At 39.1% G+C, this 72089-nt stretch overlaps 3 protein-coding genes and 3 long non-coding RNA genes across 8 annotated transcripts; 3 read left to right on the forward strand and 3 right to left on the reverse strand.

The window, feature by feature from the left end:
* Window positions 1–24786: 24786 nt before the first annotated feature.
* On the reverse strand, window positions 24787–28704 carry LOC121802517. Of its 3 annotated transcripts, XM_042202202.1 has the most exons (6): window positions 28428–28703; window positions 27117–28043; window positions 26690–26863; window positions 25831–25973; window positions 25195–25305; window positions 24787–25079 (listed from the first exon to the last, which is right to left on the reverse strand). In XM_042202202.1, the coding sequence occupies exons 1-6, from the start codon at window positions 28563–28565 to the stop codon at window positions 25028–25030; spliced, it is 1545 nt and encodes a 514-aa protein (XP_042058136.1). In that variant the 5' UTR covers window positions 28566–28703; the 3' UTR covers window positions 24787–25027. The 3 variants fall into 3 exon arrangements, 2 of the variants coding, with proteins under 2 accessions (XP_042058136.1, XP_042058137.1); XR_006050792.1 differs by lacking the exons at window positions 24787–25079; window positions 25195–25305 and adding an exon at window positions 26115–26308 and having other exon boundaries at window positions 25837–25973; window positions 28428–28704; XM_042202203.1 differs by lacking the exons at window positions 24787–25079; window positions 25195–25305 and having other exon boundaries at window positions 25837–26308; window positions 28428–28704.
* Window positions 28705–35312: 6608 nt separating this feature from the next.
* LOC121802070 lies at window positions 35313–35876 on the reverse strand. Its single transcript, XR_006050726.1, has 2 exons — window positions 35738–35876; window positions 35313–35630 (listed from the first exon to the last, which is right to left on the reverse strand). It is a non-coding gene; the product is annotated as an uncharacterized LOC121802070 (long non-coding RNA).
* A 1579-nt stretch (window positions 35877–37455) lies between these two features.
* On the forward strand, window positions 37456–38866 carry LOC121802071. Its single transcript, XR_006050727.1, has 2 exons — window positions 37456–37521; window positions 38674–38866. It is a non-coding gene; the product is annotated as an uncharacterized LOC121802071 (long non-coding RNA).
* A 4954-nt stretch (window positions 38867–43820) lies between these two features.
* LOC121802628 lies at window positions 43821–61749 on the forward strand. The gene is made up of 2 exons (XM_042202306.1): window positions 43821–44428; window positions 61378–61749. The coding sequence occupies exons 1-2, from the start codon at window positions 43871–43873 to the stop codon at window positions 61504–61506; spliced, it is 687 nt and encodes a 228-aa protein (XP_042058240.1). The 5' UTR covers window positions 43821–43870; the 3' UTR covers window positions 61507–61749.
* LOC121802629 lies at window positions 53462–54845 on the reverse strand. The gene is made up of 2 exons (XR_006050823.1): window positions 54468–54845; window positions 53462–54379 (listed from the first exon to the last, which is right to left on the reverse strand). It is a non-coding gene; the product is annotated as an uncharacterized LOC121802629 (long non-coding RNA).
* A 3426-nt stretch (window positions 61750–65175) lies between the features above and the next one.
* On the forward strand, window positions 65176–65571 carry LOC121803891. The gene has a single exon (XM_042203469.1). It carries the CDS (start codon window positions 65176–65178, stop codon window positions 65569–65571), a length of 396 nt encoding a protein of 131 aa, XP_042059403.1.
* Window positions 65572–72089: the final 6518 nt, after the last annotated feature.

The raw sequence follows: 72089 nt of genomic DNA on the forward strand, positions 1-72089 counted from the left end.
CTATGCACTAGTGAACTACTCTGATTTCGATGTGATTGTACCCTTCTCACATTAAGACTATGTTTTCCTTGAATTGAGTATTTATTCATGATGAGCTTGAGACCATTAAGTAAGTTTAGTCGCGAAATAGCTACACATTCTATTACTAGGGAGCTTGAGTATATATTTGGATCTTAGTCACTTTTGGGCTAAGATCATGTTTTTATAACATTACATTTTGATCATATTTATGGGTTGGAGGTCTGCCTAAACCTCCAATCCACAAAGGGCGTCTTTGAGTTAAAAAAAATTAAAGTTTGAAACCGATAAAATATAACTCGATTAGCTCACAGTTGATTAGCACACAATTCAAAAAGGGCTAACCCAATAACCAACGAGTTGGTCTGCTAGACATCCCTAATTTAAATACTTGTATAATTAAGTGTGTAATACATGCCAACAAATAATTAATTGATTTGTTCAAACTCAACACTAAACGGAAACGCTTATTAACAATTTTGACAAATACTGATAAATATGTGCTTATAATTAATATGGTCTGATGAAGAATTGAGAATTCCATAATTGTTTTGAATTTCCATCTTCATTTTGGAATTGCCGTAAATAGCAAATATGCATTCTTTTCCTCCATATATACTTGTTGGGTTTTTCAAATCAAAATTTTTATTCACATTTAATTCCAGCTCATAAATTATGTTGTTTTCGAGCATAACAATTTAAAATTGTCCACATTTAATTCGAACTCAAAATTCAAATATAAGTTAATCAATTTTATCTCCCAATCAATATTGAATGTAATTTTCTTTTATGCCATGTAGATATTGTTGATTTTTAAAAGTTTATGACTAGCTTAAAATTAAATTAATGGTCCTTCCATTGCACAAGTGCACACTAGTATAAAGTGAAGTATGAGTTTAGTCTAAAAAGACATAAAATATTGGAGTATATTTTCTGAAAACATATAATACAGTATTTTCTATGTTTAAATAAGAGTATAAATATGAGACGTTTAAGTATAAAATTTATGCATTTTGATCTTCATCTTTAGCACTTAGTCTGCAGATTATGTTGGCTATTTCGAAATTCCAAATTATTATGATTATATATAGTTGAAATTAAAGTTTGAAACCGATAAAATATAACTCGATTAGCTCACAGCTGATTAGCACACAATTCAAAAAGGGCTAACCCAATAACCAACGAGTTGGTCTGCAAGACATCCCTAATTAAAATACTTGTATAATTAAGTGTGTAATTAGAAATGAATAATACATGCCAACAAATAATTAATTAATTTGTTCAAATCCAACACAAAACGGAAACGCTTATTAACAATTTTGACAAATACTGATAAATATGTGCTTATAATTAATATGGTCTGATGAAGAATTGAGAATTCCATTGTTTTCAATTTCCATCTTCATTTTGGAATTGCCGTAAATAGCAAATATGCACTCTTTTCCTCCATATACTTGTAGGGTTTTCCAAATCAAAATTTTTATACAAATTTAATTCTAGCTCATAAATTATGATGTTTCCGGGCATAACAATTTTAAATTGTCCTCATTTAATTCGAACTCAAAATTCAAATATAAGTTAATCAATTTTATCTCCCAATCAATAGTGTTGTCCGGATTGTCATATCAAATTTGCTGTGCAAATTTCATAACAACTTTATTTAATCAATAATCAAGAATCAAGAATTTGATAGTAATAGTATAAAGTTGTTATCCGGAGTATCGTACCAAGTTTGTTGTTTATATTTAATTCCACCCAAGAAATGAAATTTGATTTAATAATAATAGAACAATCAAAATTAAGTACTTATTAAATTTTGTGGTCTGGAGTATCGTATCAAATTTGTTGTTATAATTGTTGTGTATTCTTATATTTCATCACTCACATAAATGCAACGAAGACACTTGAAAGCCATGCAAGTGTTCGAAAAGTTTTGTTTTCCACTCCTATAAATAAAGTTCGTCACGAAGAAAATAAAACAACACAAACCTTTAATTAAGAGATTAAATATATAAAGATTAAGCCTTATTTCAAAATGTCACGTTTTATCAATGTCTTCTTGGCTGCAGCAATGTTGGTAGTGCTGTTTGTGGACATTGGCTTGGGAGCTAGGCTTGTACAGAGCACTACTACGGTTGTCAGTGGTCCGGAAGGAGGCTCTGTGGATGGTATGGTTTCGGGGAATGGCTCGGAATATGACTTGGGACGCGGTGGTGAGAGAATGGGGATTGACGGCGATCTGAGGTATGTGAGTGGCCCTACATTTGTGGTAGTTGTGGATACGTCGGCAACAGCAACAGCAACGGCAACAGCAACAGCAACAGCAACGTCTGATGCCAAAGCCAAAGCCAAACCTGATTCAGAAGCAGGTCCGGATAAGAAGGAGAATCCGGACCTGACGACCGCGGCGGAGGAGCAAGGTGGACATTGAAATTTGAAGATGGAGCTAAAACTGTGAGATTGAGTATCCAGTTTTTATTATGTATTATTATGAATAAAACTCCATGGTTTTGATTACCTTGATGCTTGATGTATTGAGAAATTCTGCATTAATTTATGTATACATATATTTCCTCCTACTATTATTTATGGAGTATTCGTAAAACAATATTGATTTTTGTGTTTACTAGTTGACGAAATGCTTTATTTTTGTTATTTATAACTATTAGTATAACATTCATGCAATGCTTATATTAGATTAAATTTTTAAAAATTAAGCATATCTACATTTGCTTAAAATAATAAAAATAAATATATAGTAGGAGTACGACATAACAATTTAGTATTGTACTCCCTCCGTCCCCAAATTTCGTCACAGTTTGACCGAGCACGGGTTTTAAGAAATGTAATAGAAAATGGTTGAAAAAATTGGTAGCGTGTGGGTCCTACTTTTGAAGTATTAGTTTTATAATAAAATGTGAGTGAGAATAAGTTAGTGCAATGTGTGATCCACTACTAAAAATGGTAAAAAAATGAAATGTGACAAATTTTGTAATATGGACGAAAATGGAAAAATGTGACAAAATTTTAGAGACGGAAGGAGTATACTACACAATTATAGGTGTAACAAATTTAATTTAATTGACACACTGTTTGTCATAATAAAATACTATGAATTAAATTAAAGTATCAATAATAGATATTTTAGTATTTCAATGAAAATAAATTACTATTAATTAGCATTGGCAATGGCATTATAAGAAAGTTTTATCAATATAATAATTAACCCTCGGTGGAGGTGGAAATATAAATTAAAGTTTAATGTATTCGATATTGCAATACTGTTCACGTATTGTTATTGTTATAGAATCAAGAGATATCAGCAAGAACAAACTAAGATTGCAAGAATGAACGAGGAACTTGAATTGTGAAATGTATGGAGTAACACTCAAACTTGAGAAAACAATGAAAAACTCTTATTCAAATTTTGGAACTTGATACACTCGAATCTGTTACTAACTTCATGAAGAAGTAGTATATATGTAGCTGAGTGAATATACCACAACTGCTCTCAACAAACTATTGAGCTACACTAGAAGTTACAACAAACTAAACTAGAAAAAGTAAAGAGCTTCCAACGGCTATGATCAGCAACGACTCTTTCTTGATACATGCAGTTGTGCTCATATATTCTCTCTTGCAATTCTGTTGAGCTCGTGGATTCCATCTTACAATTCTCCACCTGAAGCCACAGCTCCTTCACTGCTCAAACTAATAAGATCCTTGCAATATTCAAACTTGTCTTTGCCAATACATTTAGTTAACATATCTGCCGGATTGTCCAAAGTGCTTATGTTCACAACCTTCACTCTTCCCTTTTCAACCTCATCCCTAATGAAATGTAAACTGATGTCTATATGCTTGCTCCGCTCATGGAAGAACTGATGTCGAGCCAAACATATAGCAGAACTACTATCACAGAATATAACCATAGTTCTCTGACTGATCCCAAAATCAGAGATCACACCTTGGATCCAAAAGCTTTCTTGCACGGCTGATGTGAGAGCAATATATTCAGCTTCTGTTGTTGATAACGCAACAACGCTTTGTAGGTTGGACTTCCAACTTATGACAGCACCATACAGGGTAAACAAGTATCCGGACTGAGACTTTCTATTGTCCAGATTGGTTGCTTAGTCAGAATCACAATACCCTTGAACAACCTCCTCACCCTCCTTATGACTTCCTTTAAACAAGATCCCACACCTTCTGGAGCTCTTCAAATACCTCAGAGTCCACTTGAGCGCATTCCAGTGCTCCTTTCCCGGTTCAGCCATGTATCTACTAGTGACTGAGATAGCATGTGCAAGGTCTGGCTTTGTACAAATCATGGTGTACATTATGCTCCCAACAATATTCGAATAAGGGATTGACTTCATCTCCAAAGCTTCTTGCTCAGTTCTTGGAGACTGCTCCTTTGACAGTTTGAAACTTTGTGACAGAGGAGTAGAGGCTACCTTAGCATTTTCCATATTAAACTTTTTCAAGACTTTCTCAATATAATCTGACTGAGATAGCCACAATAGCTTCTTGCTCCTATCTCTCAAGATATTCATCCCCAGAATCCTTCTAGCTTCACCCAAGTCTTTCATTTCAAAACTTTTCTGCAAATCAGCTTTGATCCTTTGTATTTCATCCAAGGATGGACCAGCTAGTAGCATATCATCTACGTAGAGCAAGAGGTATGCTACTGGAGTATTTCCACTCTTCTTAATGTATCTGCAATCATCATACTCAGATCTGAGAAAACCATGAATGACCATCTGCTCATTGAACTTCTTGTTCAACTGCCTATCCTTAAATTTGATCCTGCCTTTATCTATTGTTTCGACCTTTTTCTTGAAGATCCACTTACAGCTTATGAGCTTCCTATCCTTAGATTCTTGCTTCAAGTTGTTTTTATCCACAAGAACGCAAGTATTATTCTTGAGTAAGGAGTCCATCTCCTCATTCATAGCCTCTATCCATCTTTCTCTGTCCTTGCTCACCATTGCTTCTTTGTGTTGGTTTCTGGGGATTACAAGAGATACAACCGGGCGTAATACAATCCAAAAGAAAGAATACAAAAGGAGAAATTGAACTTAAAATTACAACGGAAAATCGAAACAACTAAACCGTGAATTAACCGAGTCAAGGAGGCCTCTTCCCGCAAGATGAGATACGCCCCGGTAGTGCTCTCGGTTTGGCGTGTCGTCCCCAAAGGTAAAACGGCTACGTCTCTGGTGAAGCAGCACCGCAATCAACAGAGCTCTGGCGAACTGGATGGAGGAGAGGGCAGAGCTTTCGACATAAAAACAATGCAGAGAGAGCTTATGAATGCAGAGAATGCTTGTTTGTGTGTAGTAATGCAGTGGTATGGCTAGCCTATTTATAGGCCAAGCCACCATGCATGGTCAACCAAGCCATTGAAGGCTCATCATGGCAGATTCGTAACCGTCGTCGGTTACAGGCGTGTGGCAGGAGTGTGCCTTTCGCGTGTGGAGCCTGTGGACAAGCGCGCTGAAAAGGGAAATAACTAGTGTGAAGCAAGGGTACGATGAACCTTTGAGCGATTATTGGGCGAGGTATATGGGCATTTTAGATGCATGTCCCAATCATCGCATGGCGGACATTGAGATACATCATACCTTCTATGAGGGGATGAACATAACAACCAAGGACTTGGCCAATTCATCGTCGGGAGGAAGCTTCACGCAGCTACGGGTCAGCGAAACGAAGAGGGTCCTAAGGAAACTACTGAATGCCAAGAAGGAGTATGACCATTCAAGGGATGGATACAACCGAGAAAGGGTTGCAAGTGCCTCGTCTACTGACCAGGAGCAGAAGCTTGAACATAAGATGGATTTGAAGATGGATGAGTTGAAGAAGTCACTCCTGAGCGCAATCGAGAAGAATACACCGCAGACTTCCCTAGTTGGGAACTACAAGGGTGCAGAGCAGGGAAACCAAGAACCGAGCTATGATCAGCCAAACGACTCGGTCAGCATGGAGCAGGCTAATGCTGCCGGGTATTTTAACTTAAATGGGAATTGAATCCAGGGGAGACAATGGGACGCATCATGGAGGGATCACCCAAATTTTCGATGGGGAGATGGGAACCAAAATCAAAACCAAGGGCAAGGTCAGAACCAATATCACCCCCACTCGAACCCAAACCCCAACCGTGGGCCAGCAAACCCGGACCACCAGTTCAACTGGTCAGGAAGGAACCAACAATCCCAAAACCAAAACCCACAACACCAAAGCCCAAACCCTGTCTACATACCACCCCACCAGAGAAACCTCCAAAATTATCAAAATCAGCCAAATCAAGCACCCCAACACCATCAGAACCAAAATCATTTCCAAAACCAGAACCAGAACCAATATCACCAAGACCAGTATAACCAATACCCACCTAACCAGAACCATCAAAACTTCCAAAATTTCCAGCCCAACCAAAGTTCCTAGTATAACTAGCACCAGGGCCCAAATCAGTCACAATATTCCAACAGGACCAGACGATCCATGGAGGACATGATGGGAGAATTGCTCGCGTCGCAACAAGGTATCAAAGGCGAGTTGCAATCCCACACGAAGTAGTGCAGGGGATGCAAAATGCCCAGAAGGAACATAAAGCGAACATGGATATGATGAATAGGCAGTTGGCCCAGCTGGCCAGTTCGGTGGGTGATTTGAAAGAAAATGCAGGGAAACTCTCGTCTACAGTCCAAATACCCGAAAAGGCAAATGTGAGTAAGGTTACATTAAGGTCAGGAACTACTTATAATGGACCTCGACTGAAACAACCAAGTGGAGAGCTGAGTTGAACGAAGATAGGGGGCGACACCATATCAGTGGAAGAGCTTAATAGATCCATGCCTCGGATGCAGGACCCATTTTTCTTGGGGAAGACGCCATGTGGAGGAGGTGAACCCGAGAACGTACTGGTCAGGAAGGAACCCATCAAGAGGTAGAATCCAGAACGGAGGCTCAGTTCTAGAATTTGCCCAAGGAAGATTCCAAGGAGGATGCTGAGGGACCGGTAGAGGAGAGAAAGGGGGAGAAACCATTCCCTTTCTGCTTGGTTACAAAAAGAAAGAAGGAGAACCCGGTGGATTACTTGTCGATTTTTGGGAAATTGGATGTCACCATACCATTCCTCCAAGCTGTGAAGCTACCCCCTCTTGGGAAATTCATTAAGGAGTTCATAGCCGGGAAAGCCCAGGAGGATGGGAAGATCATGGTGGAAGGGATAGCGTCGGCGATTGTGCAGGAAAAACTACCACCCAAGAGAGCCGACCCAGGTATGTTCACTCTACCCATAACTGTAGGAGATGTAAAAATCGAGCATGCAATGTGTGACCTGGGGGCATCTATAAATGTTATGCCATTGTCAATCTATAACCGATTGAAGGGAGTTAGATTGTCGAGTACTAAGGTGTTGATCCAACTGGCTGATAGGTCATGCATAAGTCCTGAGGGTGTTTTAGAAAATATGTTAGTTAGAGTGCATGATTTTACCTACCCTGCTGACTTTTATGTGATTAAAATGAGTGAGTCCGAGGCTAGGGAATCTAGTGGCATATTGTTAGGGAGACCATTTTTTAGAACGGCCAAGACAATAGTAGACATGGCTGAGGGGACAATTTGCATTGATTTCCATGGGGAGAAATTTACTTTTGATATCAATGAGGCCATGAAGAAGCCTATTGATTCTGAAAACTTATGTTATGCTGATGTGATTGACCCCTTAGTCCAAGATTTTCTTGAGACCGAACTATTGCAGGAGAAACTTCAAGCTTTAGATGTGTATGAGCAGGCTGACGTAGAAACTGCTGCATGGTGCGATCTGATCAGTAGCCAAGGGTTGACTGATGAAGAAATAGAAGGAGCGATCAAGGAATTTTGCCAGAAATCAGAGTTCATTGGAGCCGCAGGGGCTCAGCTACCAGCTAGTATAGAGGAACCCCCAGGGGGAGAATTAGAAAAAGAAGGAGAAGCTGAAAGAAACCCTCTACCCGAAGACACACTTCCACCCCAAGTCGAGCTGAAAAAACTGCCGTCGAATCTGAAGTATGCTTTCCTCGGAGAGGAGAACTCATATCCAGTGATCATCAGCAGCAGCCTTACAAAGGAACAAGAGGCGAGGCTACTAACTGTGCTCAGCAAGAACAAGAAAGCGATTGGATGGAGTCTTACAGATTTGGTGGGGATAAGCCCCGACGTCTGCATGCACCATATTAGGCTGGAGGAAGGAGCAAAAGCGCATCGAGATGCTCAAAGGAAGGTAAACCCTAACATGCGAGAAGAAATATTGAAGGAAATCTTAAAATTATTGTCGCTAGGGATTATCTATTCAGTGCCAGACAATGAGTGGGTCAGCCCGATCCACATGGTTCCAAAGAAGTCGGGAATCCAAGTCGTTCAAAATTAGAGGAATGAGCTGATCCCAACGAGGCTAGTCACGGGTTGGCGAATGTGCATCGATTACCGAAGGCTGAACAATGCAACGAGGAAGGACCATTTCCCTTTGCCTTTCATCGACCAAATGTTGGAGAGACTAGCTGGTAAGAAGTACTTTTGCTTTTTGGATGGATACAACGGATATTTCCAAATTTACGTGGATCCTGAGGACCAGGATAAGACTACATTCACTTGCCCATTCGGAACCTATGCATACAGACGCATGCCTTTCGGCCTATGCTACACTCCAGGTATGTTTCAAAGATGTATGATGAGCATATTCTCCGATCTAATTGAGGACTGTATAGAGATATTCATGGATGACTTTACGGTCTATGGAGATTCTTTCGACTCATGCCTTCATCACTTAGACATAGTTCTCGAAAGGTGTCAAGCAAAGAGTTTGGTTTTGAACTTTGAGAAGTGTCATTTTATGGTCACCGAGGGGATTGTTCTAGGACACGTGGTCTCAGAGAGAGGAATCCAGGTGGATCGAGCCAAGGTGGACGTTATATCCAAATTGCCGTTTCCTACTGATCAGAAGGGGATAAGGGGCTTTCTGGGGCACGCCGAATTTTATCGAAGATTTATCAAGAATTTCTCCAAGATCGCCCAACCCCTTACCCGACTTCTTCATAAAGAAGTGGAGTTCGTTTTTGATGAGCAATGCAAGGCTGCTTTCAACCTTCTCAAGGAAAAGCTGATATCCGCACCTATCATACGGGCTCCTGACTGGGACTATCCTTTCGAAGTAATGTGTGACGCCAGCGACTATGCAGTGGGAGCCGTACTGGGTCAGAAGATCGATGGGAAGGGGTACGTAATTTTTTAAGCATCTAAGACTCTGAATCAAGCCCAGCGGAATTACGATACCACTGAAAAGGAGATGCTGGCAGTGGTGTATTCTTTCGAGAAGTTCCGGCCATACTTGTTGGGATCCAAGGTCATCGTATATACTGACCATGCAACGATTAAATATCTGATTGCCAAGAAAGAATCCAAACCCCGCTTGATCCGATGGGTACTCTTGTTACAAGAATTTGATTGGGAAGTGGAAGATAAGAAAGGAGTCGAGAACAAAGTGGCAGACCATTTGAGTAAAATAGTGCAAGATGGAAACAACGAAGAGGTGCATGACAAGTTTCCAGAGGAGCATTCATGTGAGGTGATTTTTGAGGTCAGGAAAATTGACTGGAAAGAAGTGATGAAGCTTACTGGCCAGTACGATACAGCAAGAGGGAAAGAAAAGGTAGGGCAAGAACCATGGTATGCAGACCTAGCCAACTACCTAGTGACTGTAGAGCTTCCAGAAGTGTCGAGTATTACCAATGCCCAAAGAATGAAGATTAAGAGTGAAGCAAAATACTACTTTTGGGACGACCCCTATCTGTGGAGAGTGAGATCCGATCAAGTGATAAGGAGGTGCATTCCTGACTGGGAGCAGCGGGATGTCTTGATCCATTGCCATTCGTTAACGTGTGGAGGACATTTTGGGCCCAAGAAGACGGCAAGGAAGATTCTGGATAGCGGTTTTTATTGGCCAACCCTCAACAAGGATGCATACGATTCTGCAGAAGCTGTGAACGTTGTCAACTGACCGGAGGAATATCTGCCCAGGATGAAATGCTGCAGGTACCCATCATCGTTTGTGAGCTGTTCGACATATGGGGAATGGATGTCATGGGGCCTTTTCCTTCATCCTATGGCAATCTGTATATCCTAGTCGCGGTGGATTACGTTTCCAAATGGGTAGAAGCAAAGGCCACGAGCACGTGTGAAGCAAAGGAGGTGGCCAAGTTCTTAAAGAGTCAGGTCTTCAGCCGGTTTGGAGTTCCGAGGGCGATCATATCTGATCAAGGTACACACTTTTGTAACCGTACAATTGAAGCTGTAATGAAAAAGTACGGTGTGCACCATAGACTTTCGAACCCCTATCATCCGCAAGCTAATGGTCAAGCGGAGATTTCTAACCGAGAGATAAAGAAGATTCTGGAGAAGACTGTAAATCCTTCTAGGAAGGATTGGAGTGTGAGGTCAGAGGATGCTCTATGGGCCTATCGTACAGCCTACAAGACCCCCATAGGAATGTCCCCGTACCGGATCATTTTTGGGAAGATGTGCCATTTACCGATTAGAATTGAACACCGGGCATACCGGGCAGTACAGAAAGTGAATATGGATGCTACAGCCTGTGAAGAGGAAAGGAAGCTGCAGCTGCAGGAGTTGGAGGAACTCAGATTGGAGTCGTTTGATTCAGCCATGTGGTACAAAAAGCGAATCAAATTGTGGCACGACAGGAATCTGAGGACCAAGGATCTCCATGTTGGGCAGAAAGTACTACTCTTCCAGTCGAGACTGAAGCTCATGCCTGGGAAACTCAAGTCGAAATGGACAGGGCTTTATGTCATCACCTCACTCCGTTCCAATGGAGCAGTAGAAATTTAAGGGAATCTTTCTAACGCTGAACCTTTTATTGTGAATGAGCATAGGCTAAAAGTATTTAGGGAGAATAGTGAGGTGGGTGTAGTGGATGAAATTCCACTACAACCACATACTTTAGCCGCATACTGACCAGTAGGATAGGAATTTGGAATTCCACTGGGCCAATTCTTTTGAAAGTCTACATATACTGGCCAAGTAGAGTTCCAAATTGCCTAAGAGAAATGTAAATATTGTAAATACATAGTTAATTTTCGTTTGCAAAATAAAGTTTAGAAAATCCAAAAATATTTTCAGACCTCAAACATTAATTGGGAGTACGTACTGACCATCAGAAAGCCATTTTGATGAAACTCCTATTTTATTTAAGTGTCCTTTTTTACTTTATTTCTAATCTAGGAAAATATAGGGGGAAATCATTAAGGGACGAATTTGAATTTGTGGACTTTTTGCAGCTTTTGCAGGGTGGCAGCGGCTGGAAGGGACGCCTGAGCAGAGAGAGTGGACACGCCGACCAATCAGGGGTCAGTATTCTCAACCGCCTCTCCCTCAAAACGACGCGGTTTGGAACCGCCTATAACCGGTTGCAAACCCACAACTGCCCTATTCCAACCCATAACCAGCCGTCTCCCCCATTTTTACTTCACAATTTCACCCTTCAATTTTTCTCTCTGCAAAATTTCCACCATCACCCCACAAACACCAACCCCCACTTCATACCCAGAATTTCACAGATCTAAGCCATGGGAAGGAAAGCATTCGCAACAAAAATCAAACCCCCTTCAAACCGCAGGGAAGAAAAACCAGAATCACCACCGCCGCGGGAAGAACGGCCGCCGAGCCCACAACCGCAACCGCAACCATCGGAGCCGGCTCCTCAAGCGCCAACAATGGTCTCCTTGGAAGCAATGGCGGCGTTTCTTCGACAGCAGGACCCCAATAGGGATTGGTCGGCGGCGCTGGTCGGTTTGGGTCAAATCGGGGGACAAGAGAGAGTAATCGGAGAAAATCCTTCGGAACCGATTGTGCCATCTACAGCAACACTCCCCACCCCCATTGCGACTTCCTCCGGAATTCCACCAGAAAGAGAAGCTCCATCGACTACCCCACCACCTAAGTCCTCGGAATCCTCAGAAACTCCACAACACAGTGATTCAATGGAGATTGACCCCATTTCAGCTCATTACGATTCTGACTCGGAAGAACGTGAAGCAAGGAAAGGTCAGGAACAGGGGAGCCTACAGGGAGCAGTTGAGTCAGAGAAAACGCTGACGGCGGGAGTCGTTCCCCGAAAAGTGGCGAGGGAGGAGATAGATCTGAACGAATCAGCCAAGAAGCAGGGCCTAATGACTGATGAGGAATTTCAGGCTATTTTAGATGATGTCAATCGAATGGAAGATGACACTGCCGTGGTGGCTGAGGGGCTAGACCTCGCATCACCGGCAGTAGGAGAGAATGAAGAAGCCGAAGAAAGAAACCGCTCGGAGGGCCAAGCCGAAGGGCCAGTAGACGAGGTGGTGGAAAGCCAAGCTAGGGAAGGAGAGAAAGAGCCAGAGTCAGTGAACCTCCAGACAGAGGCGGGGAAGAGTGATGTGCATGTGGAAGCAGAAGAAACAGAGGCAAGAGCGGAGGTACCAAAACCAGTAGCACCTCCGGTGACTAAACTAAAGGCAGTCAAGAGGAAGTTGGTGTTGAAGGGCGACCCTAGGGCAGAACAGCCAAAGCCGCAAAGGGTATCTCAACGATGCTTAGGAAGGTGGGCAGCTAGTAAAGCGAAGCCGAACACAGAGGCAGATCCCGTGGAGATCTTGAGTGAAGAGGAGAGGACCACTCCCACAAAACCTGGGGAGGAGTCTTTACCTGTTACTGACCTAGAGGATACCGCAATGGAAACCGAAGCGGTCTCTCCAACACTGAGTGGCCAAGGTGAAGAGGCTGACGGGATGGCTGAGGGTCTGGACCTCGCATCCAGGTCAGTAGGCCACAAGGGGACCAGTCCTACTGCCCAGGACAAATTTTCAACACAAGCTGAGAAGGAACCCGAAGAAGAGAAAGAAGAGGAAGATGGAGAAGGAGCTAGATACCGTGAAGAGAGAAAACGGAAGGGGAAGGCCACTATGAAGAAGAAGCCCAGCAACAAAAAGCCACGTACAGTGAACACTGGCATAGTCATTACTGAGTCAGTTCAGCGAGCCTAGGAATACCGGAGGGAACAGAGTGATAGCGAATACGATGTCAGTGAAGAGTCAGAATCGGACAACGATAATTCCCTAGAGAACGAGGAGTACAGTGAGCAACAGCTTCCGCACGATCACCGGGAGCTAGTACATCCCCCGGTAGAGAGACTGAGGTACCGGCGCTGGACAGTGGACCTTACTGATGATCTGGTGGAGGAGATGAAGCTTTTCGACTCGAATGAGCTACAAAAAGTTTTCGATAGCAAGGATGAAGGGAGTAAGCAAGTGAAGAGCGGAAAGATACTTCATATTCCTTCTTTAGATGAGTTGGGTGCCCGCGAGCAGTTTCTCTCTTATTTGCACGCGTTAGAATTCGAATGGTTGTTGAAGAATGGAGATCCGAGTGTCCCGGTTAGATTAGCGAAGGAGTTTTTCACGACCTTTAGGTTTAAGGTCACCACTGATCTAGATGAGGAATGTATCAGTTTTAGGCTGTTTGGCGGAGAGATACGGATGAATCTGATTGAGTGGACCGTGCGTCTGGGAATGTGCAGTTTGGAGGAGACCATAGGGCCTGAGTGGAGAAGTAGGGAGCGGGGAATTCCCCACAGACATGTGGAAATTGAGCCCAGGCGGCATGGGAGGAGTTAACTCACCCAGCCTCTGGAGAATTTGCATCCACTCTCTCTCGCTCAATCCATTTCAATAACTCAATCCTACGCCTAGTCCAGCTTCACTTGGACTTCAATTTGTTGGGACAGTCGAATTCCACTGTTAGGACATCGATGACGGAGTTATACCTTCTCTGGTGCGCCAAGCACGGAAGGAAGTTACATCTGGGTTTTTAGACCGCCTACCAATGCCATCTAATTGCCACCCACTCAGCGAGAAACCTCACTCTCTGCCATATCTTCGGAGTGTTCGTCAGAAACAACATCATCATCACAGAGGCCGAAGACTTATCCGACCAGATCATGGTGGATCCTCCTGGTCTCTTTGATACACCTTTGTTCGTCCGAACGAACATCGTTTACATGAGGCAGGGCGTACCACGTTTCTACGCAATGGGAGAAGAAGCTATACCGACTGGGAGATCTGCAGCACATCCAGGAACACAAGATCAGGAACTGAGACAGGAAAGGCTAGAGAAGGCAGTGGAAGAGCTGGCGGAAGATAATCGAAAGAAGAGCAGAAAGAAGAGGCGGGACAAGAGGAAGGAGACGCCGAATAGTCGGCAGAATCTGGGAACAAGCAGTCCGAGAATGAGGAAGAGCAACCGGAAAAACCACCTGTACCACAACCTACCCCGCGAAGGAGCAGGAGGAACAAGTGACCACCACCCCACCTGACCAGTTAGTTTTCTTTTTTTTTCAGTTTTTAGTTTTTCGTATTTTAATTGTGTTTTGTTTTTTTTAGGTAGTATAATCTGTGTAGTACGTGCGCAAACCCCTTTCATGACACTTAGCCTACGCAATAGTCTAAGTGTGAGAAGTAAAGGGTTTGCTATTTTTGGCGCATGTGTTTGTGTTTTCTGTTTTCTTTTTCGTATGCATGTCAACTCACACTTAGCCTATTATATAGTCTAAGTGTGAGGAGTTTGTTGTATATACATGTTTCGTTTTGTTGGTTTCTGTTTAGATTTTTAAACTCTCCCACTTAGCCTATTATATAGTATAAGTATATTTTGTTGAGTTTTGGTATTTCTGTGCGTCAACCATACTGGCCATTACCTTTTTCCACTTCACAGCCCCATCTGAGGACAGACATTGTGAAGTGGGAGGGGGGAATGCATTGGCCAGTATGACATTTGTACATATGTGTTATATGTGTTTAAGTATTTGCGTAGTGTCTAGGTCTAGTTTTTATTTGATTGAGCTTAAAACTCAACTGTCTTGAGCTGACGGTGAGGGGAATTGAGGGAGTTAAGACATGCTGGAAAATGGAAACCACCCCCCTTAGTATCTCCTAGTCAGTATGGATGATGCGAGTATGAGAGAAAAGCCCACACTTAGAGCCAAAACACAAAAGCCCTCTTTAAATGCGAGCTAAAAGCCTAAAGTGGAACCACTTTCCACTAATTCAGAAAAGAAAAGAGTGGCTGCCACAAGGTGCCTAGGGTGAAGTGACTGCGTGTAGCAACACTGAAGGCAGTAGGAAACCCCCCCCCCCCCTTCCAAAAAAAATATTCCAACTCTTAGAACCCCACTTTCTAGCCAAACATATACCCATATATAACCCTTAGCCCCTGGAACTGTGTGCGTGCAAGGCATAAGACGAGTAAAGCTCACTGGCCAGAAAGGTGTACAAGAAAGCAGAATCAAACTGGGCAAGAGTGATTGAAGGCTCAAGGAAGAAAATCGACCAGGGAGTCATCCCAGGTCCAAAAAAAAGAAGGAATAAGGGTGGCAAACCCACAAGGGAAAAAGAAAAAGAAGAATATGCAGAAAAATGGTCAGAAAAACTTGACCACAAAAAAAGAAAAAGAAGGAAAAAGGGTGGTGAAGCCACAAGAAGCTACTGACCAGTTGGAGATCAAAGTCAGAAGCGCCAGCCAAGAGAAGCAACAACCAAGAGCCCAAATGCACACAGTTCCCCCACATCAAATAAAATAGAAGTTTTTGAACCTTAGAGCCTTAGGAACAACCAACCCAAACACTATAAACCAATAGCCCCGTTGCAAGCCTTTAAGCCCTTCAGTAGCTGCACGTGAAATCTAAGTCCGAAGCAATTGTGGTTGAGCACTATGAGAGAACAGTCCTAATATTCCCGGAGAGGTATGAGTGACTGAGTGAACCTAGTGTTTGGCCAAAAGTTTGGGCAATATTGACGAGCGGATATACTGACTGGGAGAAAAAAGGGGGGCGGCGGAAGTTCAAGGTGGTCTAAGGCCGGATTGCACCTGATCCCGAGGGGAGGGATGGTTGAAAATATAGCCCAATTATTGTGTTAATGTGTCTAAGTGTTTTAGTTTTCTTTTATGTGTTTGTCTTTGTTATGTGTTTTTTATGCGTCATAGTTAGAGTCTAGGGTAGGATAGAGTCGGTCAGGTGAGTAACCAGGCTAGAATTCGACTTACTTCTTTTTGTTTGTTCTTCACGCTTGAGGACAAGCATGTGGTAAGTGTGAGCAGTTTGATAAGCCGTATTCTAGGCCTTGGTTACTGGTCAGTATGATGTGCATAATTGGATTATATCTGCAAAAAACAGTTGCTTAAGTGTGCATGTTGAGTGTTCTAGCCAGTAGGCAAAGCTTTGGATACTTCAGGTGGAAAGGGCGTCAGGATGATGTTATCCTGACCAGTATGCATGCCATAAAGGCTCGAGATGGAGGTGAAGGATAGCTGGGAAGATCAGCCGCAAGCAAGGGGGAAAAAGAGTCATTTCATATTCGAAGTCTACCCTAAAAATCAAGGGGGGCCTCCCTATAAAAGGAAGCCACTTGGAGAGAAAAAAAATCATCAATTAGTTAGTTAACTCCTACGCTTAGTTAGCAATCTCTCTTCGGTAAATCCTTCCTTCAGCATTATCCTTCGTAATTCTCGTTCCTCGCCACAGCCATGGTCACTTAAAGATCATCAGTTTGCCGGAGTTCCAGACGTTCTCTTTCCAGTCAGCACGATCGTAGTTAGCAGTTCCATCGCCCGGAGTGGCAAAAACAATCTTTATTTGCTTTCTAGTTAATCTTGTTTGTTTTCTCTACGTTGGATCTTTCGCATTTCTAGTATTTTGCTTACTTTGAAGTCTTAGTTGTGATCCAAACGTTTTATTGAATATGAAGTTGTTTTCCAGCATCGGTTCATATTTGCTTTCGCTTCTTTCTGCCTAGATAGCTTAGATCTAGCTGTTACTGTAATTTCCAGGGTGGATTCGCATGTTTTAACTTCTGTAGTTTATATCTCTGAGTTTGCAAGTCTAGATAGTTGTTAGATTTTAGATCTGAATTAGTTAAGTGTGAAAACCCAGTTTACGTGATTTCTGCCACCCTACGTGTTGACCAGTAAGCTTAGTTGCAGTTTCAGTGTTCGATCTTTTGATTTGAAGTTTTAATCGTAGATCTGTGTTCTTGAAGTTGTTAATCTATGTTTTTATGGTGATGAATCTGGTTTTGCCGATCTGATTTGATTTATGTTGAAGAAGACAACATCTCCATCCAAGTTTGGGACCACTTTTACTTTTTAACAACTTTTTACTTTTGTCCTTACTTTTCAGATCTGCGGGTCTAGTCGCCTAACTACCTTTTTTCCTCTGATATTCCGTTTAGCCTTTTATAGTAAACTCGTACCTTCTACATTTATTAGCCAAACATCATGTTTCCCACTCACACGTACACAGCCGCCTGTCCAACACCTTTCCCACCTCCTAGTCAGTAGAGTACCACCTTAAATTCCAGCCTAGATAAGTCTCAACCCAAAGCGTGGTAGCTAACCAAACCTTTCCAGAATATCACCACAATTCCCAAAATGCATTCATCTCTGTGGGATTCGACCCCTACCTTCACTATACTACCCAGTAGAAGAGGGTTGATGAATTATTGATACCAGGTTCAGGTTTAGCAGGGACTTCCATACTGATCAGTAGGATACACCCTTTGCTTGAAACGACACCTGCACAAACCTGCTATTTCAATTTGGTTGTTCCCTAAGAGCACAGTTCCAGTAGCAGGACTCAACTCTTGGAACCAATGTTCATGTGGGCACATATGAAAGCTACACCCCGAATCCATTATCCAAGATCCACTTACTCCACCATCCATTACATTCATGATTTCTGGAAGCTCTACTCCTTCAACACAATCTGCATTGTTCTGTTTTTCCCCTCAAATGCCTGCTTCTTTTTCCAAGCAAAGCAATCCTTTTTTAGGTGTCTTGGTTTCTTACACCAGTGACATGATCTTGTCTCCTTTACTTCAGAGCTCGAGACCTTAGCAATCTCAAATTTCTTCTTGGGATTAGTCTTCTTGAACTTCTTGATGTGAAAGCTTTCGGCTGCACTTTCTTGAGATCTTGAAGCACCTTTCTGCAATTCCTTTGCTCTCAATGCGGCCTTTACTTCAGATAAGGTGATGGTTTTCTCCCTCTCATACACCATAGCATCACGAAGATGATCAAAACTCTTTGGTAAAGCGTTGAGCAGCAAGATGGCTTGGTCTTCATCTCCTATAGTAACATCTATGGTTTCAAGATCATCAATCATCTTTCAAAACTCCTCCATCTGTTCACAAATGCCTTTTTCTTCCTAGAATCTATAGGCGTATAACCTCTGCTTCATGCACAACCTATTAGCCAGAGATCGAGTCAAATAAAGACTCTCCAATTTGGCTATAACGCCTGCTGCAGTGGTCTCTTTAGCCACTTCTCGAAGGACTTTATCGCCTAAACACAGGATCACAACACTGTGAGCCTTTGCTTGAATTTCTGCCAACTTAGCTGCAGCCTTCTCATCCAATTCGGCCTCCCCTTCTTCACCTTCCTTTTTCTTTTCAAGAGCAGCAGACAACCCATGCTGGATCAGCATTGCACGAATCTTCATTCGCCAAAGTTCAAAGTCGTTGGAACCAGTGAATTTTTCAGCCTCTAGTCTTGATGTAGCCATTCTTCAAGCAGATGATGTGCAGCAGCAGAAATAACCTCAGAACAACCAGAAAACAATTGCAATCGCCCAAGCTTTGTTCTTCTTTTCCCACAGACGGCGTCACTTGTTATAGAATCAAGAGATATCAGCAAGAACAAACTAAGATTGCAAGAATGAACGAGGAACTTGAATTGTGAAATGTATGGAGTAACACTCAAACTTGAGAAAACAATGAAAAACTCTTATTCAAATTTTGGAACTTGATACACTCGAATCTGTTACTAACTTCATGAAGAAGTAGTATATATGTAGCTGAGTGAATATACCACAACTGCTCTCAACAAACTATTGAGCTACACTAGAAGTTACAACAAACTAAACTAGAAAAAGTAAAGAGCTTCCAACGGCTATGATCAGCAACGGCTCTTTCTTGATACATGCAGTTGTGCTCATATATTCTCTCTTGCAATTCTGTTGAGCTCGTGGATTCCATCTTACAGTTATAATATCGGTAATTTCCTATATTTTACATTGCGAATTGCAATTATATACCATTATGACACCATACATATATAGAAGAAAACGCTTAAAACGGAGACATGATTTTACTGTATATTGCGTGAAGAATGTAATGAAAAACTACGTGTTGTGTGAGTGGATTTTCTTTGTTGGTTTCTCTCCCTTAAAGTGACACGTTTCTTTAAATGGAAACAACAATATCTCTATTTTATTTTATATTAAATTTTATTCTCTAACCACTTAACTCTCACACAATACATAAAATCTCATGTCAAAAAACAATTCACATTTCTATAATCATCTTATGAAACCATCTTATGAGACCCCTGAGAACGAGAATCTTCAAAATATCCTAAGAAGTAACACCTAATTATTAAATGTATCTCTCATGCATAAATTGATAAGAGTATATGAAAACTAATACTGATTCAGAAGTAACACCTAATTATTAAATGTATCTCTCATGCATAAATTGATAAGAGTATATGAAAACTAATACTGATTCCGCCCCATAAAAGTAGTCATTTTTTTTCCCTTTTTGCCCATTCTACAAAATTAATCTAACTTTCATTTTTGATGACTTTTTCACCACACATTATATATCGCTAGAATCCTAGTAAAATCATCTTTAATTTAGTGGTATATTTTTTATGAAAAATAATTTTAATTGAAAAAGTTATGTGAAATTTAAAATTTTAAATAACTTTTAGGCGAGATATGATTAGGTAGATTGTTATATACATGGTACAAGGATTATATTTTTCCATATTTCCACAAAATTATCCCTCAATAACACAAATTGTATAAAAATTGATAAAAATCTGGAGTGAATCTGAACCATCCATTTACGAATTTAATGTACTCCAACATTGAGTTATATAGGAGTAAGTTAATAAGTATTAAGAAGGGTTGTTAGACTAGTGTGCGTAGTTCTATGTATATATAAACTAAATTTATCTTTTCTCATGTGGGAATATATAAATGTCTCAAATTTTAAAACACCAAAAAAAAAATGCACAGCTAGCAAAAATTATTTAAAATATAACGACCAAAACTAATAGGCTATTACTAGTAGAGTAATAAATTTCCTAACACGTCCAAAATTTCAGTTCAGTTAAAACTACCCGAACAAAGTGAAACTGAAATTCATGAATCATGAGCATGTAGTACTTACTATATATCTATTTCATAAGTCAGCAGCATTTATGCTATAAATTTACTTTTTTTACTTGACATTGTTTTCTAAATTGCTAAGGAGTAGTAATGCTACACATCAATTTTATGTGGGGTACTACCCATCCTGTTTGCTAGTTACGGTGAACAGACAGTAAATTTTGCCTGTGCCCCTGCTCCTCAGATACAGTGATGGCAGATGCCAATTATAGCTTTAATTGATGTTTCCTTTTGTCGGATCGGATCCACTTAGGGTGTATTCGGTCTGTAAGATTGTATCCCGAGATTAAATATGTAGTGTGTTTGGTTAATGAGATTCAATCCAACAACTCAATCCTAGAAGGGTAATCATGGGATAATTAGTCATAGCTAACCTCTATTCCTAAAATAATTTCACAACTCAATCCTAGATTATATCTTGGTATTATTTTATCTTAGAAACCGAACACCACCTTACTCTACTTGTACTAATATTTCAAACCACTGTAAATTTTTTTTGTTATGTCTCCACCCATCAAACTCTCTCCTACGTTTACACGCCTTTTTTTGTATTAGGCCATCTTCATGTTACACTTCAACCTAAAATGGGATAGATAATTAGCTCCAATAGTATTAAAAAATCAATTCCATTTTTTGGTTTTTCAGTAAAAAAATATATATTACCTATTTTTAGGTTTACAATAAACTAAAACAAAAAACTTTTAAAAATTTTGTTAGTAAAAAGAAATAATATAGAGAATATTCTTTTAAATTTGAATTTAGTGTAAATGATTGGAGTAGCTCTAAACTATAGGAAGTCTCGACTCCAATTGCAAGAGCCAGAACCATGACTAACAATATCCGGTTGGTAATAGACAAGATCTCTTGTGAGATTGAGGTGAATTTCATATCATTATTGCTGGCACCATCTTTTCATTTTCCAACAAGCATTCTTGTGTGGGATTTTTGTTGCAAATTGAAAGAGAATGGAGCCTTCAATCTAAGTTTTGTCCCCATAGGAAAACGACTTTGAAGCTGCATTAAGTCGTTAACCATACCTTATCTGGAATATAATTCCCAACTCACTAATCTATTTGTCACTTTTCAAAGTATGACCAATCAATTAAACATTAAATCTAGCAATATATATGTCCAAATAGCATTAAAGCCATGTCATATAATTCAGGAACTAGAATGGGACCTGGTCTCACACAATTTTTATTTTAGTGGTGTAATATGTTTGTGTATAAAAACAAATTAAAAGGGCTTGTTGTCTACTATATAGGTAGGCTTGTTGAAGGTGTAAGATTGCATTGTTCTTCCACATTCCAAATCTTAATTCATTTAAGACAGTTCTAAATCCGATCACCGTCCTATATAACTTTTGTTTTGTCCTAAACAAGCAATGAAGTCTGCCATATCTCTGCTTCTTCTTTCACTTCTCATCATTCATCAGGCTCAAGGTATGCTATCTCATTAATCTAGTTGCAGCAAGATCTGCCCCTCCGTTGCCAACTGCGCTACGCCCCTGCGGGCGCTATCTCATTAATTTAGGCATCTTATAACTCAAGTCTCGTTTCATGCTCGTAAATTTTTATAGTAATATTTTTATGTTGTTATACACTGTGAAGGTATGGGTGTGATCAGAAAACTACTAATCACATCTCCGGTTGCAACCATCGCTAACGACGCTAAGGTTAGTTAAAATGGAAATAGTTGTTACTTTTACGGAAATAGTATTAACTATAAATTTCTTTCACCCCCTACCATAATTTATTTAAGCGTCCGCCACTGTCTAAGAACACATGAAATATATGTGCTTTTCCTTATCTTATATTTTCCTTCCATGATTTTTGGTGGTTCATGTAATGTACAGAGTGAAAACACAATGAACAAAAAAAAGTCAGCCACAGAGGTCAAATCATCATCCACAGCTGAGCAAAGGGCGGCGGCCGGGCACGAGACATATCCGGGAATACTAGACATAGCCGGAATGGATTATTCTCAGGCAAGAAGAAAACCTCCAATTCACAACTAAGCCTCATGAATTTTATGGGAGTAGATCTATCTATGATTGTCTTGCAATTGACATAGGTAAATTAGCTAGACAGCAATATATACGAGTGAGTGTTGTGTGTGTGGAATTATAAATTAATTATGATGCCATTTTTGTTTTTTTGTGTAGAAACTGAGATTTTGTAAGCGAAAATGTGTTGTATGCATTATTTATATGCAAATTCCATTAATTATTGTAGGCGCCACAAACTTTTCATACTGACATATTAAAGTCAGATAGTGTAATAAATATAAGCAAATTAAATACTAGATCTCGTATTCTTAAATTTTACTAGTATAAAAATTTACAAATATAAATTGATCATAAATTTTAGCAAAAAGCATCATAAATTTAACAATGATATATATATATATAAGACGATAAAGATTAATAGGGGTTCGTCCTCGTCCAGAGTAGAATAACCTAATAATATTATGTTTACTTACAAATTTTAAAGGCAACTCAGTGTTTATATTAAAACTACGAAAAAATGGAGTATATGATTTATATTAAACACAATTGATTTCATAATTTTCAGTTTCTTATTCTAACATACAAAGTGAAAGTACCAAAATTCTTGGTCATTCATTATATGTCGTGCTGACTCGTACTCATTATCTATATTTATGTACATTAGATTTTCTGCGCTCACACAAAATGCATCCATTTTTTTTGTATATGATAGACGATTGTTGCATTAAATTGGGATCATCTTTCCGCAGCATAATGTAATACTACTATATACTATGCAATAAATAATGGGGCTATCTTCTGCACATAATTAAATAATAAATACAGATAAATTAAATGATATGTATGCATCAACATTGGACATGTGTTATCCTCGTATTGGATGATAAGAAGCATTAAATGCATATGAATTGGTTGTCTACACAATAGAACGTTCATCATTTCTCTCGATTTAAGAACTCAACTATACACCTCTAAATGCGGTCGGTGAACCACAAAATTCCATATATTATTGTAAATCAATAAGTATAATGTAATATTGCTATTGTCAAATTAAATTTATTTACGAAATTAAATCGGAAGATTGTCATTTCGAAGAAAGACATGGTGTAATTTTTATGGCCACTTCCACGGAAATGAATGCTTCTCAGTTCTCATATTAAATGTAAAAAACGTATACTACTAAAAAAAAGTTACATTGCCGATATGAGACTTTTTATTTTACAGTAGTCAACTAAATTTATTGATGTTACGGCCTACTAATAGATATTTAAGTGTTATTGGACCAATCGATTTAATACAAACTCCCTGTTCTAGAAAATGGTGCCTATTTTGCTAGGTTTAAATGCCTTATAAAATAATGTACATTTTTTTAAAGAATAATGCTATGCGGCCACATTATGGCCAGTCATAAATTAATTAAATAACAAACAAAATTGATTTTCTTTCAAATTTTTGGTTTAATACTACTTGATTTTACTTTTATATCATCTTCATTATATGTTGCTCAACATGTTAGTGTTGCTCTTTTGTAGTTTTTGTTCAACTTATTACTACTGTCATTTCTTGATTGTTGCTCAACGTATACAGTAATTCGTGATATTAATGTGTTTTACGTAATGGAATTCAAAGATAAGTATCAACTCACAAGTCCATTCACACACATATAAGTTTATATCGGTAATTCTAATTTTTTTTATACATGTAAATGGACTAAATTAACTCTTTATGGCCGGCCACATTATGGCCATTTATCATCACTCTTTTTTAAATTGCATTCCCTCCACCCCATTTTACTTTTACCATTTCTCTTTTGTAATATCCCACGCAGCTTGAAGCATATTCTTTATTAAAATAAAAATACCAATATTTTTACTTTATTTTTTAACCTTAAATTCATGTGTTAGAACATAAAATGTACTATCAAGCAGAGCAAGACGGAGGGAGTGTCTTACCTTTATTTCTTTATGCAGTTTTGCCGGAAAACGTCAAATGTTTCGAAATGTTGATCCGCATGGATTTTACACATTTTTATGGATTTGATTTAACATGATTTGATTGCTTATTGCTTGATTTTAGCCTTGCTATTTCAAATGACGAATGGTCCGAAATAAATCTCAAGGATGACAATTGTCTGAGAGTGAAATGAATAAAAGGAGCTGCTTCTGTTTTAGGTTTTGTACCATCGGAGAATAAGAGGAGAGCCCACCATCACTTGCTTGTGGTGGTGGGTGAGAGGAAGAGTAGGGTCGGGGTAAGGTGAAGAGGGCGTCGCTGAGGGTATCTGGTTTCATTCTTCGGCTACTGTGAAATGGCCTTAAACCATACAGATTCCCAGTGTAAGACAAAAGAATGAGCAGAAGTATTAGCAGAGGATGGATGCTCTTCTCATATTTTGATTGATTGCCGTCTCCTAATCTAAGCATGTTAAGAACACGACTTGAGCAAATACTATGCTTCAATTACCATGATACAAGTTTTGGCAATGCTGTCAGTCTTTCCTTGCTCTGATTTACACTACTCATTAACTAACTTCACTATCAACCAAGATTTTGCTATTGGAATCAGCAATGATCCCAGAGTATAAATGGAAAAGTGTTTCATCAAAGTAGACGGTCTTCTAGAGTCAAGACCCATCTTATCAAACAAATATGTACAAAACTAACCACCTCAAATGAATCTTAGCCCTCTGTGGAACCCAGGCTAACATCTCCCCTGCAGAGTGGGCACACACTGGTGCACCAGAGAGGAATCAGGCATTACAGTTCAAATACGCCGAGACACGTACATAACAGGAAACGACAGCGAAAAAACAGACGCCTATGTCCACACTCTAATTATTACATACCCGTGTATTTCTTTAAGCCATTTGTCCACACAGGACACATGATACTCATGATGGCATGGAAGAACTCGTATTTTGTCTCCTTCCTCATACTCAGCCAAGCATATATAACACCTGCATTGCAATTTCATCATATGCAGGAACAATCAGAAGCAAAGCTCCTGTCAATTAAAATATTCATTTGCCGTGCTGGCCTAGAACAAACTATCTGAACACTCTACAAATAAGGCTATGCTCTAATTCTTCACATGATTTTTGACCGGATTAGTTATGGTCCCTGCATTCTGAAATCTATCACACTTTAAGACAGCAGAAGTATCTATTAAACTTTAAAAGGTGCAGGCTCAACTATAGATATATAATCAATGCCCTTTAGTTGTACACTACTATATTGGAGACTAGTATAGAGAATTATGTAGTTGCAGTTAAGAGTGCTAAGACATATTTCTACAAAATATCTTTCCATCATGAGTTAAAATAGAACATGAAAGGCTACGTATTTCATTCTTTTAGCTTTTGCATCACATATTATTAATTTTCCTTTGATAAAAAAAAGAAGAAACAAACACAACACCCAGTACAGGAAATTTTCCCCTTTCTACATTACAAGAACATTGCAAAAGGTTGGAGAAAACATACTGTGATATATCATCTGCGGATTCCAATTTTTCTGACTTCCCATGTGTCTTCACCAGAAAAGAATCAACAACTGATTCTGGAGCAGGAAGTGAGGCCACTGGCAAGGAAAGTGACAGTGGCTGTTGATGAATTTGATCAAGTACCTGTTAGACAATGTAACCATTATGTCAATAAATATGATAAATCAGAATGATGTGAACTAAATTTTTGTAACATCTCAAACTTAATTTTTTACTCCGCATGTTTGTAAAAATAATAGTATAGAAAAATTGGTAAATATACACCATATGCTTAATCAACTGGATCAGTTAATTCTCAGATCCATAAAGCCTGATTTCAATTAGAGGCCAAGGTTCAGAGAATGTGGTAGTTCAATTGATTTGCGATATGAAGTGGTCTATTTCATGGCTTCCTACTGCATCACTGTCACTGTCACAATCAACAACTCCCTTGTTCCGATGGTTCATTATCCATTACCCTGGATCTCATAAGGAGGTGAAAGTTAATAAATGAATTCTCCTAAAAGCACACATCAAATATTGGCCCATAAAATTTATTTCCCCACATTTGCAATTTATCAAGGCAAGGTTACAGTTGATATAAAAATTAAAAATTAATCCAGAATGTTCTTGATTTGGAAAACCAAAGTTAAAAAATTAACATGTCCCAGGTGTAGTTTGTTCTTGTCTACAAAATTCTTACATAAATAACAAGAATCATCAAATAGTTATCCCTTAATGCCAGTAACTAAATTTCTAATGTATGCTCAACTCTGCTGATACATGTACTAATATTTATGCACCATAAGAGCATGCATTACAAGTTTGAAGATTACAAGAACTAGAACGAAGAAGATTACCTCGAACAATGCTTCTGCCAGCATAACTATCCGAGAAATGCCAGTACGTGGACCAGATTCTTCAGCTAATGAACTAGTTTGGCACAAGCATGACCCATTAGCATGTACTCCCCGAGGACAAGCTGGGGGTTGATAATATGTTGAATCAAGAGTACCACCATGTCTATCCCAGAGCTGTACAGAACAATCAAATTATAACTAGCATTACTAGCCCACTCAAATACAGAACCAAATGTCATTTTGATATTATCAGAGGCACCGCACGAGCTAAATCGGCACATTGATCCCTAAAGAATGCTAATAATTGGAAACAAAAATAATGTAATCAACAAGATAACTAGATAAAAGAAGAAAAAACCACCTACCGCTTCATACATTTTCAAATATCCCCAGAAAATCGAAATGCAAATTTCAGAAAGAGTTGTACCTCTAGTCTGGGGTTCAAATAATGATCATTAGCGCCTGGAGATCTACTTCCACGAGAAGCTAAATCTCCTACAAACTCATCATCAATAAAGCCACCACTAAAATCGAGGAGCTGTCTGTCTGGAGATCTCATATGATCAGAACCAGAAGATGAAAACAAAAATGTTCTGGAATATGCATGCCTCCTAGAACTGCGTCTTGAAAATGCATCCCAAAATAATCTTCTACTCCTTCTGGTCTCACGGCTGCTTATTTCAGCAGAATTAACAGGCGAGGTATCTGATGTACTCACTATGTCGACATGAAGTAGATTCTCATCTTGTCTAATCTGTTCCTTTTCCAAATCTTGAGGTGTTGCCTCCTGATGAATATTGTCTCTCAATAAATGGAAATCCAAAGATGAATCAGAAACCAAAGAAGATCCAAAGTCCGAACTAGAGTAATTGATTTCCGAAGAGACATTATTTTCAACTGAAACTTCATCCAAAAAAGATTCTTGAAGAGCATCACAATATACACCGCTTGAGTTATTGAATCCTTGACCAATTCGAGATGTGTCACCTTTCATGTTGCAATTTATGCCATTCATATTATCAATACTAGACATTTCATTTCCAGATACAAAAATGGGAGATGGTTGACCTCCATAGGAACAACTAGCAGTTCCATCACATGTTTTGCTGTCAATGGATTGACAAGAAGGAACCAAATCCTTACTTTTAGACACCCATTTCGATCTATCAGTAGGATCATCATGGCTTGCACTCAAAAATCTTCCAGGTGAGACCACTCTTCCACTTTTGATACTGATCAGGTCATCATCTCCACTTCCCTCTGACAAATCAGAATTTCTTATTGGGAATTTCAACTTTTTTCTACGACCATGTTCAGCAGAATTTACCAGTAATTCAGCTGGATAATCTTCCATCTACAGAAAAAAAAATGGCAAGCCATGGAATTAACACCTAATTTACCTACTCCTGTCAACACACTTATAAAAAAACATTTAAGTGAAGAGATGAGCTATATGCATTCCCGGGTCGCATATGAAAGAATAAACCCTGAGATTACCATTTCACGAATCTAAAATTCACAGCCCTTTTTCTGACTCAGGTACAAAATAAAAGGAAAACTAAATGATCCATGTCAACATTGCCGAATCAGAACCCTCAATAAAGGGGGGTTTTCCCAAATAAAAGCTTAACATAACCTAATACTTTTCGGAAATGGGGGAAATTGATGAAAACATGCCTTGGAAAAAATGCAACTCCAAATTTAATAAGCGTCCTATAGAACAATAGACAGTTGATACCTGGGTGGAGGAGGAGGAGGAAGAGGCGCCGCAGATAAGGACGGAGGAGATAGAGCGCCTCATGGTGGGGCGAAGGGCTTGGAGGGGGCCGGGCCGAGAATGGGAGGTCGAGCTCGTTCGGCTGATGCTCGATCCCATCTGATGATGATTCTTCTCCGTTTCTCTTCCTCTCCAGCCAAAGAGAAAAGGTAAGAAGGGGGGATTGTAAGAAATGGCGAGGAAAGAGGGCTCAACAAAAATGGTGATGATGATAATCACAATAATGGAGGCTTCTGTCCCTTTGACACGTCCATTGACTTAATTTTTACACATTCCATCACACTTTAGGAGTATTAGTTGACACGAATTTTAAAAAATATAAATCAAAGTTGGTGAGAAAAGATAGTGGAATTAGGTCAATTTTTTATATTAGTTATATAATAAAATGTTGGTAGAAAAAATGTTAGTGGAATGTGGGCCTAATAACATTTATGAAATATATCAATCGGAATTTTTAAAGTGTGACACCCAAAAATAGTAAATCAGGACTCCTAAAATGGGACGGGGGAGTAGTTTTTTCATTTCATTTTTGAACTTTTCATGTTACATATTAAACTGTGATTATTAATAGGGGTGGGTCGGTAAGGTATACCATACCGACCGTGTCATACCGCATACCGTACCGGAAATTACGGTATGTCAAAATTCTATACCGATACCGTACCGAATTTCCGGTATAATTTTTGATATCGTTACCATACCGTAATAACGGTATGCGGTATGGTAACGATATACCGAAAAAAACCTATTGTATATATATAAATGTAATATATATTACATTTAAATTTTTTAAAATTTTATTTAATATAATATATATATATAAATGTAATATACATTTTTTAAAATTTAATATAATATATATCCAAAATATTAAATTTAAATTTTTTTAAATTTTAGAGAATTCTATTTTTAAAATTTTTTTAATATAATATATATATAAATGTAATATATATATATATATAATAATCTATCGGTATACATATACCGAAGATTCGGTATACCGCGGTATAGAAAAATTGATACCGTTACCGTACCGAAACACTGCGGTACGGTATCATACCGTACCGGAAACTGCGGTATACCGAAAAATCGGTATTTTCGGTATTTTTCCGGTAAGATAAGTCCAGTATTTCGGTATTTCGGTATAATTTCCCACCTAATTATTATTATTAACTATTACTATTCATTTAAATTGTGAAACTTAACCAGATTTTGGTATATTTTCAAAACAAGAAATTTCGGTTCGAGACGCTATCAACATTATTTCAATTTCAACTCAATTAAACGTATTTTCTCCACTTTCATCGTCTCGAAAATACAAAGAATAAATTTGTCTTGGATATGCTATCTTTGGGAATATGCTATACGGATTATATTAAAATGAAAAACATATTTAAAATGACAAAATACTAGGGGTGGAAAATCGTGCGTGTTGGGTCGTTATTGGGTCAATCTGTTAACGATACGATCCAATAAGGACAAACACGAACACAACCCGTTAAGAAAACCTCAAACCTGAACACGAACACGAACACGAACCGCTACCCTCAAACCCGAACACGACACGAACCCGACACGAACCCATTAATGACACGAACCACCCTGGGTCAACATGACACAAGAACAACACGTACATGACACGACACTATAAGAACACGACCTGATAACACGATAAGAACCTGATAACAACTGCTATTGATTAACAAAAGTTACAAAACCGTGAATCAGATCTTTAAGAGTCTAGTTAAAAACTGAAAATCTGATTTGCACAATGTGATCTTATGAAAATAACATCAATAGATTCATAGCAAAGAAATCCAACAAAAAAATCACTTTTAAAATACTAAAAATTAATACTCTCCGTCCCACTTTAGAAGTCTCATTTGAGTTTGGTACGAGTTTTAAGAAATGTAAAGGAAAGTTGGTGAAAAAAGATAGTGGAATGTGGGTCCTACTTTTTTATATTAGTTTTATAGTAAAATGTGATTGGAAAAATGTTAGTGGAATGTATGGCCTAATACCATTTATGGAATATTCCAACCGAGACTTCTAAAGTGGGACACCCAAAAATGGTAAACCGGGACTCTTAACGGGTAACCTGAACACGAAACGAATTTTTCGTGTCCTTAACGTGTCGACCTGATAAGGACACGAACACAATAAGCTTTGACTCAAACCCATTAATTTCGTGCGGATTCGTGTCGGGTTATCGTGTCGTGCCAAAAATTGTTAGCCCTACAAAATACCACTAATGAGGACCCTTAGATTTAGGAGCCGATTCAATCTTAGCCTATCACGTGGCAGGCTTGCTTGCTTATGTATCTCTGATTGTTTGATTATCTCTAATTTCGTATCCCAGATTATATAGCTTGCTTATGTATCACTGATTGTTTGATTATCTCTAATTTCGTATCGCAGATTATCTGGAACCATATGCCGAGTTGCCTTGTCTATGTATAGCAGATTGTTTGCCAAGATTGTCATTTTAATTATGGTGTCACCATAATGCTCTGATTTCGTATCACAAATTGCTTGGAATCATATGCCGAGTTGTTTGCCTATGTATCACAGATTGCATGCTACGTTATTGTCAACTTGTCACTTTAAGACAGATATCATCCTAACGCACCCATTTGCTCGGAGCGAATCTCCTGCTCCAACACTCCTACTCTATTCCTACATCAACACTCATAACAAAATAAAATAATGATGGGATTATTTTATTTTGTTGTGGGTATTGAGTAGGAATGGAATAGGGTGTCGGAGGAGATCTGCTTCGCCATTTGCTATACAAGTAGATTTTTCGCATTTAAGTTGCGTAGTGTCGTCGATTTGAAAGAGTTTGCCAATTCACTAATTCTTCAATTTCTGGCAACTTATTTTCTCAAAATTGAATGCTGATGGTCAAATGTTATTTGCAGTTAGCGCATCCACAATGGGGCGCCCGAAGGCGTGCACGATGCGTGCCATTGTCCTCGGGCGCGCCATCGGGCACCATTGTGGGTGCCCGGACGATGCGACGCCCTAAGCCCACGCCCTATGCTTCGTCAGCGGTAGAAGCGCGCCCGATAGGCTATCGGGTGCGCCATCGTCCGGGCCATTGTGGGCGACGCGGACGATGGCGCGCCCGATGGCAAGCGTTTTTTATTTTTTTTAATGCTAAATTCGAAAATTTTGTTTAAATACCCATCTACCCCACCTTCATTTGTAACATTTCATTTCACAATTCCACTCTCGAAACTCACATTTACTACGAAATGGATTCAAGTCTCAATAGTCCGATGTTTGGTGGTGATCCGCGTTGGCCGGGTACATAATCAGACGAATATCGGTCGTTCGACGCCAACACGCAGTAGGATCCCGAATTCAGTATGGATTCGTACGGTTTGTCTGACATGGATCCGTCTCCAAACCGACTCGTCGCCCCCTCACTGGGATCAGGTGAAGAAGCAAGTCAACCTGTTCGAGGCGGAGTACGAGAAGTGCTCGAGGGAGCAGGGAAGCGGCGAGAGCTTGACCGATGTGCGTGATAGAGCGCTGTTGTCGTACCAGTCCATGTACGGCGACTTCAAGCATTTCAACTTTTGGGCACTCTTGAGGGACAAGCAGAAATTCCAAGGCGGGATTCTGCACACCGGTGCGACAAAGAGGACGAAGACGATCGAAGCTGGTGGTTACACGAGCAGCGAAAGCGGAACTCGTCTGGTGGACCTCAACCGGACGTAGGCGGAGGATGAGAGTTCCGGCACACCGATGTCCTCCCGGCGTTCCATAGGCGTCAAGCCTGCGAAGAACAAGGGGAAGGCGACGGCGACAACATCCTCGACCGCCGCCACCCCATCGTCGATCCCAGTCCCGACCCCGAGCCCAACGGCCGCATATGTGGAGTTGGCAACAGCCTCGATGGCACGAACGTTGTTGCAGACGCACAAGGCCCTCGAGAAGTGCACGGACCTCGCCAAAGCCGAATACCTCCGAGGGTAGATCGATGAGCTGTGCCGGAAGTTGGGAATTTCGTAGATTAGCCAACTTGAATCGTGTAACTCTTGTTAATCAATGCAGTCTTCGCCGGTTTTTATTTAATCGTTGTGTTTTTTAATTAGTTTGCATTATATATTTGAAAACATTTAAATTAATTAACTAAACAATAGTAAAACCTATAGGGTGCCCCTTAGGGCGCGCCTTAGGGTGTCCCATAGGACGTCCCACTGCAGGTGGAAGGGTAGGAGGATAAAAAAGATGATGTGGCGGTACATAGGGCGCGCCTTAGGGCGCCCCATTGCTAATGCACTTAATGGAGTTGCATTATAGCTGTGATTATATTCAAAACTGAATATTGATGATTAAGCACGGGTGGACGCAAAAATTATTGTTGGTAGGGATTTTATGTAGTCAATATGTATGTAAAAAATAATACGTAGTATAAAAAATCACAAACCAACAATTATATACTAAAATGCTTAAATATTTTGTGCATAAAATATTTCAAATTAATACTACTTTTAATATCATTTTTTATGTGTTACTAAATGTTGAAAAAGAATAGTAGTGAAGAGTAAAAAAGTTCATGGTATTTTTATAGATCGTACGTTTTAAGTTGTACTTGTACGGTATGAATTCATATGCAATGATTTTAATAAACTGGACGGAGGTTAACTTTTTACATTATTCAGTCATCCTAATATCACTGCTAATGCAGAGATTACAAATAGACGAATGAAGAGGAGGGAAAATACATAAATTTTCTGTTTTGGTTTATCCCAATTAAGATAGAATTAACCGCATAATCTCAAGACTAATTGTTATTAACACTATCATGCATGCAAACTAGTGAACATATGAAAATCCATATAACTAAGTGCAATCTGAAGATACGAAATTACAAATTGTTTTAAGCCTCATCTTCGGTGAGCCTGCTGCCTCTCGAGTCTCGCCCTTTTGGTCTACCGAAATCCAAACACGTTTTGCAAAATTAGGCAAATCAAAATAAAGTTCAAAATTCTAAAGAATATAAATTTTCATGCAAACTGAAAAAAGCAAAAAATAAAATTCAAATTTGAATACAATGGCATTAATTAATATTCACCTCCATAATAATTTAGTAAGGGTTCGTTGTAATCTCTTATCCAACCTTTTCTTGGCTTCTCTAGCCGCCGCATCAAGCTTCTCATCACCACGCGCCGCCCGCATTATGACGTTCCTCTCCTATTATTTTTGTCATCAAATATAAATTATAGTAGTAGAATAGAGCAAGAGTGATTTTTGGTTTGATTCAGAGTTGTACCTCAGAAGAGGCGGCGCCGCCATTTGTAAAAATGAAATTTCCTTGCGTTTCCGTCTTCGAAGCCGGGAAGAACGCCGGCCATTTTTAAAAAACCGGGGAAGTTCCGATTTGTTTATTTAGTTTGTAGCTAATGAATGGGAAGAATAATACGAGTGTATCTATTTAACCAAGGACGGAGCCAGGAAATTATACTACGATGGGCAAAAATATTAACATACAAATAAATAAATATAAAAATAATATGTATTCATTAAATACATAGTATATTATTTTAGAGGATGGTAAGTCTACGCGTATGTAGGAGTGGGGCAAGTAAAAATTATTTTTTTCTAAATTAGGGGGGCAAATTAGGTGAATATCTATATATTTAGGTTTTATAATATATATTTACATGGTTATAGAAAAATGAGGTGTGGTATTTGCCCCTTCTCACCATATTATAGATCCGTCATTTGAAAGTTTCTCAATCGTTACCTCATTTCTGGAAATGGAACCGATTTTAATTTATTCCGTCCCTGTATTTAAAATTTGAAAGTTTCTCAATCGTTCCCTCATTTCTGGAAATGGAACCAATTTTAATTTATTCGAATGGTTGGATGAATATGAATTTGCGATTCGAATCTACCTTGTCCACATAATGGGGAAAAAGTAATCTAAAATATCTCTGTTATTTTTCCTTTTTTACTAGGAAAAATATAAGCGTGGAATTGAAATATATATAGACTAAAATAATTATAGGACTTAAATTAGTTTTTGCACATAAAAAAATGCAGCATATAGCAGGATTACTATAGGCTACAATTGAATTTATAGTTAATATAAGGATAATAGTCATTTTTCCTCCGGCGTAAAAAACCGGACTATATTTAATGAGTTATTACATCACATAGAATAATAGTCATTTTATTTTCATAGTTTAATTTTAAGTCATCAATTTCATAATATATTCATTAAAAATATTTATATTAAAGAAATCAATAATTTAAAAAGTAAAAAAAATAAAAAATAAAATTCTAGATCAATTGTGTGTGGGTCGCCTATTAAATGGTATAGGCATCATATTTAGAGAAGAAAACAATAGGAATATATGAATTGTATTGAATCGAATAAGTGAAAGATACCCAACACTCACGTATTATTAGGAATGTTAGGAGATTCCTGAGGTACTACAATAAATGTGTTCCTTGGAACTACTAATGTTGGAACAAGGCATTATTCAATGTCTAGTTCTTGAAACTCTAATAATCCTTGGAAACCAAATATTCCTCTTCTCAACACTCCCCCTCAAATTGAGCAGTGAGATCTCCAATACTTAATTTGGAAATCACATCTTCAAAGCTCCTTGAGTTTCAGCAAGTTGATCTTCTCAGCGAACAAAAGGGAGTTCAACAATCACATTCTCAATGTTTTCTTTGATGAAGTATCTATCAACCTCCACATGCTTCGTTCGATCATGTTGTACTGGATTTTGTGAGATGCTTATATGTAACACCCCGAGTTTTCGTGCACAGATTTTGGGAGTAAAAAAAAAGTTAGGAAGAAGAGACGGTTGGAAATTAAGGTGCAAGGAAATTTAAGTTTTGAATTACAAATTGTTGGAAAAATAGAAATACAAGAGAGTGATACATTTGTTTGTGGGGACCCTTACTACAATAAAGAACAAGTGACAACTAATCCTACTCTAAGCTTTGAAAGGAGCCAACATCAAGCTAGTGGCTAAATTGGGCCTTGGTCAAGAGCTATGCCAAGCCTAATGTTTAAACAATTACTAAACTTAGCAATAGGACAAGTGAATGATGTAGTAAATCTCATCTCTTGTCTTCCTCCACATCTTCTCGATTTCCACCGCCACAACACTCCAAAAGCAGGCAGCCCTAAACCTGCAAAATCAACACAAAAATGGGGTTAGAAAAATAGGCACACAAGAAAGGGCGAAGGAGAGGCAAGCTCGATTAAGATGGTGGAAGTAATAGGCAAATAGCACAACCAAGAGGCTGCAGAATTTGATGTGAGATCAGCCACAGTTGCCATCCCTAACTTGCACCAATATGGAATCAACCAAGGCTGCCACAAGGTAAGGGGATCCAACCACAAGCCAAAGAGGATAGAGGAATGGAAACCTCTCATCGAGGCTGGAGAAACTGCCAAGGAGGGGCTGTTTTCTCCCAAGAATTTCACCATTCTAGCATAATCACAGGATCACAAAACTCAAAAAGGAAGCCAACACTGCAGCCTCAAAATAGAAATTTGAGCTCTCCAATGCCTTACACCAATATAGTAGTGAAGCTTTAAGCCCAAAATCAAAAAGAAGAGAGAATCTTTAACCCAAATTAGACACAAAATGCCAAGGAGTTTTGGCTATAAATACTAGCCCCACCACCATCTCCTTCCTCACACCTCTCTAAATTCACAAATCACAAGAAGTGCAGCAAGAGAGGAAGGAGAGGCGGCGAGCTTAAGGGCGGTCCGGCGATCGAAGGAGTCACCGAGAATGAGGTAAAACACTAGCACCCTCTCTGCATTATTTCAGACATCATACTAGGCCCAAGAACTTAGAGAACTTAGAACTAGCCTCAACAATCAGTAGGAATTTGTGAAGCATGGTTAGCCAAGCAACAATGGAATCCAGTAGCTAAAACAAGTGAACAAGTCCTCCACTCCAAGATCACAGCTTTAGAACAACATAGTCAATCTCCAACACCACTGAATTGAACCAAGGATACACAACAAATGGGAAACTCATTCCAGTGAGCTAACAATCCTCCCAAAAGTCATAACTTGCTTCACAAGATGTAAATGGAACTCTCAACATGTTACTGCCATAACTCACAACTGAAGAAAAAAAAAGTAGAAGGGAAAGGGGGGAAGACTTAGCTTTAGGCCAAGAATAAGCCGACAAGGCGAGCCGGGATGCGGAGGCGACGAGGGGCTGCCCGGCAAGGATCGGACGATGGCGGAACCCCGGAGAGCAGACGGAGGCGGCGGAATGGCAGCGGGAACTCCACTCGCCGAGTACCCGAAGCGGGGACGGCGGCGCTGCAAAATCGTCGGGGGGCCGCTGCCTCCGAGAGAGCTCGGCGTGAGAGGAAGAGCTCAGGAATCGATGAGCTGCTGTCGGAGATGTCGGCGAGAGGGGGAGAACCGATGCTGCGGTGGTTCTCAAATTAGGGATCCCCAATTGGGGAAGTTGACTTAGGGATGTGAGGAGAGGAACCGACGGATGGAATGGAGTATGAAGTTGGGCTGTTCCCAACTAAAGGGAAAAAAAGAGAGAGGGGAGTAGATTGGGCCACTTCATTAATAAAATGATTTGGGCCCAGAAATGAATAGAAGAGAAAAGAGAAGGAGATTGGGCTATCTTTTTCCGTTTGGCCACCTAATTAAATTACCTTGGACCTAGAAATTAACTGTTGAGCTTGGACATTTAATTAGGTGGACTGTGAAGAGTATTTAAGTTGGGCAGAGAATTATTTGTTGGGCTGAAATAATTGATCCTTAGGCCAAAATAAACCAAAAAGGAAGAAGATCAGTTGGGCCGGATGGAAGTTATTTACAAGGGAGCTTGGGATGCAAACTAATTTGGTTTTGAGCTGGAATTCTAATTAAGTTCTTGGGCCATGATTAATTAGGGCATGCATTCTAATTCTAATTCAAAGTTAAGAATTTTCTTAAATCTTGTTAGTAAGTGGTGTTGTTTAAAAAAAAAGGTTATCTCCGCGAGCTAAGGTCGGAGTCAGGAAAAATCAAGTTAATGAGTTTTAAGCGAACGAGGTGGGCTTTCATAACTAAGTATTTTACGAGCTTTCTATTTAAGATATGATTGTGGGCTTTCTGTTAAAGTTATAGTTTTTGTGAAAAGTATCTTTATGTGCTTTCTAATTATTATATGATGTTAAGTGCGAGCTTGCTATTTAATGTGAAGTATCATGAAAAGTGCTATTTACATAAAGTGGTGATGTGATTTATATAATGTTATGTGTTGCCTCATTGGTGCCTATGAAGTGTAGCCTTTGTTGAGTTTGAAAGTTATGTGTTTGGCTTGAAGAAAGAAAATGAGTTTTGTTGAAAATATGTTTACGAGGAAATAGAAGTTTTTGAAAGATTTGAGTTTGGCTTTGACCGATAAAAAAATGAGTTTATGTTTCAAGAGTGTTTTATGAGGAAATGGGAGCATTGAAAGTTTTGAGTTCGGTTTTGACAGATAGAAGTGAGTTTTGTTAAAAGTATGCTTATGAGGAAAAGGAAGTTTTGGAAGTTTTGAGTTTGGCTTTTGATGAAAGAAATATGAGTTATGTTAAAAACGGTTTTATAGAAAAATAAAGTTGCAAAGGTTATGTCAAGCCATGTTTTATTTTGAACGTTTGCCTATCCGACTGACTAGCAAGGACGATGTCCCTACTAGACCAAAAATTTCAGTTTATGTGAGTTCGGGTTTGTAAGTGGGGTGAGCCCATACATTCCGTTTCACCGGGAGTTTTAGTTAGTGAATTCGGGTTTGTAAGCGGTTGAAGCCCATACATTCCGTTTCGCCGGGAGTTTTAGTTAGTGAATTTGGGTTTGTAAGCGGTTGAAGCCCATACATTCCGTTTCACCGGGAGTAGTGAATTCGGGTTTGTAAGCGGTTGAAGCCCATACATTCCGGTTCACCAGGAGTTTCGTAAATTCTGTTTCACTAGGAGGTTAGTGGACTTCTGTTCCCCAGGAGTTAGTCAGATATGGCATATGTTCCAAAAAAAATTAGGTCGGAAGATCGCTTTTGAAAAAGGAAAAGAAAATGTTTTAGTGTTCTTGGACTTTTCCTAAAACCCCGAGTTCACTCAAAGAGTGGCTTGACAAAACTAGTTTTTCAGTAAAATATATTTCGGCACGTGTCCACTGAGTACACCAAGTACTCAGCCCTGCATATGTTTTAAAAATGTGCAGGTTGAGCAGTGATGACGGCGGGCGGTGTTGAGCATAGACGACGAAGATCCTTCGATAGAATAGTACTTGGATGCGTCGTGTCTCCATACATGATGTCATCTACTCTTGACTCTTCCGCTGCAATGTAAAAAAATCGAGTTTGCACTCTGTATCATGCACTCTGATATATACTATTTGAGTTATTTCGGTTCCAGTTTCAGTTGTGACACAGTATTCCCCTTTCTTCCCCGCTTCTTTCATCCTCCCCTATTATTCGCAAACTACCCATTCTTATTATCCTATTATTCGCAAACTACCCATTCGCAAACTGCGGCCACGCTTTAAGTTGGGAGTTTTAAACTACTGGATTAAACTAGGCAGAATGTAACTATCTACTTGATCAAGGAGCATATCATGCTGAAAATCGTAAACTGATCAGGTAAGCGACAGAATGAAAATAAATGACTTAGCCACTTTAATATGCTACGAATCTACGAAACACTTTTCCATTCAACATTATGCAAGCTCAAACTTTGGATCTGGGTATTTAAGACTAAACTAAGCTCAAACAATCAGCAAGATTTCTGAAAATAAACAACTTTGATTTAAATAGAACTCAAAACAGATCTTGGAAAATGCGGAATACAAAACAAGAACGAATGCTTTCAACTACTTAATAAACACGAAATTTAACTAAGTAACTAGAACTGAAATGAAAGAAAGTGATAAATCTGAGAGATCCTCGGTCGGAAACTGAAACGACGGCGAACGGATCTGGATCTCTCTGTCGCGCTGCCTTCTGCTCTCTAGTTAACCATTCTAACTCTCTACTGGAAAACGGAACTAAAACTACTGATACAAGAAAATAAACGGGAGAAGAAAGAAAAAACCCAAAAAAAAACTCCTCAGCTATGGCGATGCGCCCTCTATTTATAGGCTCTTCGTAACAACCTCCAGATGTGATAACAAATTTGGCAGCGAATCTTCGTCCTTGCTGGAGTTGCACTCTCATCCGTCGATACGTGTCATCCTTCTAGAATGTAGTGGTCCTTGATAACCGATTGAGGATCGCTTGCCAGCGCATCGGATGTACGTGCCTTCTTTCTGTTTCGCAGTGGTCCCCCGGCTAATTGCTTGACCGTCAACTTGATCAACCCACACTCTTTTAAGCCTTTTCTGCCTTCTACGCCAGCATGATCAGTTTGGCCTTGCTGCCATTGGTCAAGCGGCATTCCTGCACAATTAACACTCGCTTTCCGCATAAAACTAATCAAGTAGCCTACATTTTATCCTCTAAACCAATGCATGAAATAGGCCTTATCATCTTGCACTAGCACCTCCAAGATCTTCATGATCCCTTGGTCATACTTCTCTTCCTTCTACACGGGCTCAACTACCCCACCTTTGCTCACATTAAATCCTGCAGGGGATTGCAAGAAGTTGTTGTTAGAATATGAACGGTTGGGATGAGGACGGTTCACATTATAATTATTAAAATTACTGCACCCCTGGCCAGGGCGATAATTGTTGTTATAAGGCCTATTGGGACTGTCTCCTTGTTGCACATAGTTGACATCCTCGGAAGGAGCGGGAGGAGCGCCGGGTTTGGTGACTGCTATGACGGAGGTCGGTGGAACCGGATCCTCTCTCCTTGATGTGTCCATTTGGTCGACCCGCACCCTAAGCTCGGCCAATTCCTTAGCTAAAGAGCTATCCTCGGTTTCGTTGATGGCTGCCACTCTTCGTGAGTTATGTCTCTCATTTGACCACCCTCTGCTGTTGGTGGCAAACTCCTCAATCACCGCCATGGCTTCTGGTCCACTCTTCCGCAGAAATCCTCCGTTGGCCCCTGAATCCAACATAACACAGATTTTTTCAGTAAAACCATTATAGAGTATGCCTACCTGATGGTCCACGGTGAATCCGTGGTTGGCACTTGCGGAAACTGAAAGTTTTGGAGATTTTGAAAACTAAAAACAGTTTGAAAGCAAGTAACCAAGTAATTGCAAATAATTAAAGAGGTAAAATATGAGAGATAAGAGAATTCCAGGGATGTGCGTTTACAGTTATGGTTATACAAATTCCAAGTACAATACCCTAGCACAGTTTATACTTCGATAGAACGAGTCACATAAGTTTTGCCCATGCGGCGCAAGCGTAGATTACTAATACTATGGTTGTCAATCCTAGATTCGTAACTCCTAAAAGCTCCTAAGACCCTTGAAAAGTCCTCACTCTCAATTAACAGTGTCGTTTTAAGAGAAGCTAATTGTAGTGTCTACTAAATGGATCTAACTTGACAACCTCCCCTCACGATTATGTAGCAAGTTATATTAAATCATCACCGAATGTGTCACTCAAACGTGAAGTATTACGGAACAACTTAGGGAAGAAACGAAGTAAAAACAAAACGGATATTAAATAGAAAACGGAATTGTATAACCAAAGTCGTTACTAACACATCCCTAGAATCCTATGAATTTAGTTACACATAATTGAATAACCTAAAAACATAGAATGGAGGGAAAACAAAGTGAACATAAGAACTAAAGCAATAAAACCCAAAGGTTGAATCCTTGTAACCTTGATCTTATCTTGATTCCTTCTTCAACCTCTTGCACAATGAAGAACTCTCCCAATTTTATTGTAACAACCCGCTAAGACTATATTATTAGAAACAATATTATTAGTTTGATTATCTATATAAGTGACTTTTATGCGATTAAATCCGAGCTATGATGGATTTCCGTTGTTGTTTGTTTTGACGTTAGGCAAGTAAATAGAACACGTAAATATATATTACACCTATATGAATATAATAAATTTAAGTAAATAAATAAAGTCCCATAATCAAAATTTTAATGTTTGATACATCCAACAAAAGTCCAACAAAATTTAATTTATACAACGTATGTTTTAAGAAAACGGATACTTCAACGCGGAGGGCCATGAACTTGGACAAATTATACCTACACCAAATTAAATGATTAAGTAAGCAAATACTCAAATAATTATTATAAAAAAATAATAATAATTAATTAATTTTTTTTCTTTTCTAGCATATTCGAAAAGGACATTGGCATGGCAGCATTTAATGGTGCCTTAATGAGTAGTAGAAAAAAATGAATGCTGCATTATGAAAGGTGGAAAAAAATCCTCATCCTCTAACATATGGTAATCATTCTTTGCAAGAATACTTGCAAGTTACATCACTTGCCATCTTTTATAAATCAGTATGCACTTTCTTTCACCATAAAACATCACTATCATATATCCTAATAATCCCTTCACACACCCCACATACTATTTCCTCTGCCCACTCCATTTCCACATCGGACAGAGGAGTCCAAGGAGGAAGATTTGCACACAATTGTAGAATCAAGTCCCCAATCCAATAACACCTCGTCCCCACATCAAAAGGTAACCCCAAGCCTCCTTTCATTTTTTTTTCTTTATGCATATACATCAAATTACAGTAGGAAAACTTGCTAGGTAACCATTGTACCACATATTACATTAGGGACTCCAAAATTCACCCAAGTAGCATGCTAAAACCAAATTTATTTCCCAAACTATTGAATGATAGAAATAACATAGGGCCGTTAGGAATACTTATCTTAGGAGATGAATCTGTCGGACTTCCGGCAGCAAGCTCGGTACTCCGTCGCCGACAATTGTCAACCCACGCTCCGAAAGCCACTTTCATTCCTTAAAGATCTGAAAATTTCTAAATTAAGAAAATATAAAAAAAAATCTTTATGCGTAAGTAACAAGAGAGAGACAAAGTGGATGAACAAGATATGTTGATACCCCTACCTGACGGGAATCGGCGTCGGCGGCTGGGAGGGGGAGGTTCTCGACGACGGCGGCTGAGGCGGACCCGCTACGACGGCGGATCCGCAGCGGCGGTGGCGGGGCGACGGCGTGAGGATGAGAGAAAGAGAGAAGGAGAGAGAAGAGGAGAAGAGAGAGGATGCGGCGGCGGGCGGTGGTGCTGGGGGCGGCAGAAAATTGGAGAAAGGAAGGCTACTGAGCATTTGTGAAATGAGGGAGAAGACTAAGTGTTAGGGTATTTGAGTGTGTAGTATTTCAATTGGGCTCATGATTTAACAATTTGGGTCATGCAATTACAAAAATCGAGCCCAACTACTCCAAATTAAATTGAGATCTCAAGGCATAGTTGATAAGTCTTATTCTAGGCCTTGGTTACTGGTCAGTATAATGTGCATAATTGGTATATATTCTGCAAAACAGTTGCTAAAGTATGCAGGGAAAGTGTTCTAGTCAGTATGGAAAGGCTCGGACAACTCAGGTGAAAAGGGCGTCAGAACGATTACATACTGACCAGTATGCATGTAAAAATTGCTCGAGATGGAGAAGAAGGATAGTTGGGACTGATCAACCACAATTAAGGGCAAAGAAGTCATCTCACCACGAGGTTTTACCCTAAAATCAAGGGTAAGCCTCCCTATAAAAGGAAGCCACTTGGAGAGAGAGAGGGGGGATCAACTCATTCATCATCATCACTCTTAGGTAGAAATATCTCGGTAGTTCAGTTGTTCAGCCCAGTCCAGATTCTCGTTCCTCGCCACAGCCATGGTCACTTGAAGATCATCACTTCGCCGGAGTTCCATTATCTCGTTCCAGTCAGCACGATCGTAGTTAGCAGTTCCATCGCCCGGAGTGGCAAAAACAATCTTTATTTGTTTTCTAGTTAATCTTGTTTGTTTTCTCTACGTTGGATCTTTCGCATTTCCAGTATTTTGCTTATTTTGAAGTTTTGGTTGAGATCCAAACGTTTTATGCAATGAAGTTGTTTTTATGCATCTCTTTCTGTTCAAATCTGTTTCATTCTGCCTAGGTAGCTTAGATCTAGTTGTTGCAGTAATTTCTAAGTGTTGGAAGCATGATTTCATTTGGAGTTGTTCGATCTGTGATTTGTTAGTTCAGTGGCTGTTTAGATTTATTTTCCAGAAGTGTTTTAGTGTGAAATCCGAGTTTACGTTATTCTGCCACCCTGCATGTTGACCAGTAAGCATAATTGCAGTTTCAGTGTTTAATCTTTTGATTTGGAGTTTAGATTGTAGATCTGTTTTTGTGAAGTTGTTAATCTGCATTTCTCGTTCATGGAACCTGAGTTGTTTGATTTGTGTTCAGACTTGCTGGAGAAGACAATGTCCACATCCAAATTTGGGACCAGAGAGAAGAAACTGACACGATGGCTGAGGGTCTGGACCTCGCATCGGAGTCAGTAGGTCACCCAGAGTCAGGAGATGACAATACCCATATCCGCTTGGAGACCCAGTCTACTGCCCAGAAGGAGCCTTCAACACCAACAGAGGAGAGACCAGAGGAAAATGAAGACGGAGATGAGAATAGATACCACAAGGAGAGGAAAAAGAATGGGAAAGCCCCTGTTAAGAAGAAACCAAGCAGCAAGAAGCAACGCACGGTCAACACCGGCATCGCCATCACAGAGTCCGATCAGAGAGCCCCGCCGTGCCGAAAGGAGCCGAGTGACAGTGAGTATACCGCAAGTGAAGAATCGGGGTCAGAAAGCAACGTCTCCCTAGAGGAAGAGGAGTATGGCGAGAAGCAGCTCCGACACAACCATCGAGAGTTGATGCATCCTCCCATGGAAAGATTGAAGTACCGGCGTTGGAAGGTGGAGCTCACTAACGAGCAAATAGAAGACATGAAGCACTTCAGCACTAAAAAGCTTCAGGATGCGTTTGATGACAAGGACGACGGCAACAAACAGATTAAGAGTAGGAAGGTACTCTTTTTCCCAGCACTTGATGAATTGAATTCCCATGAGCCTCTCTTGTTGCATTTGCGTGCGTTGGGTTTTGATTGGTTGTTGGAGAATGGGGATCCGAGTATACCTATAAGGCTGGCAAATGAGTTTTTCACTACCTTTAGATTCAAGGTTACTACAGATCTGGATGAAGAGTCCATAACCTTTAGGGTATTCGGAAGAGAGGTGAGCATGAGCTTGATTGAGTGGACGGTCAGATTGGGAATGTGTAGTTTAGGAGAGGCCATTGGGCCAGAATGGAGAAGTAGGGAGAGGGGAATTCCCCGGAGGCACATCGAATTTAAGCCCTAGGAAGCCTGGGAGGAACTTACTCACCCTGACGCAGGGCAGTTCCAATCCACGATTTTCCGCTCCGTCCACTTCAACAACCCAATTTTGCATTTGGTACAGTTTTACCTGGATTTTAATTTGTTGGGGCAATCAAATTCCGCCGTCCGAACTTCAATGACCGAACTGTACCTCCTCTGGTGTGCTAAGCGCGGGAGGACAGTGCACCTGGGCTTCTGGACCGCGTACCAGTGTCACCTCATCGCCACCCACCCAGCGAGGAACCTCTACCTCTGCCATATATTGGAAGCTTTTGTCAGGAAAAACATAGCTATCTCGGAGGGAGAGGACTTATCCCCCTTGACGATGGTCGACCCTCCTGGCCTCTTTGATACACCATTGTTCGTCCGAACGAACACCGTTTACATGAGGCAGGGCATACCACGTTTCTACGCGATGGGAGAAGAAGCTATACCAGCCGGGAGAGCGACGGCAGCCCAGGGAACACCAACGCAGGAGCAGAGGCAGGAGAGGTTGGAAAAAGCAGTGGCGGAGTTGGCCGATGAAAATAGGAAAACAAGGGCGGAGTTGAACCGTTTGGCAACTGTGATGGAAGGAATCTTGAGGGAGTTAGCTGCTGAAAAGTTAGTACGAGAAGCTGGTACAAGCGGCCACGGAGGCCAGGAAGTCGGATCACAAGGACCCCAAACAGAAGAGGAGAAACTAGAGGACGGAGATGCCGAGGAGTCGGCCGAGCCTGAAGGAAACCAGTCCGAGAATGAGGAGGAGCAACCGGAAGAACCACCTGCACCACAACCTGCCCCGCGAAGGAGCAGGAGGAACAAGCGACCACCACCCCACCTGACCAGTTAGTTTTCTTTTTATTTTCAGTTTTTAGTTTTTCGTATTTTAATTGTGTTTTGTTTTTTTTGGGGTAGTATAATCTGTGTAGTATGTGAGCAAACCCTTTTCATAACACTTAGCCTACGCAATAGTCTAAGTGTGAGAAGTCAGGGTTCGCTATTTTGACGCATGTGTTGTGTTTTTCTGTTGTTTTTATGCTTTCGTAAGCATGTTGGCTCACACTTAGCCCATTGCATGGTCTAAGTGTGAGGAGTTTATGTATATATGTGTTTTGTAATTGTTGGATTCTGCTTAGGCTTTAAACTCTCCCACTTAGCCTATTTTATAGTCTAAGTGTGAGAAGTTTTAATTTTTAGCATGTCGTTTTGTTTGTCATGTTTGTGTGTCCACCGTACTGGCCATTAACTTTTCCACTTCACAGCCTTATCTGAGGGCAGACACTTGTGAAGTGGGAGGGGGGACGCAATGGCCAGTATGATGTATGTGTATATGTGTGGTCTGTGTTTAAGTGTTTGCGTAGTGTCTAGGTCTAGTTTTTATTTGATTGGGCTTAAAACTCAACTGTCTTGAGCTGACGGTGAGGGGAATTGAGGGAGATAAGACATACTGGAAAATGGAAACCACCCCCCTTAAGTATCTCCTAGTCAGTATGGATGATGCGAGGATGAGAGAAAAGCCCACACTTAGAGCCAAAACACAAAAGCCTTTTTTAAATGTGAGTTAAAAGCCTAAAGTGGAACCACTTTCCACTAATTCAGAAAATAAAAGAGTGGCTGCCACAAGGTGCCTAGGGTGAAGTGACTGCGTGTAGCAACACTGAAGGCAGTAGGAAACCCCCCAAAAAAAATTTTATTTATTTTCCAACCCTTAGAACCCCACTTTCTAGCCATACACATACCCAGATATAACCCCTAGCCCCTGGAATTGTGTGTGCAAGGCATAAGGTAAGAAGGCAACTGGCCAGAAGGTGTACAAGAAAGCAGAATCCAACTGGGCAAGAGTGATTGAAGGCACAAGGAAGAAAATCGACCAGGGAGTCATCCCAGGTCCCAAAAAAAAGAAGGAATAAGGGTGGCGAAGCCACAAAAAAAAAAGAAAAAAAGAGAAGAATATGAAGAAAAATGGTTAGAAAAACTTGACCACAAAAAAAGAAAGAGAAGGAATAAGGGTGGCGAAGCCACAAGAAGCTACTGACCTGTTGGAGATCAAAGTCAGAAGCGCCAGCCAAGAGAAGCAACAACCAAGAGCCCAAATGCACACAGTTCCCCCACATAAAATAAAATAGAAGTTTTTGAACCTTAGAGCCTTAGGAACATCCACCCAAAGCACTATAAACCAATAGCCCCGTTTCAATCCTTTAAGCCCTTCAGTAGCTGCACGTGAAATCTAAGTCCGAAGCAATTGTGGTCGAGCAATATGAGAGAATGCAGTCCTAACATTCCCGGTGAAGGTATGAGTGACTGAGTGAACCTAGTGTTTGGCCGAGAGTTTGGGCGATCTTGACGAGCAGATATACTGACTGGGAGAGAAAAGGAGGGCGGCGGAAGTTCAAGGCTGTTTAAGGCAGGATTGCACCTGATCCCTAGGGGAGGGATGGTTGAAAATATAACCCAATTACTATGTTAATGTGTCTAAGTGTTTTAGTTTTCTTTTATCTGTTTGTCTTTGTAATGTGTTTTTCTTTGCGTCATAGTTAGAGTCTAGGTTAGGATAGAGTCGGTCAGGGGAGTAACCAGGCTAGAATTCGACTTACTTCTTTTTGTTTGTTGTTCATGCTTGAGGACAAGCATGTGGTAAGTGTGAGCAGTTTGATAAGTCGTATTCTAGGCCTTGGTTACTGGTCAGTATAATGTGCATAATTGGTATATATTCTGCAAAACAGTTGCTAAAGTATGCAGGGAAAGTGTTCATGTCAGTATGGAAAGGCTCGGACAACTCAGGTGAAAAGGGCGTCAGAACGATTACATACTGACCAGTATGCATGCAAAAATTACTCGAGATGGAGAAGAAGGATAGTTGGGACTGATCAACCACAATTAAGGGCAAAGAAGTCATCTCACCACGAGGTTTTACCCTAAAATCAAGGGTAAGCCTCCCTATAAAAGGAAGCCACTTGGAGAGAGAGAGGGGGGGTCAACTCATTCATCATCATCACTCTTAGGTAGAAATATCTCGGTAGTTCAGTTCTTCAGCCCAGTCCAGATTCTCGTTCCCTGCCACAGCCATGGTCACTTGAAGATCATCACTTCGCCGGAGTTCCATTATCTCGTTCCAGTCAGCACGATCGTAGTTAGCAGTTCCATCGCCCGGAGTGGCAAAAACAATCTTTATTTGTTTTCTAGTTAATCTTGTTTGTTTTCTCTACGTTGGATCTTTCGCATTTCCAGTATTTTGCTTATTTTGAAGTCTTGGTTGAGATCCAAACGTTTTATGCAATGAAGTTGTTTTTATGCATCTCTTTCTGTTCAAATCTGTTTCAATCTGCCTAGGTAGCTTAGATCTAGTTGTTACAGTAATTTCTAAGTGTTGGAAGCATGATTTCATTTGGAGTTGTTCGATCTGTGATTTGTCAGTTCAGTGGCTGTTTAGATTTATTTTCCAGAAGTGTTTGTGTGAATCCGAGTTTACGTTATTCTGCCACCCTGCATGTTGACCAGTAAGCATAATTGCAGTTTCAGTGTTTAATCTTTTGATTTGGAGTTTAGATTGTAGATCTGTTTTTGTGAAGTTGTTAATCTGCATTTCTCGTTCATGGAACCTGAGTTGTTTGATTTGTGTTCAGACTTGCTGGAGAAGACAATGTCCACATCCAAATTTGGGACCACATTTACTTTTTAGTTACTTTTGCTTTTGTCCTTTACTTTTCCTTACTTTTCAGCTGTTACTTTTCAGACCTGTAGGCCCAGTCACCTAACTACCTCTTTTTCCTCTGATATTCTGTTTAACCTTTTATAGTAAACTCGTACCTTCCACATTTATTAGCCAAAAACCATGTTCCCCACTTTCCACGTACACAGCCGCCTGTCCAACACCGTTTCCGCCTCCTAGTCAGTAGAGTACCACCTTAAATTCCAGCCTAGATAAATCTCAACCCAAAGCGTGGTAGCTAACCAAACCTTCCAAAATATCACCGCGGTAGTTTAAACGCACCATCTCTATGGGATTCGACCCTTATCACCACTATACTGATCAGTAGGAGTGGGTTGAGGAATCTTTGAAACCAAGGTCTAGGCTTAGTTAGGATCTCTATCCTGACCAGTAGGATATATCCTTGCTTGAACGACACCTACGCACCCCTGGTCCTTTCAATAGTGTATTGTGAGGCTCATTCCGAAATTAAATAATTTTGGGCCTAAGAATAAAATGGTTAAGTAAGCTAAAATAATTAGTTGTGACCCAAATTATTTTTTTTTAAATAATTAGTAAAGTATAAAACACCAATTTTTTTGGAACCAATCCATCAAACGAAGTAGTAATAAATAGTGTAAGTTTTGGAGATTTCGTAATAATAATAATAATACTAATAAAAGTACTAATGTTAATTATAATAATCATAAATATATATATATATATATATAGTAATAATAATAATAACAATAATAGATTAGTTAAACCTTGAGTTTTTTTATTTATTTAATTAGATTAGTTTAAAACTAAATTAGTATTTTCCTATTGTGTTGTTTCAAAAGGTTATCTCCGCATGTAAGGTCGGAGTAAGAGATTCAAGTAAGGAAAGTAAGCTATCAAGGTGAGCTTTCCTATACTAAAAATACAAATCGTATTTTATGAAAACACGAACACATGTTCGTGATTCTTAAAGATGTTGTCTTGCCATAAATATTTTTGTAAGATGCCTATCTGTTTGGCTAAGGCCAAAGGAATTATGAATGATGATATAAGTCGAATTCGGGTCCCAGTGAGGTTGGTGTCCCCACTCGGACTAGTGTACACAAGCTACCTCTGACATGTTGGGCAGAGCAGGTGACCGAGGAAGGTGGCCACCTTCCCGGCACAAGGATACCTCTGACATGATGGGCAGAGAAGGTGACCGTGCGAGAACACCATCTCGACGGCACAATGTGATCAGATATGGCTAAGTACAGGAAAAATAGACTGCAGTCCAATGTGAATATTTTTAGTAAGCTCGGGTCCTTTTCAATAACACCCCCGAGTGTTACTGTGACGATGGCTTGACAATATTTTCAAATGTATATGTGTAATTTTCGGCAATGTGTTCACTGAGTACTTTTTGTACTCAGCCCTGCATATATTTCTAAATGTGCAGGTTGAGCAGCGAAGTGGTGAAGGTTCATGTCTTCATACATGGAACCGCGTTCATTTGCTTCCGTTGTGCATCTGAAAAGACTCAAGTCTTTTTTTTTTCAAAACTCTGATATTTTGAAATTTTTACAAACAATTACTCGAGTTTTCATGATCGAGTATTTTTCTTCTATGTATCAGCACTATATTAGTCATGTCTCGCAACCAATGTTTGATTTTATTTTCCCTTATTTCTTTCCCCGCTTCTTATACCCCCATCCATAGTCACGGTTCCCCGACTATGCTATCCTTAGCTAGTGCGGTCGTGACAGAATGGTATCAGAGCATTCTTTCTCGCTCTGAACCCGAGAGTCTCCTTTGAAAATCTTTGGTCTAGCCTTGTTTCACTAGACTGCCTAATCGATGAAAATACTCTTAGCACTATCTCCCATCGCACTCAACGAGGAAAAAGGTAACTTGTTCTTTTTCAAAAGAAAGTCAAGATGTTTAAAAGTTTGAAATGGAGAAATAACTCATGCAGTTAATTTGAGTGAACAGATGAAAATACAAGTTTAAAGAAAGAGTTTATGTTTCTTAATTTTGTAGCGTGCTTAAAGAAAGAGTTAGTATGTCTTTTCTTGGCTAAAGATTGTGAATGCATGAATAAAAGAAGTAACTTTCCTAAATGGAAAAAGGGTACTGAAATATGAAAGTATAAAGTATACGAGTCTTGTACCAAGTGGTGAAATGATATCTCTTTTTGAGATAGTCATTGAATCATGTTGCTAGTATGTGGAAATCAAAATTTCCAAAGAACATAGAATACTTAGATATGCATTCCTTCTAGAACACAATATGAACTCGAACTTAGAAGTACAGTATGAGCATTTCTCACTTTCTCGAGTGACGAAAAGAAAAGGACGCGATAAGAAAGAAACTTCGTAACGAGAAAAGCAATTCAACATAGAACAAAATGATGTTTCTAGAAAGATGGTAGGGGTTAGATGCCATTTTCTACGTCCCAATGACATGAATAATCCGGGTTAGCCATTGTCTTTCTGGACAATCAAATCACTCCAAAGTATCATACCTTTGATCAAACTAAGCGATGTACGCATACATAGCAAGAGAATGTGATTACAATGTAAACAAAGAACCTAGCTTTACAATAATAAGTAAACAGAAACGGCGTGTTACGAGGATGAGCGTTCTGACGAGCCGAGAGTACCAAGGAGTCATAACCCCCACATATGGTCATCTGACGTGATCGTAAGGTGAAAGTAGCTTGTGACCAAAGTTTCTCATAACTTAGTTACCATTCTCTATGAAGAATTAAACAAGGGAGTATCACCATTGTAGTTAACCAAGAAGATTCATCAGCAGCGATTACTTGGGTTCCCATGAATTCCATTTTCTCACATCCCCCTTGATCAAAATACTTTTGTTGAATTAAGATATCAAATGAATTCTTTTGCAAGGTAATGTGCCATTATTTTCTCTCTTATATGTCAGGGTTGTGAATCACTTTCAGTTTTGAGCTTGCTCCCTCATGTTTTCTGATAACCTCCAAATACTACGGTCCTTCTTTAATCGTTCTGTATAAAAGCAATACATTGACTCTCTGAATTCTAGCCATCAAACTCCTATAATAGGAGCTGCTTTATTTATAGCCTTTAGAATGAACATGTTTCCCTAAACTATTGTCTCTTCAATGATAATATATTCATCAAAGATCATTAGTAGACCTTTAGTGTTTTCAAATGTGCTTGCTGACACTCATTAATTTATAAAGAATAGTCACCTCTTCTTAATCCCACTATAATTATTCCATCATGCTTTGAGCTCTTTAGCAACTCCAAGTCTAAAGTAATTTGCTCTATTCCTGAACTAGTTTGCTCTGGTTGTCTTCTCTACTAGTTAATTTCCGTGATTTGGTTATAAACTTTGTGAATTCATTAACGTGATATAGTATCACGATGTTGTTTATCCAAAAGGGTAGTTCCTTGTTATTCTTCTTTCTCAAATCCACTTGAGCCCAATCATTTTCAGTCTTACTATATTGGAGCAGCAATCTGGTGAGACCTTAAACCTTTTAATTTGACCCTTTGTGTTTTCAGACATACTTATTCACAAGCTCTTTGTTTTACATGAGTACTCTCATCTTCTGAATTCAAATATGTCTGTTTCTCTTGATTTGAGCTTTTCTGCAAGCTCCATGTTAAAGCTGGCACATTGCTTCTCCCTTGGCTAGTTTCCTCTTGTTGCCCTCTTTATTAGTTAGTTTCCCTGAATTGCTTATAAACTCTAAAAATTTTGTTGATATGATCTTCTATCACAGTGTTGTTGAGCAAATTGCAATTGTTTGTTTTCCTATTCTTTTCAAATCCATTTGTAACCAACCATCTCAGGTCTTCCTGTTATCATCTGGAGATACTTGAAACTTTTCTACTTCACTGTTCATTTTGATTATATTATTGGCAACCCATTATTGACATCTACATTCTATTCATCATACTCTCACTTTCGAAATTTATTCCATCTGGCAAGCTCTTCCCGCAACAAAATTCCCAACCTCTATGGGTATAGCTCAAGCCCTTTGAAGTTGTATATTTTCTTTTCTGGGAGTGAGCATAATGAACCCAATTGAGCCTAGTCTTTGCACTTCATGAAAACTTTTGGTTGCAAGCTACGGTGAGAGTTTGTGATGAACCAAATTTCTCATGTAATCGAACTAATTAAGTCGTTTGTTTTCATGGTGACCTTGGAACCTCCCAAAGTAAGAACGATTCGAATGATTCTTTTGAATCCCAAATTCAGTTCCTATCAAAGTTAAAACGATTAGATCAACTCTATATTTCCTCGCGTGAGACCCTCATGGAGGCAAGACATTGACCACTGCAGAAAACGCCAAAAAAAAAATTCCTACGCCGACGAACGTCGAATTGAATTGAAATTTAACACCAGAGAGAAGGTCTTTTCGAAAGTATCCCCTTCCAAAGGAATAACCAGATTTGGACTCAAAGGTAAGCTAAAACCACGATTTATTGGATCCTATGAAATTCTGGAGGAAGTGGGCCCAGTAGCATATCGCTTAGCCTTACCACCCAACTTTGGGAACGTACACAACGTATTCCACGTCTCCCAACTTCGAAGGTACGTGTTCGACCCAAAACATGTGATTCTCCATGAAGAAATCGCTCTAGAGCCTGACCTGAGTTACGAAGAAAAGCCGGTAGAAATACTAAATCGAAAGGTGCAGCAGCTTCGGAATAAGTCGATTACTACAGTGAAGGTGTTATGGAAAAACCACGGATAGGAAGAGGCAACATGGGAGCTAGAAGAGAAAATAAAGGAGAAATATCCCGAGCTTTTTGTCTAAATACTCCCTAAATTTCGGGGACGAAATTTCTTTTAAGAGGGGTAGAATGTAACGACCCGCTAAGACTATATTATTAGAAACAATATTATTAGTTTGATTATCTATATAAGTGACTTTTATGCGATTAAATCCGAGCTATGATGGATTTCCGTTGTTGTCTGTTTTGACGTTAGGCAAGTAAATAGAACACGTAAATATATATTACACCTATATGAATATAATAAATTTAAGTAAATAAATAAAGTCCCATAATCAAAATTTTAATGTTTGATACATCCAACAAAAGTCCAACAAAATTTAATTTATACAACGTATGTTTTAAGAAAACGGATACTTCAACGCGGAGGGCCACGAACTTGGACAAATTATACCTACACCAAATTAAATGATTAAGTAAGCAAATACTCAAATAATTATTATAAAAAAATAATAATAACAATAATTAATTTTTTTTTTTTCTTTTCTAGCATATTCGAAAAGGACATTGGCATGGCAGCATTTAATGGTGCCTTAATGAGTAGTAGAAAAAAATGAATGCTGCATTAATGAAGGGTGGAAAAAAATCCTCATCCTCTAACATATGGTAATCATTCTTTGCAAGAATACTTGCAAGTTACATCACTTGCCATCTTTTATAAATCAGTATGCACTTTCTTTCACCATAAAACATCACTATCATATATCCTAATAATCCCTTCACACACCCCACATACTATTTCCTCTGCCTACTCCATTTCCACATAGGACAGAGGAGTCCAATGAGGAAGATTTGCACACACTTGTAGAATCAAGTCCCCAATCCAACAACACCTCGTCCCCACATCAAAAGGTAACCCCAAGCCTCCTTTCATTTTTTTTTGCTTTATGCATATACATCAAATTACAGTAGGAAAACTTGCTAGGTATCCATTGTACCACATATTACATTAGGGACTCCAAAATTCACCCAAGTAGCATGCTAAAACCAATTTTTTTTCCCAAACTATTGAATATAGAAATAACATAGGGCCGTTAGGAATACTTATCTTAGGAGATGAATCTGCCGGACTTCCGGCAGCAAGCTCGGCACTCCATCGCCGACAATTGTCAACCCACGCTCCGAAAGCCACTGCTTTCATTTCTTAAAGATCTAAAAATTTCTAAATTAAGAAAGTATAAAAAAAATCTTTATGCATAAGTAACAAGAGAGAGACAAAGTGGATGAACAAGATATGTTGATACCCCTACCTGACGGGAATCGGCGTCGGCGGCTGGTAGGGGAGGTTCTCGACGACGGCGGCTGAGGCGGACCCGCTACGACGACGGATCCGCAGTGGCGGTGGCGGCGCGACGGCGTGAGGATGAGAGAAAGAGAGAAGGAGAGAGGAGGGGAGAAGAGAGAGGAGGTGGCGGCGGGCGGTGGTGCTGAGGGTAGCGACTGCGGGGAAGCGACGGTGAGGCTGGGGGCGGCAGAAAATTGGAGAAAGGAAGGCTACTGAGCATTTGTGAAATGAGGGAGAAGACTAAGTGTTAGGGTATTTGAGTGTGTAGTATTTCAATTGGGCTCATGATTTAACAATTTGGGTCATGCAATTACAAAAATCGAGCCCAACTACTCCAAATTAAATTGAGACCTCAAGGCATAGTGTATTGTGAGGCCAATTCCGAAATTAAATAATTTTGGGCCTAAGAATAAAATGGTTAAGTAAGCTAAAATAATTAGTTGTGACCCAAATTATTTTTTTTAAAAATAATTAGTACAGTGTAAAACATCAATTTTTTTGGAACCAATCTAGCGAACGAAGTAGTAATAAATAGTGTGAGTTTTGGAGATTTCGTAATAATAATAATACTAATAAAAGTACTAATGTTAATTATAATAATCATAAAAAAATTATATATATATATAGTAATAATAATAATAACAATAATAGATTAGTTAAACCTTGAGTTTTTTTTTATTTATTTAATTAGATTAGTTTAAAACTAAATTAGTATTTTCCTATTGTGTTGTTTCAAAAGGTTATCTTCGCATGTAAGGTCGGAGTAAGAGATTCAAGTAAGGAAAGTAAGCTATCAAGGTGAGCTTTCCTATACTAAAAATACAAATCGTATTTTATGAAAACACGAACACATGTTCGTGATTCTTAAAGATGTTGTCTTGCCATAAATGTTTTTGTATGATGCCTATCTGTTTGGCTAAGGCCAAAGGAATTATGAATGATGATATAAGTCGAATTCGGGTCCCAGTGAGGGTGGTGTCCCCGCTCGGACTAGTGTACACAAGCTACCTCTGACATGTTGGGCAGAGCAGGTGACCGAGGAAGGTGGCCACCTTCCCGGCACAAGAATACCTTTGACATGATGGGCAGAGAAGGTGACCGTGCGAGAACACCATCTCGACGGCACAATGTGATCAGATATGGCTAAGTACAGGAAAAATGGACTGCAGTCCAATGTGAATATTTTTTGTAAGCTCGGGTCCTTTTCAATAACACCCCCGAGTGTTACTGTGATGATGGCTTGACAATATTTTCAAATGTATATGTGTAATTTTCGGCAATGTGTTCACTGAGTACTTTTTGTACTCAACCCTGCATATATTTCTAAATGTGCAGGTTGAGCAACGAAGTGGTGGAGGATGTGCTATTGAGACAAGGCATTTAATTCAGTCAGATTTGGACTCTCGGAGGTTCATGTCTTCATACATGGAACCGCGTTCATTTGCTTCCGTTGTGCATCTGAAAATACTCAAGTCTATTTTGTTCAAAACTCTGATATTTTGAAATTTTTACAAACAATTACTCGAGTTTTCATGATCGAGTATTTTTCTTCTATGTATCAGCACTAGATTAGTCATATCTCGCAACCAATATTTGATTTTATTTTCCCTTATTTCTTTCCCCGCTTCTTATGCGCCCACCCATAGTCACGGTTCCCCGACTATGCTATCCTTAGCTACTGCGGTCGTGACATTTATGCTCTAGAATTATATGGCAAAAAGAAGATACTAATGAAGTGGTTTGAGGGGACATATATAGAGGAAATTTCGAGCAGCATGAAATAAGGTAAAAAGTGGTTAAGTTTGGCAAATCTTGGGGAGAAAGTAGGTCAAATTCGTGAGCTGCGTTTTCGCAGCGGGCTGCTGCACCTTGGCCAGCGGTCGCTGCATGTTGATCCGTAGCCTCTGCCTCTTGGATAACGGTCGCTACACTATGTTGCAGCGGTCGCTGTGAATAATCTCGTAGCTTCGGAAACTCTTGGAGCGGTCGCTGCGCACTCCCCATCGGTCGCTAGGCGTGTTCTTTGTTTTAGCACAACTTTCTTCGAAGCGGACCGCTACTGGCTCAGCGGTCGTTGGGCCCCAGCGGTCGCTGTATATGTCGACTTTTTGCTGTGTTTTTAGTCTCAAATATGCACAAATCTCACAAAACACGTCAAAATACCAAAATAGAGAAAATATGCAAAATATGGACATGAATTGTGATTTTGACATTAAAAACAAACCAAACAAAGGCCTTAAAATAGTGCAAAATCCGAGCGTATCAGTCAACTCCTTCGACCTCGACTTCCTCGATTTCCCTTTCTGCAGTGTCAATTGGATTTTCTATCTCTTCTGCACTCACAGTGTTAGCCAAACAATTATTTTTATCCATAGGATTACTTACATTGAATAACCTTAACTGAGAAATATTTGAGGCGATGTCACCTTGCACAATAGACTCTACCACATCAGAAACTTGCTCATCGGAATTACTTATTGTTTTCTCTGTTATGTCTGCCTCGGGCTTGCTTGGCGTTGGCATTGGCATTGAGATCCAGCTTAGCGGGTCCGTATCATTGTTATCCCTAATATTACTCTCCCCATGACCGCTAAGATGGGTAAAGAAATATTCAGTTTTAAGAAAGTTGTAGTTCATTGTAACGAACATACTCTCCCCTATACCCCTTTTGATTTACTCCATATCCTACAAAAACGCCTTTAATAGCACATAGAGATAATTTAGTTCTCTCATGTTTAGGAATGTGGACAAAAACGGAGCATCCGAAGGCGCGAGGTTCAAGAGTCAAGCACTACAAACACATTACTTCTTGTTTAAAGCAGCGGCATTACGCGTTAGAGATATAGGAATGAGGTGCGGAGTTAGGATTGAAACGGTGGCGAAAAAGAATGAAGAGTTTTAGCAATGAGACGATGGCATTGGCGGAGGAGTAGCGAGAAACTCCCAAGATTCAATTAACAACTAAGAAGAAAGAGAAAGAGGGGAATTATGCTCACCTCTGCATTTCAAATAAGGATTGTAGACCCGCCAGTTTTTCCTTATTTTACGGATTTTTTTATAAATATTTGCAGAGAATCTAGTTGCCGAAGTCAATGTGGTTCATATACTGATCAAGAAAATCTTTTGCTAGATGGATTAAGAAAATCTAAGGAAATTGAATTTAACTATTTTTGGCAAACATCTGTTTCGCTCGAATAGATTTAATTTCAATATAATTGGATTTGTTTTCTTTGTCGTATCATAATATCATGTGGCAACCAAGAAGTTATGTGTTTGGAAGAGTCATGGGTAGAGGGATTTTTGTGAGGGTGGACAAGACTTGTAAGGGAGTTTTGTGTTTGAGTATACATGTGGGCAATCGGTTTAAGAGGTAGGCTGAAGTGGCAATGGCTTTTGGCCAGAAGTGTTTCAAGGCTTTTGACTCTATAAAGCATAGAACGAGTCATTTCGAGGAGAGATTGATTTTTCCTTTCGGCCACACTGTTTTGTTCGGGAGTATGAGCACATGTGGTTTGGTGTATAAGGCCTTTGTTTTGGAAGAATTGTTTCAAGTTTGAATTAAGGAACTCCCCCCCCACATTATCTGACCGGAGAACCTGAATGGTTGTGTGAAATTGAGTTTAGATAAGGTTATAGGAATGGGTAAAGTATCATAAATCTTCAGATTTTTGTTTCATGAAATAAACCCAAGTCATGCGGGTACAGTCATCTACAAAAACTAAGCAATATCGAAGACCTTGCCCTCCAATAACTGGTGCGGGCCCCCAAACGTCAGTGTGTACTAAGAAAAACGAGGTTTCAACATGAGTATTACTCAAATGGTAAGAGTTTCGATGACTTTTGGATAAAAGACAAGTTTCGCAGTACATGTCATGCTTAGGAATAATACTAGGAAATACTCTCTTCGTCCCTGAAAGTTTGTCTCAGTTTACCATTTTGGTCCATCCCTAAAAGTTTGTCCCACTTTAAACTTACTAAATATGGACATTAAATATGCCCCTCCTTATTCACAGAATTTACATCTATATGCCATTTTCATCCCATTCGGTCAAATTAATTTCTACTCCCATCTTCACCTACCACCCCACCGTCTCCTTCACCCTTCTACTGCCTCCCTCCATTAATCCCACCGACAGTCCCCCTCCTTCCATTAAAGTTACCCACCCACCACAGCCTCCCTCCATTAAACTCACCCACACACCGCCTCCCTCCATTTGACTCATTTATCCGGTTCCCTCCATTTCCTTCACCCACCCACCGCCTCCTTCATTTCACCGAAACCCAAATTCCCCTCCATTATTTGATTTCGCCTACCATCCACCTCCTTTCTCCATATATATCACCCCATCGCCTACCTCCATTAAACTCACTGAAACCCTAATTTTGTGGGTTTGCGATGCCTGGAACTCCCAACTTCTCTCCTTGTTTTTTGTCCATCAATCTGGATGACCTCGTCCGCCCAGACACTCCAGAGCATCTATGGCCCTTTGACTTCCCCATCGTCGCCTCATCTCATGTTGGAACCTTTACCGACACTGTTGTCCCCGAAACCGAACTTGTGTCACTTGCCCCAGCTGAGATCTTTGAGTACTTTGGCTCTGAAAGCCCCTACTACGGTCCACCACCACCAGCCACCCCCTTTAATGGTCCACCACCACCACCAGCCACCTCCTTCGACATACCTCAAGCTCTCTCCCAATCATGTATTCGGATTGTGATAGGGAAATGCTTGCAACTTGCTGCCTGGGATTTTGGATCTAATCTACGTATGTTCTTTATCAAATTCCTATCTTTGGGGTGGTGCATTTGTGGGTTTGGAGGTTGTGGTTGTTGGATGGATTGGAGGCTGTGGTTGTTTGAAGGGTTTGGTGTGGATGGGTTTAGGGTTTTGTTTGATCTAGAGGCTGTGGGTGTGGATGGGTTTGGAGGTTGTGGGTGTGGACGGGTTTAGGGTTTCTGGTTGTTGTTTAATCTAGAGGTTGTGGGTGTGGATGGGTTTGGAGGCTGTGGGCTTGGATACTCTAGTTGTTGTTTGATCTGGAAACTTTGGGTGTGGTTGGGTTTGGATGTTGTGGGTTTGGAGGCATTGGTTGTTGTTTTATCTGGATGTTGTGGTTGTGATAATTGTTGATGTTGAGTTGTTCCTTATGATGATTGTGTACATGTTTAGCTAATTTTGCATGTGTTGCTCATGTTGACCTGAACTTGTATTGGTTGCTGGTTTATATTATGAGGTGTTGATCATTATTGCTCATATTGATTTGTTCCATGTGATGATTTTTTATGATTTGTTGATACTGCTCTGTTCCCTATGATGATTTTGTTTGTGTTGCTTGTTGTTGAGTTGTTCTGATTAATAAGCCACCTCTGTTGTTAGGTTAGGAGGCTTATTTGTGAGTGATTTAACCATGATATCTGAGGGATTATGCTTCAAAAACTATACAAACTCATGACAGAAATAGTTTCACATTACAAGTCACCCATGTACATGGTTAGGAGGCTGTTTTGTGAGTTAGGCAGCCTTAGAAGGCACCCCTTACATAGGTTTGGAGGCTACCATATAATGAAATCTTTCTGAGGGATTATGATTTTAGAAGCCACCCCTATACAGGTTTGGATGCTTTACAAAATGACAAAAAATAGTTGATAGCATAAGCCACACCTAATTTTGAGGCATACACACCTAACTGACAAAAAATATGATTCTTACATGTTGAACTGGAAGCCTACAGCTTCAGTGACACCTGAGATGTCATAATTTGTACTGACATCATTTTTTGGCAGCTGGATGTATGCCACAGCAGCCTTCACAATTCCTTATTCAACCTCCAAGGCATTTGGTAGTGTCCTCATCCTTGATAACCTCTCTTTATTCATATGTGGAGTTTTGTAGCCACTCGCCCTTCCATCTTAAGTACCTCAGTTAGACAACCATGAAGAGTAAGGAAAACATTGTTGAGTATTAGTGCACTAAGTTCATCAAAAGAGCTATGCACATTCCTCAACAAGTCATCCACTCCCTTAGTCACTTTATCATCCTGTAGAGATTGGATTGCTCTGAAAAATCACAAATTCAACACATTACAAACTGGGGAATTAGGTGGTTGGCACCTGATATGGAACTTGAACCCATCTGGGGAAGCAACTGACATAAAATCTGCATCATTGTGGTTTATATGAGGCTTGGCATTGTCTTGTTGAATGAATATCTCCTTGCTTATATTCTCTGGTCATTTTTCCTTGATTGTTGGTATGATCTACACACATATGATCTGTTACTGTGTGATTGAATAAATAAGGGAAAAAAACAGTGTACCTTTTGAATTAGGCATTCTCATCACTGTCTTGTTCACTGATTGAATGGACTTTGTCTCCATAGTCCTTTTTGGTCTGTTCTTGGATTTTCTCTTTTTCTTGCTCCATAGTTGTGAATGGAAAAATGCCTATTTTTCCATCTAAAATTATCTGTCCATCTTCTGCAAAATGTGGTCTACACACAGCACACATAAACATCCTCATCTGGCAGAAGGTAGTATCTAACCAAAGTAAAACCATTTTTCATCTGTGCACTACATTGTGCATTGTGTGATATTTTAGCTTACCATTGACTAGGAGTGGTTGAACATGGCTGAGACCCAATCTCATTCTTGCTAATTTATTTGAGGCAGTGAGTATGGGCTTTATAGCACTTTTGTGTGGCTTGAGATGCTTTTCTTTCACCGTCCTACCAACTGTGCTCTTGCTTACATCAAGTTTTGCAGCCATCTTAAGAATGGTATATCTTTCAAGGAATGAAAGATCTCTTACCTTGGCAACATCAAGCTGGAATTTATCTTTGTGCTTGTAGCCTCTAACTCTGTCTATTATATTGACAGGTACTCCACTCTGAATTTGGAGTTTTGCTTCTGCCCATATTATCTGGACTGTCTTCCGGATTAATCCAAACTCTTTTGCTGCCTTTTCAATACTCCATATGGTACTTCTCCTGCATGGCTCGATTGTAGCAGACTTTGAGCTATCAAATTTTTGGTAGTGTCTCCTAGCATGCGTAAGCCTCTTCCAGCAGGCTCCTCCATAACCCAGTGATGAAATTTTTCCGAGGGCAGTCTCCGTGTGGTGGCTTTGAACCAGAGATCATACACCTGGATTTTATCCGCTCCGCTCCCGTACGTGAGCGCCAAAGCATCCCAGATATGCTTGGATGTCGGATGTTGTGACACCCTACTGACTAATCGAGATTCGATGTTCTGAATCAGCCATGTAAACACACAATGGTCGGCTTGTTGCCACTGTGAGAAGGCTGGATCGGTACGTGGTAGGAGAGGAGGTACTCCGGTGACGTGAGAGGCCATTCCCTTAACACTTATCGTCGTCTTCATAAGCACATACAATAGGCCGTAATTTTCTCCATTCAATTTATTTCCACCGATGTTGAGGGCTGTGTATCAATTTTGTATGATACGACAACAATTTCTATTGTATTTGAGGAGGGTTGGTTCATCGCAAAACTATTGCGCATAAAATTAGCAAATTGCCAGGCAAATTCGTCCACCATGGACTGATTTATAGGATTTGTTATTTGGTGGTCTTATGACATTTTGGCTTGTTGGTACAAGTATAAGGAAAAAAAATTAGAAAGGAAAGAAACGGGAATGAGCCGATAAAGGCATCAAGGACGATGATGATACCTATTCTAAGTCCAAACCCGCTCTGATATCATGTTAAATGGTATAGGCATCTTATTTAGAGAAGAAAACAATATGAATATATGAATTGTATTGAATCGAATAAGTGAAAGATACTCAACACTCATGAATTTATAGGGATGTTAGGAGACTCTTTAGGTACTACAATAAATGTGTTCCTTGGAACTACTAATGTTGGAACAAGGCATTATTCAATGTCTAGTTCTTGAAACTCTAATAATCCTTGGAAACCAAATATTCCTCTTCTCAACATTACCAGCATCGGGTGTGGATACCCGGGTCACATATCGAGATACCTGTCTTGATGGTTGGATGGGTATCGAGATGGGGGATTTGGGGGAAATCGGGTGCAAGTACCCCTTTCATCTTACCTACATGAATTGAAGTCACTCGCATAAGATGTGGCTAAGGAAATTAATTTTGGATATAATTTTTTTGCTATATTTTCCATTTCGTTCAGTAATTCAATTACATCGATTAAAAGTTTTTCACATATATTCCTCGCACCAGTCTCAAACTCATTTATCTATGAATGCAATAGACGGTGCCACACTTTTATTATATAAAGTGGTGAAATAAACAAAATTAATACTCCTCATGTTCCCTCATAGTTGAGGCGGGACTTTTCAGCACGGAGTTTAAAAAATAAATGTTGAATGTGTTAAATTAATAGATAAAAAACTAGAGAAAATAAAGTAGAGAGGGTAAAGTAAGATTGAGAAAAATATTACTGTATATGGAAATGACTCAACTATTAGGAAACTTCCCAAAAAGAAAAAATGATTCAATTATGAGCGAACGAATGGAATATCTAAATTTAGAAGTTCAATTTTATGTGGTGAAACAAGGTCATCAACATCTCAATTTACAAGTTCATTAAGTTGTGAAATAAGCACATCAATACCTTGATATAGACCATCAATTTTAAGCTCGTGGGGTATTAGAGCATGATTCAATAGTTAATGGAATGAGGAATCCCAAATGAAATTACTCCATTCGTCCCACTAAAAAGATGACTCATTTTTATTTTTAGTTTGTCCCAATCAAAATGACTCAGCACTAAAAGTGAAAATATATTTATCTTTACTTTATTCTCTTTCTTACTCTACTATCTCTATTTAACACAAAAAATAAAAATGTATAAAATCTTGTGTCGCCCAAATAAGAGTAATCTTTTTGGGACACAAGGAATATTTATCTTTACTTTATTCTCTTTCTTACTCTACTCTCTCTATCTAACACAAAAAATAAAAATGTATAAAATCTTGTGTCGCCCAAATAAGAGTAATCTTTTTTTGGACACAAGGAGTATGTATATTTACTTTATTCTCTTTCTTACTCTACTCTTTCTATTTAACACAAAAAATAAAAATGTATAAAATCTTGTGTCGCCCAAATAAGAGTAATCTTTTTGGGACACAGAGAGTATTAATTAGTAAAAAAAATTAGAGGGAACATCTTTTATGGTTTACGAACTTAGTCAAAGTATCGTTTTAGGTCTGTGAACTTTGAAAATATCATTTGAGGTCCGTCAACTATGGGTTAATATCAATCGAAGTACTTTTTTTTTATTATTTTCAAGTTTTTCTGGATGGAAATACCCTCAATACCTTGAAGAGTACATATTTTTAATAAACTTATCACATACTCGTATTTTTTATAAATATCTTTACTATATATTTTTAACGAATTTTCTAAATATAATTTGACCTTCAATATTATCACTTAATTTTGTGACAAGCAAGAAAAGTTCCTTCTTCAACCTTTTATAGTAAAGAATTTTAAAATATTTTTGAGGTATGGATACTTGTAAAAATTAATGTCACAGTCAATAGACGATACTTGAATTTGATATACACTGGGGTATTAACGGCCATTTTCAAATCTCAGAGAACATAATGGGATACGATGAGATAGAAACAAAGACAGGGAACATGTTCCCTACTCTTAAAGGTTTTCTGTTTTTCATAATTGTATAGAATTTTTGTATTCGTCATTTATATTTATGAATTGTTCATTAGAATTAGCATTCTCTATATAAATCTGGCGGGATCAAGAAATTATCAAAATGTTTGTTTAAAACTTTTAGTTCTTATCAATATTCAAGTGCCGTCCATTGGCTGTGAAATTAATTTTTACGAGTATCCATACCTAAAAAATATTTAAAATTCTTTAATTATAAAAAGTTGAAGAAGGAACTTTTCTTACATGTCACAAAATTAAATGAAAATATTGAAGGTCAAATTATATTTAGAAAATTCGTCAAAAATATATAGTAAAGATATTTATAAAAAAATATGAGTATGTGATAAGTTTATTAAAAATATGTACTCTTTAAGGTATTGAGGTATTTTTCATCCAGAAAAACTTGAAAATAGTAAAAAAAGTACTTCGATTGATATTAACTCATAGTTGACGGACCTCAAATGATATTTTAATAGTTCACGGACCTAAAATGATACTATGATAAAGTTCGTATACCAAAAAAGATATTCCCTCAAAAATTTAATAGTCATTCTTATTCCCTTAATTACATTATCTTACTTATAAGTTTTGCTGTCTATTGTTTGTTATATCTTAATAGTCATTCTTATTCCCTTAATTACGTTATCTTACTTATAAGTTTTGGTATCTATGGTTTGTTATATCTACTTAATGCTATAGCCTATAATTTTATTTCGCGTGATAATGAAGACCTAAAAATTGGAATATATGATGAATGATTATAACCAAGAAACCCCAAGCTGCAAATCCTAATACCCAATACATTTCACACACCATTAAATCGTTACACGGTTTGGATAAGTTCGAAACCATTAAAAGGCCCACGCACGATGCATACGCGGACAGCCTGAGGTATTCACCGTGTCATTTTCGTCATTTCACATCCTTAATACCTGGAGTATAAATATCAACACCCTCATTTCACACACACTCACTCACTCACTCAATCTGTCTGCGATAAAAATGAAGGACGATTATAACCCTCCGCCTCCCCCTTCCTTCAAACACAAGCTCAAGGAATCTCTCTGCTTCTCCTGCTGCTTCGGCCGCCGAAACGATAGCCACTTCTCCCTCCACCACTCCCCGCCGTCCCCGTCAGACGACAACCCCGAGGTGGTCTGGATCAAAGCTAAAGGACCGCACGACCACTCGCTATCGGAAATCAAGGACAAGTGCCGCACGATTCTAGGGCTTCCAGGGGCGAAGCATAAGCGGCAGGCCTCCGTGGAGTTCCGCTACGATCCGTTGAGTTACGCTATGAATTTCGAGGATGGATTTGATTGCGACGATGAGGCTCCGTTGCGGAATTTCTCCGCCCGATTGCCGCCGTCGCCCCCGGTGTCTTCCACCCTTAGTTGAATCCGTTTGGTGTTACTGTTAAATAAAACGGAAACTGCTTGGGGTTGCAGTTTTGGCTGTAAATATAATTTCTTTCATTTTGTAATCTTGAAATTAACGACTGCGAATTATATTGATAAATTTATTTCTTGTCAATATTTTAGATGAAAGAATCCTTAATTTGATTTTGTTCTTTCTATATTTTAGAGTGTCCACGGTAAGGCAGACACGCCCAATAGTCCCGCCTCAGTTTTTGTCCATGGTCTTAGTTTTGTTGTCTATAGCCTCAAAATTTTGTGTCCGCAACTATAGTGGACACCTCCAGTAGCCTCCAAATTTTATAATCAACTTTCATTTTATAATGTTTGAAGTAATTATGAACAAATTTATCGGGCTATGCGTAATTAGAAGAATACCAATTAGAATTAGAATTAGAATTAGAATTAGAAATAGAATTACACCGGGTCGCTTCTCTGCCTCCTCCGCCAAACGGGCCGCTTCCTCCTGGGCGGCCTGGTGTTGTACCCGTTGAATCAGAGCATTTCAGCTGTCTCTCCACAAATTGTTCATTTTCGACCCCAAATTGTAGTGAGAGAAATTTTTATAGATGTAGAGTTGGAATGGTGTGAAAATAATGAATGAAGTGGGGTGTATTTATAGGTGAATTGAAATGTAAAAAAAAATTAAAAATCAGCTATAGCCGCGGCTGTCGGTGCCGCCACTATAGGGACCGCGCCTATAGCCGCGTCCTCGCCCCGGAGTCGGCTGAAGCCCGTCCGCCCCCCTACCGCCCCCATTTCGGTGTCCGCCCGCGCTCTCCACTATAGCCCGCCAGCCCTCCGCCCGAACCCGCGGCTATAGCCGCGGGCTCCCCATAGTGGATACCCTTAGAGTGTCCACTATAAGGCGGACACGCCCAATAGCCCCGCCCCAGTTTTTGTCCATAGCCCCAGTTTTGTTGTCCATAGCCCCAAAATTCTATTTCCGCCACTATAGTGAACACCTTCAATAGCCCCCAAATTTTATTATTAAAATAATCGCAGTGTAAATAAATAGAAAACGAGGTAATTAGGGCCGAATATTCGTTGTATTGCAAACCGGTAAAATTATACAACGAATAATTAAAATAAAATACAACTAAAAACTCTGCCACCGTCTACTCGGTGTCGGTTTCCTCGTCTTCTTCTTCTCCTCCTCCTCCTTCCTCGCTGCTGCCGGCCGCGGTTTCCCCAGGATCATTATCAACGCTCCCTGTCGTCTCTCAATCCGAGTGCCGCTTGTAGACGTTCTTGAGGTACGGGTCTTTTTCCCCTACATATTTGATGCATACGTCTTGCAGTTGTTGCATCAACGTTACGTCTATGGTATTGATCAATACCTCGTGGGGTTGCACCGTGGGCTGTGGGATTGGGGCAGACTGGGGGATGCGCGATCTGGACGCGGCCGCCGTTAGGCGGGAGGCACTTCTACCCCCTCTGGCGCTGCGGATAGTGGCCTGTTGTCCCGGGGGCCTTCGTCGCCTAATGTGAGTCGCGGCTGGCTCTTCGACTTGCTCGTCGGACTGCTCGAACTCGTGCAAGCCGCTCCCACTGCTGTATTCCCCGACAAGGTTGTGCCTTGTGCGCTTCGGGCCAGGAGCTGTGCCCACCTCTTGCGCCACGATCGACCTGAATTTCGGACAATCCGCGAGGACAAGATACTCCTCCCACAAGGTGAACTTCGGCGCGCCCGTCTTGTGGTATTGGCCCTCTGATAGGGTCTTCACATCTGCTACGCTTCGGCCATTCTCGGCGTGGCGAAGGTTGTTCTCGTATATGGACGCGAACAGCTTGGTAGCCCGCAGAATCCTACCGAACTTTTTTCGGATCTGTTCTGGGTCGCGCTTCTCGGCGCCGTCGGGCTTGAATTCCTCGTATGCCATCATGACGCGCCTCCAAAAGCTCCCCGACTCCTGATCGGTGCCCACCACGGGGTCCGAAGTGATAGAATCCCACGCTTTCGCCACGGCAATGCTCTCGTCTTTGGTGTATGGCTTGCCGCGGCTAGACCCCTCGGCCTGATTAGAGCCACCGCTACCGCCGGCGCCACTGCCCTCGCTACTCGCAATGCCGGGCCAGCTGCCCGAGCGTCCACCGACGTTGCCGGTGCCACGACTGTCGCCTCCGCCCCTACCGCCACCAGGGCGCCGACTGCCGCTACCTCCTCGGGTCGGAACGGGCGTTTCCATCCGCACTGCCGGCGTATCTGGGATGCCAGAACTGAGCAGACCCATCATAGTATCAAATGCGTCTTGATCTGCTTCGGTGATCGGAGATTGGCTGGCTTGGAAAGGGGAACCCGGCCGCGGCTGGTGAAGCGCGTCTAGGTTGGGTCTGTAATCTCCAAATGCGGAACGACTCAGATTCCGCTGTAAAGGTGGCGGCGTTGGAGAAGACCTCCACGGCTGAGATGGAGGAAGGGGTGGACTCGATGCCCACGGTGGGGGAGATTGATTCCAATTCCAATACTGGGACGGAGTCGTGCCATATCCGGCAAAATCCGACGGGTGTGATGTATTGGTGTCATATCCCGATTCCTGAGAGTCGGGTGAGTCCTCGTCTCCTCAATTCATTTTTTAGAGAGTGGTTGTGTGGATAGTGAGTGGATGGATTTTGTGAAAATGGTGAAAAATAAGTAGGGGGTGTGGTATTTATAGAGGGAGTGTAAAAAAATTTCAAATTCCCCGCAACCGGCTAATTCGCCGCGGCTATGTCGTCCACTATAGGCGTCGCGCCTATAGGCGCGGCTATAGCTCCCCCGCCGCGTCCTCGCCCCGCACCCGGCTATCGCGCGTCCGCCGCCTCTCGCCCCCCTCGCCGCGTCCGCCCCTGGGGCGGACAACTTCTCCACTATAATCCGCCGCCCCCCGCCCACCCTCGCGGCTGTGGTGGACACCCTTAGGGAGGTGCATGAGAGCATCCCCAATCCCGAGACCATCTTCATGGTCCACAACTTTGAATTTAATGTATGAATAGTGATTTAGAGACGTAATGTCTCCATGCCATAATACCCTTATGTCTCTTTGACATAAGATTAATTTAAATATGGACTAATATACCCTAATTGGATTATACATACCAAATCAAATTAGATATATATCCGTATTGATTTTAGCTAAATTGTAATATTCCGTTTTCATTTGTGCATTAGATTAGACTTTATTTTTACAAATATTAGGCAGATTTTTATATTTTTTTAAGTAGTGGTATTAGGACGCTAGTATATTTTATTACTATATTATTTTTATATCTTAATTATATTCGTAATGTGCTTTGTATGAGTTTGATTTTCTTTCTATTTTTTATACTTTTTATATACCATTAGTTAGTTTGTATTTTAATTTTTATATTATTTAGTGGTTTTAACCTGTTGGCATGTGTTTGAAAGTTCAATTTGTCACTGTATATTCATTTTTAGATATAAGATATACTCTGTATTTTGTATTTTATTGTTTATTTTGTGATTATAATATTGTTAGTTTTATATATTTTGTGATTATAATATTGTTAGTTTTACATAATATGACTTGTTTTCTTAACTGTGCTATAAAATAAGTAACTATTTTAATTTTATAATATGTATGACTTTGAAATTGAACATTATAGTGATAATAACTCAATTTTTTAAATTTAAAAAATAGTAAATAATAAATGAGTTAATAACATATGATTATATTTTTTAATTAAGATATGACTATAGCGTTTCAAAAATGAAGAATTAAATGAAATTAAATTCGGGATTGTAAAGAATTACAATAAAATCTATGAAATTCCTAAAATCAAAATCACAAACTTAATTTATACCAATATATCAAACTTATATCAAATTTTAATTTATTTCATCATAATGAATTGAACTAAGAACTCTAATATTTTATAAAGCATATGAGAAAATATTTAATATATAAATTTAAAATATAAAATAGATGAGTTTGTAACATTTGATTATTTCTATGGTTAAGTTTAATTGTAACGTTCTAAAAATTAAAAAATTTAAAGAAATTTAAATTTTAGAAAGTAAAGAATTTAAAATAAAATTATAAAATTCTCAAAATCAATACCGTAAACTCAATTAGTTTTAATATATTTTATTATCAAACTATATTTTTTCATGATATAGTGAATTGACCTAATAACACTAATATTTTATTACAAAAGAGATAAAGTATGAACTACATCGCTTTAAATTATCACATGATAATTTTTTGGTTGGAGTTTGACTGTAACGTTCCAAAAATTAAGAATTTAAGAATTTGGAAAGGAAAGAATTAAAAACAAATCATGAAATTCTTAAAATTGAAACCATTACGATCAGTATTATTATGTAGTATATCAATTTATAATTTATTTCATGATATAGTGAAATGACCTAAAAACTCTAATACCTTGGTACAAAAGATAAAATAGTAACTGTGCAGCTTTAAACTACTAAATGGATGAGTTAAGAACATGTGATTATTTTTTGATCTAGTATCGACTTTAACGATCTAAAAACCAAGTACTTAAAAAAAATTAAAATTTTGGAAAGTAAAGAATTCAAATCAGAATCATAAACTCGATTAGTATTAATATAGTATATACTTTAAATTTGAATTTAACTCTTAATATATTGATTGAACTAAGAACACTTTTAACTTTAGAGCTTTAAAATATTAAGCAGACGGGTTAAAAAAAGATGATTATTTATGATTATTTTTTTATCATTGTTTGACGCAACTTTCCAAAAAGTAATAGATAAAGTAGGAGTGAGAAAGAGAAAAAAATGTGAACAAATTTGCACAAATGAAAAGGATACTAATTGCAGTGGACGGACCAAAATTAATATGTCCGAAAGAGCAAATATTAAATTTATATTTTTTGTAAAATTATTAAAGCATTTGATTTTTTAATATTTCAAAATTTTTTGTTTTATTATTTTTTCATATTAATGGAAAAATAGCTAAAAAATGATAAACTTTTACTTATACATTCATTAATTTATTTTTCCAGCAAATTAAAAAAAAAAATCAACTACGTATAAAAATTACTCCCTTAGACAAATAATCTTCGAACTTACTATATAGGTATTTGAATATTAATCCATATCTTCCATATATACTTCCCATAATGAAGCCATCTTATTTATATAATAAGAAATTAATACCCCTTATTCAAATTTTCCATTTTCTAGATGTAGGGGCAAAAAAGTACCTTTATAAAATACAATTTTTTATTAAAAGTAGAATATAATGTAATATTACTATTTAACCCTCGTTATGACATTGCCATTATGTCTTCAAAACATTTCTCTTAATGTATATGGATACTATTTTATGTTTATAGGAGTATTTAAATGAGTTTGAGTTTGTAAATAGTGGGAGATAGTTCTAAATCCAAACCTTAAATTTACTTTACGTTATCATTCATTTCATTTTCATAACCTAACCCCAATTATTAAACTACACTATTCATAACTAAAATAAAATAGAAAACATAGAACAAATAAAATACAAAAAATTCATTCTCATATCAAAAATAAAAAAATTACAAATCCTAAAATAAAAATTATAAAGCCTAAAAATTTTAAATTACATGCCATATCAGGAGGTGGCTAACATAATTACTGAAAAGAAAGCGAATTTATTACTAAAAATAAAGCGAAATTATTACCCCAGAAAATAAAAAGTTAAAACACAAATGATTCGCTATTATTAATAAAGCGAATTATCTAACATGTATTGCAAAATAAATTTAAATTGATTATAAATAAATAAATGTTAATATGTCAAAATTGAAAAAATCAAAATATCCTCAATTGAAAATGAAAAAATGCGTGTAGTTATATTTGATTAACTTGATTTCATCAAAGATTTGATTAACTTGAGCCCAACAGCCCAATTATCAATTATTTAAAGCCCATTTAAATTCACTTTCAGTCGTCTTCTTCGTCGGTGATTTCTTCTCCAATTTAAATATTAGCAAAATCAATTTTAATATTATACTCTTTATTTTTAACAAATCTATCCTTTAATTATTTCTATATATCTCCGTCTCATAAGAACATGCACTCTTTTCTTTTTAGCTCGGTCTCATAAAAATATACACTTTTTAAATTTGAAAACTCATTTTCTCTCTAACGTGGTAGGGCAAATTCTACATTAATAGTACTCTCATTATCTTTTCTTTCTACTTCTATCTTACTTTATCAATTGTGAATTAAAATTCGTGCTCAATTTAAAATGTATATTCTTGTTGGATGTATGGAGTATTATTGTGGCATATTTGTAGTATTGTAGACTAGTATCATTGAATTTAAATATCCTCATTTAGCTAAATAAGATAACACAAGTTAGGTAGCTAGACAAAGAAATATGTGGAGGCGTTTCGGGCAAGTTATAAAGACACACAGGATCAGTAGGTCGATGATGATTACAGCTTTTAGGACATGTAAAAGTCTCATTCATTGTGCTCATATTTATCGATGAACAACTGATTATTCCATAATCAAAAGAATAGTGAATA

The sequence above is a fragment of the Salvia splendens genome, chromosome 5, assembly GCF_004379255.2.
Source record: "Salvia splendens isolate huo1 chromosome 5, SspV2, whole genome shotgun sequence".
NCBI lineage: Eukaryota > Viridiplantae > Streptophyta > Magnoliopsida > Lamiales > Lamiaceae > Salvia > Salvia splendens.

What these genes read in the sequence shown, in the direction of transcription:
- LOC121802517 (XM_042202202.1), bottom strand. Translation starts at nt 28,565, where the DNA reads ATGGGATCGAGCATCAGCCGAACGAGCTCGACCTCCCATTCTCGGCCC. An exon ending in TCCGCAGATGATATATCACA is followed by an intron (nt 25,306 to 25,830) that starts GTATGTTTTCTC and finishes ATTGCAATGCAG; the next exon opens with GTGTTATATATGCTTGGCTG. An exon ending in TGGCTTAAAGAAATACACGG is followed by an intron (nt 25,080 to 25,194) that starts GTATGTAATAAT and finishes CTGGTGCACCAG; the next exon opens with TGTGTGCCCACTCTGCAGGG.
- LOC121803891 (XM_042203469.1), top strand. Translation starts at nt 65,176, where the DNA reads ATGAAGGACGATTATAACCCTCCGCCTCCCCCTTCCTTCAAACACAAG.
- LOC121802628 (XM_042202306.1), top strand. Translation starts at nt 43,871, where the DNA reads ATGGCTGAGGGTCTGGACCTCGCATCGGAGTCAGTAGGTCACCCAGAG. An exon ending in AACAGATTAAGAGTAGGAAG is followed by an intron (nt 44,429 to 61,377) that starts GTACTCTTTTTC and finishes TTATATTGACAG; the next exon opens with GTACTCCACTCTGAATTTGG.